Source organism: Spinacia oleracea, chromosome 3 (genome assembly GCF_020520425.1).
Source record: "Spinacia oleracea cultivar Varoflay chromosome 3, BTI_SOV_V1, whole genome shotgun sequence".
NCBI lineage: Eukaryota > Viridiplantae > Streptophyta > Magnoliopsida > Caryophyllales > Amaranthaceae > Spinacia > Spinacia oleracea.
In genome coordinates, this window is record NC_079489.1 from 7,011,642 (window position 1) to 7,070,390 (window position 58,749).

Here is a 58,749-nt window from a genome sequence, read left to right on the forward strand (position 1 = left end):
TTTATGTGATAATATAAAAGGAAATGTAAAGAACATTTTGAGACACCTAAAAAGAAAAACGTAAAGAACAAAAAGAGACGGAGGGAGTAATAAATTTTAATTTTATCGTTTAAATATACATTAACTACATTTATTTTATATGTCAATTACATAAAAATTAATTAATTAAGTTCGTATAAATTTGTAATATTTTAACGCTTAAGTAATCATTCAAATCCACATGCCCCACATCAGCTCACTCACCCGACCCATCAGTGTCATATTAGAACCAAACCCATCGGACCCACTTGACCCACACAACTCACCACGACCCACGTAATCCACGACCCATCACGTATTGTGCATACATTTTTTTCTGACACAACCCACGACCCGACTCACCCTAACTTTCACTGACGCAGGTCGTGTGTCAACTATCTCCGGACTACTAACCACATACCAAACCCACCCATCACCCACCCAACCCACCACGTTGGCCATCTCTAAGCATTAGAGAAAGGGAAGGTATTTCATAAAAATATATTTCCTCTGTTCCATAAATATCGCACTATCTTGCTTTTTACACTATTCACACTATATACTTGATCATCTTTTATGATTCATATTTACGAAAAATTATAATAATGTGATATGTTGTTAGATTCGTATCGATATATATTTTCTACATTTCAACTTTTAATACTTTTTTCTTATACATAATCCGCTATATATATACCTAGTCTATAAAAAGGAACACCATACATTATTAGAAGCCATGTGACATCACATTATTAGAAGCCATGTGGCATCTCTACTTTCATCCATCATTTTGTTTTGTTTTTTTGCAATTTATCTTTATTGTTTCTATGATTTACAACTTCTAATGCCTCTTCCAATCCATTTTCCTTATTCAACATCAAGTTATTAATAGTCTAATATACTCATTAGTCTCTTCGACTCCACCCCTTTAACATCCAATATTTATTCAACATATAATTTTTATATTTTTCCAACCTTCAAATTACACCTTTGTTTAATTCATATATTACCAAAAATCAGAAGTACTCACTAATTAAAACTTCAAAAGACATCTGAACAACCACTATACAACGCTCGTTGTATGAACGGTCTCAAAAGCTAGTTAAGAGTTAAAGTAAATATTGAAAAACGTAAAATCAACCATGGTGTTATATTTAAGGAACGAATGAAGTATAACAATTAATACATGACCCCTAGAAATGAAATAAAGATAAATAAAATTTAATGACACTTCATCTTACGGGATACATCATACATGTACGACCAACAAAATACTTCGTACATGGAAATTTTCCTTAAACTTCCACATCATTCTAGAAAAGGTAACCAAAGTTGACCAACCCCTAACTACAAGCAATAGATTAACAAAAAAAACACAACATCCTTTACCGCGTATTCAATTTCTTATGGGATTTGGACTTTGGAAACTTTCTTTCTTTCTTTCCCAATTCCTTTTCGGCTTCTACAACCGCCCTTCCTTTTTTTTCCAGATCTTTCTTTAATTTCTCCTCAGTATATATACGTCCTCTTTCTCTCTACTTCTTCTTCAAGTTATCTCTTTTCTCTCCAAAAGAAAAACACAAAGAAATTCTTACACCAATCTTCATCTTAAAACCTTCAATTCTTTGAAGATGATGTCATCAATCTTTAGCACGTTTGAAGCCATGGGCGCTGAATCATACGGCTGGAAACTCGTCAATTTTACTCCCCAGAAAGTCTCTTCTAAATCGTCACCACCAACAACGGCGGCGGCGGCAATAACAACGCCGACAACTTCGTCGAGTGTTGCTGAGAATATGAGCAGTAATTCCTCACCGGCGAAGAAAGAAACTGATGATTTGATGAAGAATAAGAAGATGATCACCAAGAACTTAAAGAAGACTCCTCGGTTTGCTGTGGAATTCGATGGTGTTCATTGTTTCGAGACTATAGTTCTTCATTAAATTAGTTTATGGTATCTGTTTTTTTTTTTGACAATTATTGATTTAATTGAGAATCCTAATTCGATTTATTTCATTAGATTGTTCTTGAAAGATGTATATGAAGGTATTATCCTATTGACATTAGAAATTAAATATCTGATCGAGTTTCAATTCCTCTGTTTGACAAAAATTGTGTTACTTTGTTTCTTGGTTATTTTGGTTGATTTGATTAAATTAGTGTTTCTTGCTTTCGCCGAAAGTTTAGAAAGAATTTCATGGGTTGCTTTCGGAAGAAGCAAAGTGGGGTTAGTCATCAGTGGAGTTGATCGGAGTTTAAGCAAAAGAAAGAATAAAACAGAGTACGTGATTAGTGTTTCATTAAACAATCATACTATCAATATTAGGGATAGAACTGTCAAAATAGGTCTATCGGGTCAGGGTTGGGTCATTTCGGGTCGTGATCAGATCTGGTTGTGTCGGATTATTTTATTACCCGGTTTTAGGTTGGTTTGGTCGGAGTGGTTTTCTGTCGAGACATGTGTGTTTGTTTCCCATGTCGGGTATAAGTCGGATTTGGGTCGAGTCATGTATCGGTTGGGTTCAATATCGGGTTTGGATCTTATATAGTCGGATTTGAATTGGTTTGTAGCCGGTAATCTCGGGTTTGGGGTCAAGTTCGAATCGGACAATTTTTTAGTCGATTGAATTCAGGTTGGGGTCACTCTCGGGCACGGGTTAAATGGAGTCAATAACTGATTTAGTTATCTCAAAATATTCAAGCGTAAAATATTTACTCCACAGGTCAGTAACAAGTTAGATGGTAAGGGTTAAGATCATTGTCGGGTAGGGTATCAAATCGGGTTCTGTTAATTGTTCGGTCTGATCAGTTCGGTTATCTATCATATTTCAGCCGAGTGTTGGGTTTGGGTTCGGGTTCGGATCATACAATATCGGGTCAAAATCGATTCTCGGTTTTTACGGGTCGGGTACAGGTCAGGTTCGGGTTGCCTGTTATACTAAATTTTGGACCATGGTCGGTTACGTGTTCGTTCGGGTTTTCAGGCCAGGCCAGTTTTTGACAGCATTAAGGATTGTGGAGTGATACGTCAAATAAGGTTAATATGAGTACGAGTACTGTTCGATCACCTGATTTTTAGTTATAAATTGTATTTAAATAACTCTTATTTTATATGGACTTTCTAAACATATTCATATGTGATCTTATTATTATTTCACTTAGATTCGTATTTCTATAATATCAAGTTTTAACGTACATATATAATTGGAGATACTCACGTTGAAATATTGGTATAAAACGTATAAAAAGTCAAACAAAAACACATAACAATGGAGAGGGTTCCACGTATAAAAGGTCAAATAAAGACAAACACATATTCCCTCCGTATGTATTTAAGGGATACACTTGGTTGGGCACGGTATTAAGAAAAAGAATTGAATGAAATAAAATAATAAAGCAAGTGGAGTTGGGTAGATTTTAATAATTAAACAAGTAGGGACCTTATCATTTTGGGGGGGTGGGAGGTGGAGTGGATTTCTGAAATTATTTGTTTAATAGGATGGTGGGTCATAGGGTAAATTAGATGTATTATTTAATTAGATTGTGGGTTGATAAGTTACTAAAAATAGCAAGTGTATGTCTTAAATAAATACGGTCGGAAAAGGCAAGTGTATCCCTTAAATAAATAAGGAGGGAGTAACTTAAACCAGATAATGCGCAATGAAATCGATAATTAATTATGCTGCCTCCTTATAAAAATAATACTTCGTAATTAGCTCTTGAGCCCGTCTAAGAACTGGCAATTTGTGGTTGTTTACGTGTTTTAAAGTTCTAACTTTTTGAGGTTTGTGATTTTAGGGGAAATATATGATTAGCTAGATGTGAAATTTGAAAGTTGAAATATATATAAAAATTAAATTAAATGGTGAATTAATATTGAGAGTTAAAGAAGTAGATGAAGTGAAATTTAATGAATAATATTAAATGGTAAATTGATGTTGAATGGAGAATATGAAGTGGAAGATGCATTAAAATTATAAAATATAGCAAAAAATAAAATAAACAATTGAAAGAAAAAATAATGAGTGAAAGAAGAGGATACCACATGTCATTTAAACATCTATGGTGTTGCTTTATAAATGCTAGGTATAGATTGGTATTTATAAAGTGGAGTAAATAGAAAATATACAATCGTAATAAAATATAGTGGGGTTATTAAATTAGTTAAAAGGAAAAAAAAAGACAAGGAATAAATAGTACTCTCTCCGTCTCTTTTTATACTTTGAGTTTGGAATCATACATGCGATTTAAGTATTTAACAACTAATTAATAATCGGAGGGACTCCTAATGTACTATTCTTCTTACCTTATCAAAAAAAAAAAAAATTAATAATAATGATAAAGATTCCTCCTTTTTCTTATTTAAACAATGCAAATTTCGTTTATTTGTAATGTTTCACTTTTATTCCCTGTGAATTTAATTGATAGAAATAATCACCTAGATTTTGATATAATATTATGAATATTTATGCTACAATATGGAAGGAAATATTTCAAACATAAAGAATAAAAGGGGCCACCATTCTCTTTCTTTCTTCAATCGTGAGATGTCCAAAACGAAAAAACGAAAAACGTAAAGAATAGAAGGGGGGAGAGAAGTAAAAGGATTATTCTTGCGTGAACCTGATCCACAATAATATTAGTGTGCACCCAAAACTCAACAGTTTTCTCTAGCACCCTTTTTACACTCATGGTGACCTTTATTGTTCATATAGTAATTATAATAAATTAAACACCAAAATTCTTAGACGTAGTAACCATTTTTTGAAGCATAGTAACCCTATGTTTTTAAAAGCGAATTGTGACTTAAAATCACATTATTCAAGCAAAACATGTATCAACGACACTAATTTGATATTATTTTTTCATAATATTCCTAACAAAATGCCAACATAAATTAGGAATAAGTTGTTGACTTTATTTTAAGGCATGGCCCACAATAAATTTATGTGGACCAAGTCTATTTAAGAATTGGTGGAAGTAAAAATAATATAACTTGCGGAGGAATTTGGTGTAAGAATGATACGGAGTAATAAAATAGGAGAAAATTTCCCATAAATAAGAAGTGTAATTATTAAATTAAACCGGTTAAGGAACGTGCACCGCACCAAAGATCTCAACACAGGGCCACGGAGGGAGGAGTCGGTTTACAGAAGTTGTGCGTTCCGGAGTATATATATTTTCTTATATACTAGTGGGTGATAGTACGTATGATATACATACAATAGCAGTCAAAAGCCAAAAGTGATAAAGGAAAGATAATTGAAATGATGGAACCAAATCCACCGAGGAAGTTAAGGCCCATAATTAGAGATCCCTATAACTTATCATAGCTTATCTATCAGCAATGGTCAATAACACACTAATTAATTAATTAATTAATTAATATCTAAAGCATCTCATAAGTCAAACAAATATCTCTTTTTTAATAGGAGTGGTCAAACAAAGGATATGCTGTAAATCTGTAATAAGAGCAACTCTAATGGTTATAAAATGGACCTGCTCACGAAAAAAATGAGCATGTGAGCAGGTAGCCCACCATTGGTACAACAATGACATAAGCAGCTGTAAAAACCTTGTAGCTAATTTGGGCTATGTAGCTCAAAAAAAATATAGCTCAAATAAATAAATTATTTAAATTAAATATTATATGGAGCTATAAAGTATTGTAGCCCACTAATGTGATAATTTGTAGTTTTAATGAATTGTAGTTAGTAATTTGACGTGGCAGACTTAGCCACAACATCTTGTAGCTCACTATTGGAGATGCTCTAAACGACGTATATTTAATGAGCCTAAGACCAAATGTAAATAAAGAAAATCATCAATTTCACTTGAACCATAAAATCGAAGGGATATACAATACTCAGACTTGCACCTAGCAATTTGGCTCAACCAAACCAAACAAAGGAATTATGCCTTGTCAACACACAAGCTCAAGTACAGAAGGAGTACGTCCATGAGACGGTACAATACCCAATTTGAACCTAACTTAGGTACTAGTTTGTAAGAACAAAGGCAAGAAAGATAACTGAAGAACACCAAAATAACATAATTAATGCAGTTCACTAACAATGTGTTAGCTATATCCACATAAATAAGATAAGATGAATGATAGAGTATAAAACTAAACTTTGAGCTTCAACCATCAGCTTAAAGTTTTGGTTGAGTTGGTCCTCTGACATGGTATCGGAGCCAATATGACGCAAAGGTCAAGGGTTGAAATCTCATCCACCCCTCCTTTCCAAGTGGAATATTTAGCGCTGGGTATGAGGAGGCATATGATGCATCCACACTTCAAACCAAAGGGCTTTCATGTGAGGGGGCGTGATAGAGTATAAAACTAATATTGGGGTTGATGGTTGAAGCCCCAAGATTTGTTTTATACTCTATCAATGAAAGTTTTATTGATGTTGACTAATACATATTACATAATTTAGAATAATAAAAAAAAATTGTGCTAAACTATTATCTAGGGAGTTTATATAGTACTCATTAGACAAATGCGTAGAACCCGGATAACCCAAGCCCAATAGTAGACGTGACCCACGAGCTATCGTTTGTCTGGGAAAAAAGTTACCATTTAAAGTACCAGACAAACTTAAAGAAACGGATAAAGTATTATTTTAACAAAATCTAATATATATATACAAAGGGGAGTTTTTTGAAGAGATTTTGGAGCGCCACGTAGGATTTCCACGTCATCGCATATTATTAACTAATATTTTAGGTTTATTAAAAAAAAAAAAAAAAAATATTAGAGTCTTATCATGATTAAATTGGTAGATAATATGATAAAGATAAACTCTACAAAAAATTATCCTACTTTTCTTCTACCTTTTATATATATACGCATATGAGCAATTGGTTTTATTTTGGGTGAAGTAATTGGGTGAAGTAATTGGGTTACAAAAAGGAGGATTTGGTGGTGGTGGTGTACCGCCGGTGGATGGTTATTACTCCTTTATGTTAAGGCTTTGTTTTCTTTTCACTTATTTTAAGTATAAAATAAGGGTCACTAAATTCATATAATATATATAATATCTCCTCCGTTTTTTTAATACTCGCAACGTTTGAATATTTTTCACTATTTATATATTCTACTTTGATTGTATAATCTTGTTATATTCGTCTCAATTTGTATTTTCTTATTAGATAACCGAATATCAATTGTATCAGCACGTGATTTTAAATCGTTTTACCTATAAAAGCATCCAACTTAATGAAAATATCTAAATAAATAATAGAAACTTAATTACGAGTATTATTACAGGGTAAAGGTGGTAGTTTACGAATTCAAAATCAATGAAGTCTTCGGAAAAATTGAACATAAAAAATTAAGTTCGAAAAAAGTTGCAGCTTGGCTCGAGTTTGAATATTAGTATTATAAGCTCCACTTGGATAGCTTACATATAACATAATATTAATTTATCCTACTTAAACGTATAACAATTGATAAGTCCTACTTAAACTAACATAATATACGCATAATAGGTTTCAAAACTGGTAAGTCCTACTTAAACTTAATAACCAAATACTAAAACTGTATTCTAAAATATTACATTAGTGATTAAATAAATAGAGTCCTACTTAAACTAAATAACAATTTTTTAGAATTAAAAAATTATGGTCAACTTAACTTATCCAACCATTTTATTAGTAATTAAGTAAACAAAGTTGTACTTAAACTATACATTATTTTAAAACCTCGATAACATACACATAATATATGATTAATTATATCTTTAGATAATTATCAAGTATGTAAAAGGAGTTTTTATTTATATTAAACCTTAGATATTTGGATCAATTCATATCATAAATTTGAATTATGATAATTATTATTAAGTATATAATGGAGTTCTATTTGCGTTAAACATGTTCATACTCCGTAATAAGTTTATTTCACTTACCGGGAAAAACATAAAAAAATAAAATAAAACTCATGTATATACAAAAATATAAAACGGGACATGTGCATTACCTGAAAAGCCACCTAATAACATAAGTATAAAATAATTAATAATAAAAGATAAAATAAAACCCGTGCATTGCACGGGATTCAAAACTAGTTCTTTTGGTATTATGGAGTAGGAAACTTTCTTAGGTGCGTTATTTTCACCTGAAAAATGTTCAGATGAGTTACAATAAAGTCATACTCCCTCTGTATTTATTTAAGGGATACACTTGCCTTTTCCGGCCGTATACGTATTTATTTAAGAGATACACTTGTCATTTTTAGTAACTTATCAATCTCACTATCTAATTAAATAATCTATCTAAACCCTACCCCCACCCCCACTCCCTAAAATGACATGGTCCTCACTTATTTTTCTTATTAAAATATCTACTCAACCACACTTGTTTTATTACTTTATTTCATTTAATTTTTCTTCTTAATACCCGTGTCCGGCCAAGTGTATCTCTTAAATAAATACGGAATGAGTATTATGTCAATAAGTTTCAATCAGATCACATAAGTTGACAAGAAAAATAAAATTCAGATAAATTAAAATAAGATAAATTTTAGATGAATAAAAAATGATCAAATACAATGTATAACTAAAATAAATTTCGATAATTTTTTAAATAAATTCAGATAAGATAAACCTTAAGAAAAAATAATCCTCGACTACAAGTCTACAACGCTCCTTAGTCCGTAGTATAGTCGTACTTGGTCTACTTGACTACTTGCGTTGTTTCTTTTCTTTCCCAATTCCTTTTAGGCTTTCCTTCTCTTTTCCAATCCCTTCTTTCTTTCCTATATATACCCTTCTTTATCCCCACTTCTTCTCCAAGCTTTTCTCTTTTCTCTCTGCAAAAAAAAAAAACACACGAAAATTCCTCAAGCAATCTTCTTATTCTCTCTCCTCTTAGAAAAAACCTTAATTCTTCAAAGATGATGTCATCAATCTTTAGCACGTTTGAAGCCATGGGCGCTGAATCATACGGCTGGAAACTCGTCAATTTCACTCCCCAGAAAGTCTCATCTAAATCGTCACCAACAACGACGGCGGCTGCGGCGGCAACAACAACTTCGTCGAGTGTTGCTGATAATACGAGCAGTAATTCCTCACCGGTGAAGAAACAAACTGAAGATTTGACGAAGAAGAAGATGACCACCAAGAATTTAAAGAGGAATCCTCGCTTTGCCGTGGAATTTGATGGTGTTCATTGTTTCGAGACTATTGTTCCTTACTAATTGAATTAGTCTATAATTGGTAGTTTCTATTGACAATTATTGGTTTAATTGATATCTTAATTCGATTTATTACATTAAATTGTTTCTATGGGTTACTGAAAGATATAATATTCTATAATTTCTCTGTTTGACAAAAAAAAAGTGTTGTTTTTGGTTAATTTGCGTGATTAGATTAGTGTTTCTTGCTTTCGCCGAAAGTTTAGAAAGAATTTCTGGGGTTGCTTTAGGAAGAAGCAAAGGGGCGTTAATTAATCGGAGTTTAAGTAATACAAAGAAACCAGTTTTTAAATACCAAAACAGAGTCTGTGATTAGTGTTCCATTCAAAAATCAAACTGTTCATATATTAGGGTTTTGAATAGTTGTGTACAAGATTCAATGTCACATTATGGAGAAAAGAATCATCGGCCTACATGGAGTGTTTGTGTTTTTTAAGGAGTTTATTGTAGAATTAGGTGTTTGTGTTTGACGTCATTTAGAATTCTTGTATTTTACATTTATATGAGAAGATTTAACAATTGTTGTAGCTAATTGAGATGGTAGGAAATGAAACTTTAATCCATGAGATTTGATGTTCGATCCTTGTTACATTCTTTTTTGGTTGTCAATAACATGCCATAATGCTACATGCTTTTTTTTTTGTCACTAACATGCCTTAATGCTTATTAGTGGTAGCGTGATGAGGGAATATACGTGACATATATACATTTTTCTAAATGTCTTTTAATATATTAATATAGATATAGATATTGCATTTATAAGAACGCAAGTTAGATATTATTCGCTAATATTAGCATTTTAAATTAACTTATTGCAATAACGGGAGGTTTAAGATTAATTCTCTTAACAATAATTTTTGGGATTTTTCATGAAATGCCCCTGAGGTTTGTCTTAATGCACCAAATACCCTTAAACTTTCCAGAATGCACCAAATACCCCTGAGGTTTAGTATAAATACACAAAATGTCCAAAATGACTATTTTCCGTTAACTCCGTTAAGTCCCCCGTTAACATGAATTATTTTTTTCCCTCTTTTTATTCCTTTTATCTTTTCTCTTTCTCTTTCCTTTTTCATGAACTTCACCAACAACCACCACCAAACCCATTATTTCACCTGAACAGACAAGTTTTCTGCTATCCCCCCTTCAAAGATTCAACTCAAACTCAAACAAACAAATTCCATTTTCCTCTCTCCTAAAATTCAGATCTACAACACAAACCCTTACAAAAAAATTGATCCCCAAATCAGCAATGGTGGATTCAAATAATCAGCAATCCTCGTTGCAATAATCGAGGGGAAACGCCGCAAATCGAGGAAAACGTCGCAAAATTGATCCCCATATCAGCAATGAGGGAAACCCCGACGACGAGGAAGGTGGAGCGGGGTTTGTGACGGCGGCGGTGGGGTGAGTAACGTGGGGGAAGTGCGGGGGAAGGTGGGGGTTTGGTGGTGGGGGTTTGGGGGTTTGGTGGTGGCGGCAGTGGGGAGAACTGAGGAATTTGGTGGGGGAAGTGCGGGGGGGTGGTTTGGTGGTGGTGGTGGTGGCACTGAAAACACAGATTAATGAAGTGTTGTTGCTGATGTTGCTGTTATTCGGCAATAAAATGGGTTGTAAATCCACCATTGTTGTAGCTTGAGGAGAGAGAAAATGGTGGGTTTTTTTAGGAGGGATGAAGGAAAGTGATGGTGAGGAGAGAGAAAAGACCGACCAAGGGCAAGTTAATGAGATAGGGTTTTAGTTAGGGATGATGATGGTGGAATAAGAAGAAAAAGAAGAAGATGATGACAATGATGATTGATGGCGTGAAGGAAGAAGAATGCCCAGAAATTGCGTGAAGAAGAAGAGCCCAGAAAAAAAATTGGGTTTTTTTTTTTTTTTTTTTTTGATAACATTTTTTTTTAAATAACAGTAGTTAATTAAATTTTTGGGTTTAATTAATATAATTAAGTGTTAATATTAGAATTAGTAGAGAAATTAGTTGAGTAAGGGCAAAAAAGTAATTTTATGCTAACGGAGACTTAACAGAATGGACGAAAAATGCTCATTAAGGGCATTTTATGTCATTGTTTTAAACCTCGGGGGTATTTGGTGCATTCTGGAAAGTTTAGGGGTATTTGGTGCATTAAGGCAAACCTCGGGGGCATTTCATGAAAAATCCGATAATTTTTCCTTACTATACATTTTTCAAAATCTCTAAACGTGGCCCGAACTCTAAAACCCCTAAACCATTTTTTAACATTGTTTTTTACCAAACAAACCCTATATTTTTGCTGTGTATGAATACGTTAGTAACGCTACTCCACTATGTTTGTTTTAGAGTGACCTCTAGAGGTGATACTATATTATTAGTATTATACAATAGTAGTTGAAAGCCGAAAAGTGATAAAGGGATAGAATATTGAAATGGTGGGAATGAGATCCACCGAGGAAGGTAAGGCCCATAATTAAAGATCCCTAATTCTCAATTATTTTACTTATCATAACTTATCTATCAACTTCAATGGTCAATAACATACCAATTAATGCATGCATATCCGCACATCTAAAGCATCTTAAACTGATACCTATGATTTTAGTTGGTCAAACGTAGGAGATAATAGACACCGTCCCTTATACCTATTCTTCGCTTTATGCTTACTTTGATTAATTCTTTGCTATGTCTTTAGGAGCAAGACATCTTAGGTAAAGATGGTTGTGGGTCGGGTCGGGTCGCTCAGTACGAAAAAACACGATCCGGCACGGGTACGAAGTCATGGGCCGGGCAAGGTCTTATTTGTTTTGGAAAAAGCACGACAAGACACAACAAGACTCGACCCAGCACGCTAAATTTAGCCTTAGACACGACGGGTCGGCTCTGCCTGGCACGAAAGACCATGGACTTGGACCGGGCCCAAGCCATATTTTGAACTTTTCGGCCCGACACGATGCAACGTGTGCGTGGTGTGGGCCCAACCCAGTTAGCCCCACGTCCAGTGGGCTCGGCCCGACCTGGCCCACGATCATCTTTAATCTTAGGGTATGTTTTTTTCATTATATACAATCTAATATTGTGTTTACTTTAGTTATAAATTGTATTTGGTCAACCTTTATTTTTCCTGAACTTATCTTATCTGACTTTAACTGAACTTATTTGTACTTCAATTTTCCTGAAATAAGGTGAACAGAACATGGCCTAAATTAATTAAAACTAATTAAACTTGATTGACATAATTGACTTAATAAGACTTGATTGTAAGGGAGTTAGTTTATAAATCTGATTAAAATTTATAGGATCTAATTCCAAACTTATCTCAACTTATTTTGAAATTTTTGTGTTCTTTTTACTTTTAAATTACTTTATCTTGCGGTAGATTAATATGGAGTACAATAACAATACAAACATTAAAAATTACGGAATAGCTACAATAACTTAATTAGTCACCATTTCACTTCGGTTTCTTGAACTGTTTTATGCCACGTCAATATGCGTTTGTTGGACGAAATAGGTTTGAGACTTTGAGGTGATATGAACCAATTAATTATGGATGAAAGGCGTATCATTCATGTGAATCGTGATATGAACAACGTTTTACATGTTAAATTGGATAAGTATTGGATGTGGCGACTAGGGGAGTATGCATGTAGCATGTGAATTTGTGATACAACTAACACAAATAAGATCAATGTGGATGCCAAGTGCCAACTACTAAAATGAAGTGTGGCATTATCATCCTTGGGGCATTCTATTTAACCAATAAAACTTAAACATACATAAAATTATTGGATTTAATTAAACCTGATATGATATAATAGCATTTGATCGTAATTTATTGGACCTAATAAAACTTTGATAGGGTCTGATAAGACCTGATTGAAACTTAATGGACTTGGCTATACCTGATTACAAGAAAGTAAACCTATAAAACCTAACTTAAACTTATAGAATCTGATTGAAACTTATTGGTCCTAGTCACACTTGATTATACATTTACAATATAAACTTATTGGTCCTAGTCACACCTGATTATACATTTACAATAGAGTAAATTTATAAGACCTGATTGAAACTTATTGACCTTATCAGATCTGATAGCAACTTACCTTAACTTATTAGAGCTGAAACTCTTTTTTAGAGTGAAAAGAATGTACCCTACTCGTTCTTTGTTAGAAGTTGATATCATGAATCCGGCTCGTCGGCAACCTCCAAAGAGTTTAACTATGGGCATAAATTTTTAGAGTCTGAATCTTTTGTCCCAAAATTAATATTGAATCACTTTTTTTATTAGTTATTATATATGTTATTTTATATAAAGAAAATAAAAGTGGTTAAGACAAGTCTTTATTTGGCCGGGTTCGGCACCTCGGCCCAAAAATTTGAGGACGCACGCGGAAGTTTTAACACTTGTTTCTATCCCTAAACTTATGCAAATACAACCTATTTATAGTTTGTTGTATAATGGTTTATAGATTCTTCTACTCCCCTCATCATCTAGATTTTTCTTAGGAATAGGTATTTGCTAAGATTATTCTAGATTAAAATTTACAATCATATTTCTAGATTTTTCTACACAATACATTTCACTACTAGATTTTTACAAGTATATTATCTAGATTTTTCTAGATTAATATTTTAACACTTACCTCTTTTTCTAGATTAAATATTAATCTAGAAAATCTAGAAATATGTGATTGTAAATTATAATCTAGAACTAGAATAATCTTAGGAAATATCTAGGAGCTAGACTAGAAAAATCTAGTAACTAAAATGTCTAGAATTATCATAAGAAAAATCTAGATAAATGAGGAGAGTAGAAGAATCTAGAAACCAGAATACAGCCACTATAAATATGTTGCATTTGCATAAGTTTAGAGGTGAGTCAATCGAGAGAGCTCCCACAAAATATGTGGGTAGAAACAAGTGTTCTACCAAAACAAATAGTGTTGTACAATTTTTATTAATGTAATCAATGATAAAAGTGCAATTTTGTTATATGATTGAGGTCCATCAAAACTTCCGCGTACATTCTCAAATTTCTATCAATACACCAAAGTTTTACTACAATATTACATGTAAATTATGTAATCATGTAAACTTGACTTAGGCAAATAAGATTAAGCTAGTGTTTCGTATTTGTCTATTTGATGTTACTTCTTTCATTGCAATTTTACTCACTGCTTGACTACGTGTAGATTATCTAAGGATTCAAGAAGTCATTCATGTGGCAATTTGTGTGACAAAACAATACATGAAGGTGGCCAACAAGCAAAGAAGCCTAAAGTGTATGGCACCTCAAATTCAATTTGATGAGTAGGGTTCTTACGAAAACGGTATACGTGGTCGATCTTATGTATTTACGTGTTTCTATCATACACATTAACACTAACCCCTTCTCTCTTCCAAGAAGAAATTGTAAGAAAGGCACTTGAGTTTTGAGTTTTATATGAAACTCAATGTGACTGAAAATCAAGATTATGAAAGCAAGTATGCAAGCCGTTAACGGTTAACTGTTCAATGGTTGTATTAACTGATTTGACTAATTGATTAAATTAACTTATTTGATTAATTTAGTGCATTAGTTGGTTGGGCTAGCTTATTGCATTAGTTGTTTCAATGAAAATGTTTGGTAAATACAGTAGTAGTTAGTAGTTGATAAGTAGTTTATTGCTCTAAATGACCAGTAAGAGTTGAGAAAACACGAAGGGTAATAAATTTGACTATCTTCGGGATGAAAGCGTCATTTCACTCAAATATCAAACCTTAGCTCTCTCGGTAAAAAGCTTCTATCAGAAGCTTAATTTCATACTCAAACAATTACATCAATATTTCAAACCTCTTACTCATTAATCCATACAAAGTAATTGATGTGAACTGAAATAAGTACTTCGTAGTATTTACCATTTTCCCAATCATCCTAGCAAGGTTGTTTTTTTTTCATTGAAAGGTATGCAGGGTATAACGTCTGATAGGAAAGGTTTACGAAGACGGAAATTAATATCATAAAAAAATTAATCACTAACTACCGTCTTTTTATCATACCCTACGTCAAATAACGTGAGCCTTGTGCACTACGTATGACCTTTTTAGTGTCTTTTCCCCGTTTTGTAGTTGATCAAATCTGCTGATCAAGATCCCTAGTAGCAAGTTTTCAACAGCTGTCGTATTTATCAAATTGAGACATCATATTATCAGCCATCTCCATAAATTTCATGTGAGATTGTCCTGGTAGTTAGGAAGCTCAGTTGAAGTAGCTGATTCCCAAAAGATGATCCTCATAACTGCATACACTACCCCTTAACAACATGTATGACATCCTCGGTAGCAGCAACACCAGATTTTACGAATGCTTTCTCAAGAAGCGACGACCATGTCCATGGCTAACGTTTGTGGCTTACATAAGCTCGTTTTGGGTTTTCCATAACCATATCAATGTAACCGTTCGTTATTTTATTGATTAAAGGCTCTGTTCTCTTCACTTGATTTGCTCTAAGTGTTTTTTGTGAATATTTTTGTTTTTCTGAATTGGTCTGAATTGTTCAGGTCTGATTTGATCTACATAGTAATAAGGTGAAGAGAACATAGCGTAAGCCTGTTTTATGTTTTTAACCGACTTCGGCTTATTATAACCGGGATTTTCTTAGTTTAATGAGAAGACCGCCTTAGTGACACTGGTGTATGTTAACAACCAGACATTCAGATAAGGAAAAATAGCAACATAGTGCGCGACCTTTGCAGATACTGAAAGCACAGTTAATCCATCACTATCTCACCTTAAAAATGCTAAGGTATCGGTACTTTATGGGAGAAATTCAGTGGGAATATGCTAATAAATCCAAAATGTATAACACCCAACTAGCCCAGAAACAAATTTACCAATCAGTATCAGGCCAAACAGAATTCAGAGAAAATCAAATTGACACAAAATAACAGCAGAAATTTCATGAGAAAGAAAGGAAAGTATATAGACATAATATATGAATATACTTGTATTTGCTTTGCATATATCAAAATAATAAGAACTAGCTACTCAGCTAGTACATCAGCGATAAATCGAAGAAAAAGAGAATCAGTTTTCTGCAGATATACAACTCTATGATCTGTTTTTCTTCAACTACAGCTTTTGTAGCTTCATGCTGCTACTTGCTACAACATGCAAAACTCCCTAGAATGCCGCCTTTGTGAAATTTCGATTCTGGGTTTCGAACTTTTTTTATTTTCCGGTTATTTTTGGGAAGGGGGTGTGTTTGGGATTGTCTTCCTAACATGATGCAGGAATGTCAATACTACCTCATTAAAGCACGGTCTCCAGTTGGTTATAATTTCCCTCCTATTCTTCCTAGTTTCCGTGCAACGCCAAAGATAACCGCCTTTGTTAGGAGCCCTCGGTCAAGACTGCATGCAAGAGCAACTGCCCCGCTAAAAATGAGAACCTTTGGCACGTTCATGTTCATCCCTCCTTGTTGTTTCTCCTCGGGAGGAACTACTACTTCGGTCACTGACAGACTATCGCCGGTCAATAAAGATTTCAAATAATTTGGGTTCACTTTAGTGTTGATTTGAGCCATGGAGGCTGCGGGTGAGAGGGGCCCACCGGCAGCTCTTGCTTTATAGTAAGCTCGTAGACCAGGGTCGATTTTCTTAACCGCTCCCCACATCCCTTGTCGGACACCAAGTTTCGCTATTTCCCATGGAATTCCCATGTCTTCGTGATGAAAGAGAAGCACTTCACATGCTGTCATTTCTCCAGTTCCTTTCCTGGATTCCACTGTTACACCATCAAAATAGAGACATCAGAACCCTTGTTATTCACAAGAAAACAAGCAGAAAGTACAAAATACAAGATAATTGTAGTAAACCCAAGTATCTATGGACTGAAATTCAATGGCTTTCACACCAAAATAAGATTAGAGAAATGAAACCAACCTGGACGAATACACCAACTTGAATAATACAGATCCACACGTCTTGGTTTGTCCTTTCGTGGTACAGAGTTGGGTACTCCCTGAAGAGAAAAATGGAAACAAAAATCATTAGCATCCACATTGAGCTTCAAATGCCGAGCACATGAAAATTCAAAGTAAAAAAGATGGCGTTTTTTAAACTAGTAGTAGTAGACTTCAGTAACAAGAGGTTTAATCACAATAATGCAAGTCTTTTTCCACTTTATCATATGTCACTTTTACACTTGATGAACTCAAGAACAGCAGCCCACACTGTCCTTTTTCCACTTCAAGTAGTCTCCTACCGAGAAGGAAAGGGAAATGAGAGCAACATGGTCAATCACACAAACTGTTCTTTGGCTTTTGGATAGTGATCAACTAAATAAACGTGACTAATTGAATTGTGCGTGGTTGAAACTTTGTTGTGAATGAACATTTGATCATTGCATATTGAATTAGGGTCTATTGAAAGCAACCTGTCTATTATTGCAACCTTCCTTTACTATGTTGTGAATTAACAGAATGTTGAAAAGTTCATATAAGTAGAAGAATTGAGGTAATATCGATGTTGATTGGAGAAGGTAGGATCAGTATTTATATTACAATCAAGTCTTCAATGGAGATAAACTATAGATTCAGGACCATAACAAACTTGTATAGTTGCATAATAAAAGGTATTTACCTTTGTCACACAGTAATATGTTCTTTCAGACTCCCATATCCTACGGCCAATTATGTACTCTCGATCACTGCAGAAGAACGGAAACTGCACAAGACAACCAACAAAAGTCAATTACATGCCAACACATGAGTCAATCCACCACATTGATTCATAAAGAAACGAAACCTTACTTTGCGAACCCATTGCACTATCATGGTTCCTGTGGTTTGAGACTCTTCAAGAATTTGAGATTGTATGAGCATGTTGTCCCACTTTGGTCGAAAATCATCATCCCAGAAGAAGTCCCTCACCATCTCAGGTGTTGCATCTTCAAATATTGTACTACTACGATATTGAGGAGGACCAGTCTAACAAAAACAGATACATAAATTCACACAATAAGTACATAATCAAAATAAGAAGCCTCAATCATCCATCATAAATTCATAATACACTCGATTCCATTCGACTTTTTTCTTAGTTATGGCTTCAAACATCACATGTATCAGCAATTCATAACCACCTAGCTAAGAGCCTAAAACAACTACACAATGACCAAGATTGCAACATTTCATTTGCCATCAACCCTAAACTTCATTTTCCATCAAACTTACTAAAGAAATTACTAACAAGCAAGGTTGTAACACTTCATTTTCCATCAAACTTATTAAAGAAATCATTAACAAGCAAGGAATTTCAAGACCAGAAGGTGAAATTTACCTCGGGGTCTCGCCGCCAAGCTCGATAATTCATGGTTGGGGTTGAACGGTCCATCATTTGTATCCAAGAAGGACCTCCATCTTTCTCCTCAACAAGCTTATAAATATGTTCTAGATCACCTTCATTCACAACATTATGCTCCTCACCTCCTTTAAGCTTTGATGAACTACACAACAACCAAAACCACATCTTTATTACTAACTTCCAAAATTCCACTAAAATAAACTAATCCCAATTTCATGGTGAACAACTGAACATAGTCAACTCTTACTCACAATTCATGCACACAAATTCAAACAAAACTCAGCAACTTAAAACAAAAGTTCAAAGCAATGAAAACCCAGAAATTGTGCACATATTCAAACAACATCATGTAATTATATAAACAAAAACAAAAATTAAATTTAAAAAAAAACAGAAATAGAAATTACCTGGGTTGCAAAGCTGATGTCTGATTATTTGCACTGATACTATCATCCCCAGTTGATTGACTGCTGGAGCTTGGAAATTTCAAGTTAAATTGAGTGAAGCTCTGAATAGAAGGAAACCCTTTTGAAGTAGAATATGAAGGAGCTGAAAATTCCCCAATTTTTGAGATGAATGAATCAAACGTATTCTTGTCCAAATTCTTCCACCATTTCGGGCACCATGTCCATCCAATTACAAGACCGAGAAGAAAGGCAGTCCAAATTGGAGTGATAACTAACATAATCTCCATCACTAATCCTCCTCCAACCGAAAATGCCTCCATTAATCCCATTTCAACCCCAAATTTGAACAAATTAATCAAAACCCAGAATCCAATCCAACAAAATAATCAAAACCCAGAAACCAATTTGAACAATTAATCTCCCCCCAAGTTATAAATTGGGGGGTTTTTACATGGGATTCAATGAATTTTATTGAAACACCAAAATCAAATAACTTTCACTTTCTCCCCAATTTATTACAAATTGGGCAGAAAAAGCAAGAGAAAAAGGGAAGGCAAATTGGGGGAATATAAATTAAAATATAAATTGATGTTGTGATTGAGGAGAGAGAGAAAAAGAGAGATAAGGATGCCACTATGGATGAGGCGTCTGAGGGTCAGAAGTCCTCTTCCCAAAACAGGATGAACCAGAAGAAATCTCTCAATTTTTTTTATTAATTACAACCATACATAATAAAGAATCTGGCAAAATGGAATTGGAAGTTTAATTTATGTGAAGAATAAAATTCCACCAAACTACAATAAATTATTAATTTACCTCAAAAATGGAATAAAAATTTATAAGGGGACCAAAATAAATCTTGCAAAAAGACACAAATTTCGGAAACTTGTAAAATCTGTAGTCCTAAAATCCTAAATCAATAAGAATGATAAGAAGATGAATATATAGAGGGGTGTGTGCAGTGACACGGTTGAGAATTGAGGTAGGAGACTTTTGATTAATTTTTCACGTTTATTTGACCATTTTGGACGGCCATATTAATTTAAATTAAATTAACTTATTTTTTTTAGGTATAAAATTAAAGAAATATTATTTTTGTGCCCAAACCTACTTTTTTTTTGGGTGTGTGTATTTGTGTAGTATGATTGGGAAACCAATTTATGATTTGATTTTGATTTTTTAGTGCAATTTATTTTGGGTCGATGGAATTTTGTTTTCAAGGGTTTGGTGAATTATTGAATTCAATGAGGCCGTGTTTGTACTTTGTAGTGGTCAAAATTCATTTGGTCAAAATAGAAATTTTTTACTTGTTGTTAGGATATCATTTATTTGGGTTGAAAATGTTTACCAAGTTGTAAGGATTATGTCAAAGCTTAAATGAGAGTATTAAGGTAGAATCGTCGTCCATGCAAACGACATTGTTGCTTGTTTCAAAACACAATTGAATGATTATGATAAATTTTGGCGAATCATTGGTATGAATGGAAGAATTTAGACTTTCTACATTCATCTGGGGAGTGTGAAAGTTACAAGATAATTTTTTTTTTTGTATAATGTTGAACTACCAAGCAGTGGCGGAGCTAGTGTATAGTAAGTGGGGTCACATGACCTCACTTGGCCATTTATTTTGCTTAATTTTAGTTTTTTTTTTAAAAAAAAATTAGTTAATTTATTACTAATTTTAAAATTGTAAAACTACTACCTATAATTTCTTGATCCGTAATACGGAGTAGCTACCAAGGTATGTAATTCTTGTCCACTTGTTTTGATAATTATTCTTGTCCACTTTTCCAATGAAATGTGAAGGTTGAAGACCATTTTCTAACTTTCACCACTTATAAATTAGAAAACCACCTTTCATATTCCCTTTAACCATGAATTATGTGGTTAAACTTTAAAACATTATGTGGTTAAAAACTTAAACTTTGTATAAGGAGATATAATATCTATCTAGCTATTGGCCCGGACGATGTCCCGAGTCGTAGCATGCATGTATGTTGATATCATTTTTTTATTTAAATGAATTTAGCATACTGAGTAATTGTTATTATATATATACTAAATGTTGATTAAACAAATTTATAAATAGCTAACTAAATGTTGTTAGATTCAAGTTTATTTTGTAGGTGTTGTATGACTTTTTATTAAAATTTAGTTTTACTTGATTGATACTTAATACAAAAATATATTTTTTCAAGTAGTTAACTCCGTACTTGATTGGTACTCCTGTATAAAACTTTAGTTTTTATTTTTCTAATTCACACTATAAATTATAAGAAATTTCTTAATGTATCAATTATTATAAATTGAATAACAAACCAAATATATATTTGAAAAACAAACAATTGGTTAGCTAAAAAGAAGTATTGCAAAAAGTAACTTTTTCTTTTATGTATGATCTGAGTAATTAAGTAAGTTTAAGTAATATTTTTAGAATAGGAACTTTATTGTTTAAATATATATTGACATTAAAATTTTAATATTTATAAGAATGTCTTTTGTCTTTTTTTCATTACTTTAAAGTTATTTGTTATATCATTGTAGAGATGATTAAAAATTTACATTATGAATGAAAGGTCATGAATTCGAACATTGATACTAACATTATTTGTGATAATAAATTTGAGTAATGCATGTGTACGCATGACCTGGCATACAGTGACACATGACAACGTATCATTCCTTGCCTTAGAAATTTAATAATAATATATATATTTTACAAGAAGTCGTTCTATACAAATAAACTTTTATTTTTTGTTTTAGGTTTGGTAAACAAATTGAATAATTATGACAAGTCTCCGGCCTATTACTCTGTAAAAGAACCCAATTTTTATGTTATTTTAGAATTGAAATGTGAACTCACTAAACTGTTTGTACTAAATAGTCAAGCATAAGTCCAAATTGACTCCATTGTGATTTGTACTTATTAAAGTGTGGTTCGTGGAATACAGGAATAGCATTTTCACTAGGAACCATTATACTAAAAGTACAAAAATAACCAAGAAAATTATGAAATCTAATAGTACTCCATGTTAATTCCACGGATAAATCCTTAATGCTCACCAAAAAGAAGTAGGTCATTTGGATTGGGTTTACTCAATCTGGTTCGAGTTATCTTCGAGTTGGGGACAATTGAGGTTGATTTCGGGTTATGTTTATGCTGGGATATACCCCGTATTTGGTTATATTGCTACAAAATACGTACTTCGTAGTACAGAGTAATCATTGTTAGTCACATTGATAATCAGGTTGGCCGGCCGAGTCCATTGCATTTTGGTTCTGGTTATTATCAGATGAAGTGATTTCGAATTGATTTTGAGTCCCGAGGCGGGTATTACAGATCGAGTATATACTATATAATGAAATTTAAAATTCTAAACCAATCACAGCCAAGGGTATCACACCCAGGGGGCATGTGAAGCCTTTTCGGTATATAATCATGCGTGAGTCGGTTTATCAGATCTATCTACCAATTAAAAAGCGTAAATTAAAAAATGAACCATTTTTTTAGTTACCTCCTTTTGTCAATATGTTTTTTGGATCTTACGTACACTTTTTTTTCCCGAAATCTAACGCTATTTATATAAAAAAAAAATTAAATCACTTTATTAATTAAAAGTCATACAGAGTATATCATTACATAAGAAATAAGGTGATATTTGGTTGACATGAACTACAATGGGAATTATGACTTCATAGAAAGTGAAAGATTATATGGTTGTTTGTTTGACAAAAACATGGGAAGTCACACTAGGTAAGGTGGAATTTCCCATGTTTAACCAAACAATATTATCTATTTCCTAGGAAATGCTAATACATGGGAAAGACTTCTTACTAGGAAATTCTACTTTCCACGGTCAACCAAACTACCCCTAAAAAAAATAAAAAAAATGTACAAATTATATATAGAATCAAATAAAACTCCACTGTATGTCAAAAAAATTTAAAATAATTAAAATAAAACTCCACTATGGCAAAGTTACGACCGTTGTGGATGAGATATGAAAATATGGCACACTTTTTTCCATATCGTTGTTTGATACAACTTTCCACGATGGAGTCTCATGATCTCTTGCAACTTTTATGTTTTTTTTATCTACTTCAATTGATTTTTGACGATGATCTAACTTCTATCAGGATTTCAATTATATTTTTACCACCAAGCACCCTTCTCCTACTCAAGTAGGAAACTAGAGTATGTTGCACAAGGTTTTTTTTGTTGCACAAGGTTTTTTTTTTTTAAGGTGCCACAACCACAACTTATCCTTCACCATTTCATGATTTACTATTTGTGATTTTGGATCATACGCTCAGGAATTGAGATAAAAGATAAGGACATTTTTACCCTCCAAACATACTCACTTGGCAAGATTCGAACTTCACACCTCTAGAATATAATGCTATATAAAATAAGTTAACCTGTAATACACTAAAATTACAAAAATATCATGTGAGTGGGAATTGATTATTTCAATTTTCAAACACAACCTATATAGTGCTCATGCTCGATCCATCTGAAGAAACACTACCCAAATTATATTTCACGTTTATGATATTTCTTAATTGACTACATCATCCTTTTTTTTCTTTTTAGTTGTTGTTGGCTTGTTTCTGTGGATGCAAATAATAGCCGCAATTGAACTTATCAATCGCAAGTCGTAAAAAGCACTAGTGACTTGATGAAATGATGAGTGCCGAGTAGTGACTTTATGTCATATTCAAACTTGTTTTTATTAACTCGTGATTCATATGGAATACAAAGAGCTAATCATGGCCATTGAAAAGGGAAAAGAAAAACGCGCCACGCGTAATATGAGAGAGTAACAAATCAAACATCCATTTTCTTTTATCAATGTGAGAAATTTTAAAACACCGTTATAAGAAATAGTTTTCCGTATTTTTACTCACAAGGTGATATGTCAAAATCAATTCTTCCTAGAAAGTGGAAACTTGTGGTATTGTCTGGTTGACAAAAATATGGGAAATCATACTTCTATGTAAGTTGTATTTCCCATAAATGGAGGAAGGTAAGTGAAATTTCCCATGGGAAGAGTTTGTTCTCTTCACCTTATTTTTGTTGTTTAGTAGTCCAGATCAGAAAAAACAAAAACCACCAAAATAAATTCAGATTAGACCAGATCATAACCGACCGATTCAGTCCGAGTCCAATCCCCATGAGCATAATGACACCACACAAAACATTATCCGCATGAACATAATGACACTGCAAAAAAAAACATGATCGATTATACCCGTCCATAACCGACCAATAACCCGATTTGACAGTCACAACCCTAGGCTGGAGCTTACTATAGTAAAATTTGCAGTCAGTCCGGACCGCTTTTTAAAACACCCCTATTCATGACTTTACAGTCCACAAAGATTTGGGCTTAAGTACATGGATAATCATTGCCTCATTTGTAATGCAACCCATATGTCACAAACACCAAAGAGGCCCAAAACTGAAAAATACGAAGTACTCCGTATATTTTTGTTAAACTAAAAAATAAAACTCCATAAAAAAAATAACAAAAATAAATCAATCAAGTGGTTCGTGCTAGTGTTGCGTTTCACTTTCATGTCTGAGAGACTCTGATGTTTCACCTGAAACTCTGATAATCGGAGGAGAGAGAAAATTTCAATCCAGAAAATCCCCCAGAAAACTCCATTATTTATTTATTCTCCCTCAATAGTTAAATTCTTTAATTTTTTTATTTGAAAATAAAATTTTAAGGGATGATCTCAGCATCGAGTTCAAACTGGCTAGACCGGCTCCGGTCGTCGCGAGGTTTTCCGACCGGAGAAGAACCGGATCTCGACCGAATTCTTTCCTCTTCAAGCTCAGGCTCAGCTCCCACTGCCGATTCAGTTAATAACTCGGTGTCGACTCAGTCGCAGGCGGTGGCGATTCCGGTTCGCTTGAGGAGAGATAAACCAGCGGAGTGCGGCACATCCTCTGGGGAATTCGCCGGAGTACTATGCGACCTCTTCAATATGGGGGGAGAGTGTTCCAGAAGTTTCTCGAAGAAGAGCTCTCGGAAGCAGGCAAACCCTAGGTTTTGCGGGGCGAGTTCCGAGAGCGAGTTACCGAGTTCGTCGGACGATTTAAGGAGAGAGAAAAGCGATAATGGAGGCTTCGTATCTAGCGGTGACACCAGCTTGAATGAGAGGAGAGATAATACTAATACTAATAATAACACTAACAATAATGGTAAAGTTAGGGTTGATGATTTTGACGAAGGGGAAGAAGACGTGGATTTGAAAGCGTATTCTAGAAGCGAAGTGACGATAATTGATACGAGTTTCGAAGAATGGAAGTCGGATAAATGGGTGTTTAGGAAGAATGATGAGTGGAAAATCAAAGAGAAGAAGAGTAAATGTAAATCCAGGGTTTCTGCTGGGAAGAAGAGGAAATTATTGGTTACTAATTTAGGGGATAACAGTAAATTAGACGATGATCAGCTGAAGAAGAAGATGAAGATGAAGGAAGCTGATAACTTATTGCAACCAAATAAAGTAAGCCAATTAATAATAAAAACAATGTTACTATTTGTGTTTGTTTAATTTTGTTCCAAAACTGAAATGAGGGTCTTGATGTACATGGAATGTCAATAATTGTGTTGTTTTTCGTGGGGTTTTATTCTGTTTTAGGAGATTTTAATGGTGTTTTCTTGCTTGAATTTCAATATTTCATGTTCAATATGATGCGAAATTTTGTGGGATTGTAGTTTCTCTAGGTTTAAGCATCAAATTAGATTGGAAATGTTGATTGATTCGACTATTCGCTTCAATTTTCATGATGAAAGTTTGAACTTGTCGCCGAACTCTGAAGTCAGTTGTTGAATGGTTTTGTGTATGAAATTCATTGAAGTAGTTGTGAATGTGGACCATTGTGGTAAGTGTGAACCAAGAATAATACGAAGTACTACTCAGTAGTAGATTAGTTGGTATTGGTTAGTTTCCATCATGTAGGAATTAGGCATGATACTTCGTATATGATAAGTCTAGATCAAAGATGTCTTTGTGGACAGCTTTGTTTCAACTCTGTGATTAATCACTTTTGCTTTGGAAAACTTGTCAGTGCTTTATTAATTTGCTTATTTATGGTGGTTGTGTTGTTTAGTGGCGGCCTTTCTATTTGGAGTATGTAGTAAATCAACTCCTATTTTAAGATAGCCTTAGAGAATCTCATCATAGCATTATAGATTTAACTATAGATTTATAGGGCCATATACTATTGTTTTTCACAACTGTTTGTTTGCCATGTTATGTTGGTTTTGAGAAACTTTGAGTGGACTGCAATTCCAATTAATCCAAACTTCTGAATTTTCAGAAAACTGTCTTTCTCGGTTCTATTTGCGATGTTGTTGCTATCGTTTAGAAGTTAGTTAATTTGGTCCCCTGGTGGTGGTGAGCTAGGGCTTTTGCTTCTTTTCGGATATGGTTGTAGGGAAAACGAGAGATGCCTGTATACTAACAGTGGCTGTATTTCCTGATCTTGTAAGAACTGTTCATAGTTTTTCTCTGAATGTTTTCTGGGTTCTTGCTGTTTAGGAGAATGCTTCAAATTCATGTCTTGATATATTATTTATGTGTGTGTACTATATCATCAACACCGCTCTTGTGTTGTTAGCTATTTTAAGAGAGTAGTTTTGTAAACTTCACATAAAATTCTGAAGAAAATTTTGTATTGGAGCAAAGTAGAAGAGAATCCATCTTAAATTTCAGATGAAATGGAAGAACAGAAATTAAGCCTTTGGGCTTGGCTGTGAAAAAAACTTATCCTAATTTCTTTCCCTTTTGCATTTGTTTTAGATAGTTGTCATTGCAAGTACTGTGTTTCAGGTTCTTATTTTCGTACTTAATGCGGAGTGATATTTAATAATGTGCTTTAGGTTCAGGTGAGCATATAGATTTGTCTACATGTATGTTTGCAGTAAGCTTAATTCAGTTTTATCATGCTGTTTTACTAGGCTTTTTGTAAAAGTATCTGTACTTCTGCAGAAATCTGTGTATCTTGATTTCCGTGTATTTCGGAAATTAAGCTGGAAGTCTGAGAAACATAGACATTTTCGTGTACTACTAATGAAGAAAATATACAATTGATTCATTTTTGAGGTTTTATATTATTTGCATAAAACAAGCTTTCAGTTGAGGTTTCTATACCAGGTTTGATCCCAAATTCCCAATGCAATCTTCATAGGGCTAACATTTGGTGTAACGGAAGGGAATATGTAATTGTATCAGTTACATAAGATAAAGCTTTTAGACTTTTAGTCGATGTTTCCTTTCTGCACTAGGTTTGACGCCAGTGCAATGTACATGAGCTAACATTTGCTGTAAATTTTCTTGTTTGCTCACATTAGATGATCCTCATATTTTATATGAAATTCACTTGTGACATTAGTCATTTGATTTTTTGAACCACATGAGACATAATGACGGCAGTATGTTTTAGAAGAATTTAGAGCAGCTTTCGTGTCGGGTAGTCTTTCAGGATGCGAATGTCTGCCAAAGTTCGCAGTTTCCGGGTTGGGTGGGTAGATGTGTGTTCCTGCAACTGTCCAATTAACTTCCATTCGTTGCAGTAAGTATAAACGGAGTATCCTTCATTTGATTCTTTGATGTCGAACCTCGCAAATAAATGCTCTACACTTCCGTTCTTACTGGTGCCATATTTTCTTTCTGGTGCGTTGCACTCATATGCACACAGATGATATGTTATTCTCTTGTTTAATTTCTATGATTTTTCCTGATAAACATATGAACAAGATTTATGTTTTTCATCAGAATTTACTTCCCATTTTGTCTTGTCAGTGTGCTAGATGCTGTTACTCACCACTTCCACACATAAAATCTGTAGTTGGAGATTTTTGTTTCTTATTTTAGGTACTTTCTGTCAGCATGCTTTTAATTGAACTGTTATTTTATGTGAATAAAGTCGGTCATAAATCCAATTACATATATTTTTTTGATAACATAAATCCAATAATATTTGTTGACTTTTCTTCCTTGGTCAAAAATGGCTGCAACAACTTCATGTGAGTATATCTTTGGGTTTGATAGTATTACTATGATTAATTGGTATTAATTAAATAAAGTGATTAGTTGTGTAAAGACATTAATGCCGGGGCCCTTAACTAGTGATTTTACTAATTACCCATGAAAATGTATTATTTTGTGCAGCTTTTTCTTGTTAGCCTGACAAATGACAATGTCTTCCTTTGTGGTTTCTATTATTTCATGCAGGGACAACCCCAGAATGACAAAGAAAGAAGACCTACTCAAAAAAGAGTAGATTTTCCGGGGAAAGGACCTCAAAGAAGGCAAGCTTTTAATACAAATAAATGTGATCCTAATTCCTATGTAGTTATTCACCATGCACAAAATTAAGGTAATTTTATACTTTATATTCCCTTGATCTTCAGGTTTCCTTGTCCGAGACCACCCGAGAAATCCAGAAATGAAAGCTCACCAGTGATCCTCCTGAAATCGATTCCGTCTAGCAATATCAATGCAGCCATGAAAGTAGGCAAGAGCTTTCAAAAGAAGCATCCGAAACAGATGAAGATTGTATGAGCAAGTCCTACATGAATCCTCAACGCAGGAATGCCGACAATCTGTAATTCTTTTGCATTACAAGTGCAAAACAGCGGGGTTGCAGGGTTATCTAGATCAGAAAGATGGAACGTGTGGTCAAATTCGACTTGGCGTTGGCGACCTGGGTGCCGGGTCCATATGCTTCTTGTGTCAAAGATTGTAAATGGTGGCGACCCGGGTGTCGGGTCCATATGCTTCTTGTGTCAAAGATTGTAAATTGTATCACAGTTTTGCTGTATTGATACATTAAATTCTTTGCACATTACTTAATATCAAATCCCATTTTTTATACGAAGATTTCTTAAAAGTTTTCGTTGAGACCATAATGAATTTATGATAAAATCAGCCCCAAGGTATGGTAGATGATATTTTATGTCATTTTCTCAACCTTGGTTAATGTACTTGTGTTCTTGTTTTAAATTATAATACAATTATACAAACTTATATCAGATGAATATTAAGCAAATTGTTTCAATTATGATGTGTTATTGACTTGTTGCCAAAGGAGAAACCGTCTCCTCCAGGGTCTGTCGTCCGGCCACTCGAGCACCATGGAAGAGGCAAATGACGTGTTATTCAATCGAATTGACAATAGTGACTTAGTAACACTCTTATGTAAACACCGGAATCAAATTATGAAAATATTGTTAGGAGATTTGGCTAGATCGGAACGAGTTATGTTAGGTAGACGCTGGAATCAAAGTATGAAAAATATTGTGAGGAGATTTGGCTAGAACGGAACGAGCTCTTTAAATTTCCAATTTGATTAACGTTTAAAGTTAGATCTCAAACTCGAAGAAATCAATACGCTGTTGGTTTATAAAGATTACTACATTTGATTTTTCATGGTATCCGAGACACGACTTTATAAGTGACTAGTGAGTCAGTGACTACTCTATCCGCAGTATCATCCGACATCCGTGTATGAAAAACCAAAAAAGTGCTACAGCGGATAGAATAATAAGTTGCACCCACCAGGCCACCACAAAGTCACAGAAAGAAAAAGAAAGAGAGTAAGAGAGAGTTGGCGCCAAGTACACCTCAAACAATTATTGAATCATACAAATTCATACGGAGTAGTACTTCGTATTGCAAGATCTTTCTAAAGATGGTTACTTTGATGTCATATGCTTTTAATTCTCAAGCATTGAGTTTCCCCCCTCAATTTTCTCTTCATGCAACTCACACTGTTCCTCATCATCTTTGTTTCTCTCTCCTCAAGCTCACTTCTTCTGGGTTTATCGGTGAAAAACGAGCTTTATTCTGGCGAATCTCAATTCAGCATTCCAGAAATGTGTTCATTCTAAGCAAATCAAGTAGACAAAGTGGGGATTTTACCGAAACAGGTATGTAGTTCTCTCAGCCCTTTTAACAAACACGTTATCTGCATTGTAGTAGATAGAATATTTTGTATGATAATGGATTTTAATGGTTTTTTAGGACATATCATCCCAATTTTTGAAGTTTTGGGTCTTGATGAGAGAGTAACTCAGGATATTCTAGGGCGAAATCCGAGTTTAGAGCTCTTACCTGTTAAGTTAATTCGCAGTCGCATTCATGGGTTACTGTCAGTTGGGGTGAATGAGCATGTATTATCTAGGTTGATTTCCAAATACCCAGATGTATTAACAGCTGAAGAAGTTGGGTTATTAATAGAATTTATTCATGATGGTTTAGAAAACAAGATTGAAAGTATTCAGATTGAGCGCCTTTTGATGGGGATAGAGCCTAGGTTTATTGGTGGCTTTGATAAAAAGGTTAATTTGCTGATACAAAATGGTATTCCTCAAGAAAAGATTGCTCATATTCTCAATAATGTTAACCTTAGCAAGGCTATTTGCCTCAAGTCATGTGAAGAAATTCAGAGATTGTTGTCATTTTTGAGCCGTTTTGATGCTGTGGGTATACTTGCTAAGCGCCCTGTGATTCTCAACTATGATTTGGATACTCAGTTAGTTCCGCGAATTGGGTTTCTTCAAAGGCTTAGTGGAGGAGATACAGATGCTGTAGGAGAAGTATTGAATAGACTTCCTGCTATTATAACATACAGTGTGGAGCATCTGCAAAGTCAAGTGGAGTTTTTCAGATCATATGTTGGGTTAACTGATATGGAAATCTTCAAGATTGTGCTTGTTTTCCCAAATGTGATGAGTGCTAGCAGACAGCGGAAATTGCAACCCAGAATTGATCTTTTGAAGGAATGTGGATTGGATTCGGGTGAGATTTACAGGTTTTTGATTAAAGCGCCATTATTTCTTGGTCTTTCCTTTGAGAAGAATCTCTCTCACAAGTTGGCAATGTTGGTAAAGATTGGTTATGCTCATAGAACGAAGGATCTTGCTATGGGATTAGGAGCTGTGACAAGAACAAGCTCGGAGAATTTGCAAGAAGTGATTGATTTATTTTTGAGCTATGGATTTTCATCTGATGATATAGTTGCTATGAGCAAAAAGCATTTTCAGATACTGCAATACAATCCAAGGTCTCTGGAGAAGAAGATGGAGTACTTGCTTGAAGAGATGGATCGAGAAATAGGGGAACTTTTATCTTTTCCTGCATTTCTGGGGTACAATCTTGATAACAGGATTAAGCATAGGTATGAACTGAAGAAGAAGGATGCAGGTGATGAAATGTCTCTGAATAAGCTCTTGAGTGTTTCCACTAAGAAATTCTCCAAAACAAAGAAGCAGTTGGCTGAAGTGAGCTGCAGTTTTGGTGAAGAGGGTGCTGACGACATGCTGTGAAATGGTGATTATTGATCCTAGAAATTTATACCTTCTCCAATCATTGTAAGTAATATTCCGGAACTTTCCTTTGGATATAGTACCATTAAAACATTTTAGTCATTGATGGGGTTTGGCTGAATTTTGTGATCATATGTTGAGATTTTTATACCAATTCAATTCAGATTATTGGAGTCTCTTTCTTCTAGCCAGTGGAAACCTCATTGAGAAATTTTCTAGGTTAACCCCACAGAATGAAAGACCTATGCAATATTCTGTTTCGTACAAGAATGAAGAGATCGTTTGCCTACTCATATCAGTTCAAGACTTCAACCTTAAATGTTCCAGGTATCACTAACTGCAGTAACAGGCTTGACCAATCTATGTCGCTCAAAGTGTGCACGTCCATAACTCAGAGATTTTACATCTGGCATAAACTTTTTTACGGCTACCATACTTACCAAGCTTTATGATGCCTCATAACTTCATCGCTTTGGTCTTTTGGAAGTTGGGCAGAAAACTCGTGTAATCCTCTAGTTCTATAATCTGGATTGTTACATGAGATGTCTGATATTTGTTACTTTATGTATTACTCTGGGCTTTGAATATTGAAATAGAGAAACATTTCTTGTGTTAACTTACATTTGTTAAGGAATTTGCATCTTAATTCATCCCTTAAACATCTCTTTGCATAAGATAACAGTTTGATGACTGCACTGCACTACACTACAAAATTGGAGTACCAGTTTACGAATGTACTGATGTATGGAGTATCTGGTAGCTAAATCACCAGTGTAACTGCCACCAAGAGAAGTACGAGCTAAACTGATGAGAGGTCTTTGTACTGAGCTGGTTGAAAGGCTTGTGATTCATCAACATCCCATCTTGAACAGTTGAACTGGTGTGTGGCTTGTGCTTCATCAACACTCCCTCGTTACAAGAATTAGTCAGTCAGGTGCGTAGCTAACCTTGAGTACGCAATCAATGTAGTTGTAATAGAAGCAAAAAATATGGTTCTGTACTTGTGTGAGTGGAAAAGAAAAGTAGGTGTTGGGGTGTTAAAATGGGTACACCATTTTAACCCAAAAACCAATAAAACCCACTTAAGCCCAAAATCACTTACAAGGCCTCAAAGGTCCAACAAGGCACTATATATACCCCATTGGCCCGGAGTTCATCTTACAGGCACCGTACGTGACCGGAACTCAAGATATCAAGGACGCTCCTACCATCGTTTCAACCCCGAAACAGTAGGAAAAGTGGGAGCAAAGAGCCTGTCTTTTCAGTGTTAATTATTTCATGCAGCTGAAAATTATTGCCCTACCAGTTCCTTTCATGATGTGCATTTATAAATGACAATAGTTTTTTGCACCCTTTCCCCACAGTAGGAATTGACAGGCCTAAAAGTACGGCATTTTGCCTAATGTATCTTCTGAACTCCGTCCACATAATTCTAGGCAACTAGGCCAATTTTTCTACTTGGGTTTTCTTCATATTTACAAATTGCAATAACATCCTGCAATACTTTTTTCCGTACTAAATTTTAGGTCAATACCTTCAACTTGAATCATAGAGTACGCTTTGTTTAGGTCAATACCTTCAACTTGAATCATAGAGAGTACTCGTACGATACTATCGTAGTTTTGGCATTATAACTTGTAAAGGTGAGTTTATCCCTCAAACTCAACCCAAAGCTTCAGACTTTGCAACATCAACTTTCCACTAACTTTTACCTACTTTTTCATTATTCAAATTCATATAAGACTCTCCTTATTTTTACACATTATCCATGCACAAACTCATTCATCTCAGAGTAGGATAGAGTGTCATGATTTGATATGGTCGGAGAAAAAAAAGTAGAGTTTTAAGTGAGTCTTAAATTTTCAAAATCACTTCCAAATTTGATGTAGTCTTTTACTATATTTATCAAGACTCTAACTCCAAACTCACGTGCAGACTCCCCCAAACTAGCTAGGGATGAACTCACCCTAAGCTGAAAGTCGAGCACGTATACATTGAGTTGTTCTCTGAATCTCCCTTTGTGTACGCGTCGTGTGTGGGTGAATCTCCAACAGTTAACGATCAAAATAAATCCACAAGCGGCTTTTGCACAAGCTTGTGCTATGTACCTCATCCTCAAAGCAGGCATTAAAGCAATTGAAACTTGTAGCCAACGTAACGTAATATAGTGAAGTAGAGCGTAAGTCAGTTAAGTCATGAATTTACAAGATTGTCTAACAAGTATAGTGCTTCTATACATACTTAGCACTGCGAAAAACAGATCATCCAAAAAGAAGAGGATAACCCCAACCAGAGAATCTCTAATATCCAAAAACTTCTCCATGGATTCCGCTTTCTGATCTCCAGCCTTGATTGTTTTTGCAGTTAACAACAAACAGAGATTCTTTTAGGTAAATCAGTAACCAACATGAGAAACCTCAGTCTATTCTGCAAAGGAGGGTTGTTTATCAGTTTGCACTGGCAAAGATTCCAACTTCTCTGTTTTGCCATCCTTGGGAATAATAAGCCCATATCCTCCCTCTTTCCTTTTGTACAAAATGTTAATGTCACCTGAAGAAATAAAGATCTCCCAATTACAAAAAAGGGAACTAATTAAGCGAAGCAGAGAGCTATACAAGAGGAAAGAGGTATACCAGTTTCTTCATTTCGGAATGCATAGAAGTCATGATCAACATTTTCAAGCTGTTCAACTGCTTCTGTAATTGTAAGTGGTGGCATATCAAAATACTTTGTTCGGACCACCTGACAGAAATGGTTCAAATATATAGTAAGGCGTTGCAAAAAGAGAAAGTTGAACATTACATGCCTGAAGTAAGAAATAATAAGCGCTTGTTTGGTTGACATGGGAATTTAATTCCCATAGGAAGTTGTAATTCAAAGGAAATTACTTTCGTTGTTATCATGGGAATTTCCTTAAGTTGTTTGGTTGACAACATGGGAATTAGAAATTCCCATGAACTTTGATTGACTAAGGGGTAGCTGGGTAATTTACTTCTCATGTTTTGCAAGAATTCCAACCCCCCAATCTATAAATTCCCATGAATTTCCACTTCCCCCAGTTTTAGATGTCAACCAAACAACCCCTAAGAATGGCACGCCAAGTAATGAAACTTAGGTGTATGAATGAAACCAACCTCTTCAATAAAGTCATCATCTTCAACAGAAACAGGAGCAGGAGCTGATTCCACTTCCTCCAAAACTTCCTCTCTAGTAATTCTGACTGGCTCGGGATCCCTCACCTTTGAGCGGTTGAAACCTTTCATATGCCGACCATGGTCAGAAACTTTGTCCTTAATCTTCCTCAATTTCCTCTGTATAATTGAGGATACCAAATCAATACTGCTGTACAGACTCTCGGCATCTTCCTCAGCTCGGATTACTCCGTGCCTCTTGGTAAATAAGGTGACCTAAACATAAATCAATTTATTACAGTTCTTACAAGGGTAAAAGTAAAACACAGAAAACAACATGAAAAACAAGGGGGGTGAAATTTAATACCTCACATCTCCTAAGTTTAGGCCCTTTACTGAGGTCTCCCCCTCTAGCAGACAAACGTACATCCACTTCCCTTACCAAATGGCTATGTTTTGCGACAGATTTTCCAACCTTATCTTCCACGTGGCTTCTAACATTATCACTTACCTGCAACACAAAGAATGAGGGTCAAATTCCCATTGACAACAACAATATGAAACCTTTTACTGGTTCGTTGACATCAACAATGAATCACCCAAAAGTTTCCCCATGAAACTAGTTATTTCAGGTTCTGAATGGAGAACATATTCATAGTTGGAACAAAATGGCTTACATTTCGGTTGCCCACATTACTCATTTTACTCTAATCAATCCACTTCAGAAACTTAGGGAAAGATTCAGAATTGTAAATGACATGGGATCTACGGATCTACCCATACAAAAACTTGACTGAAGAAACGAGTACAAGCAAAAGGCATTCAATCGACTCTTGCTAGTGTGTAAACTGCCACATAACTCGCATTTGGAAGCTGCATGATTGAGAATTGAGATAATCTAAAGAAAATACTCCAAATTTGACAGGGGGCCATTTTCAAGCATCTGAATTTATGTATATACCGGAGTATACTGATTATCTGTCACAATATAAATTTTACATCTCCACTATATTAATGTAAGATTTTCCTTTGAATTCCTTGCTAAGAAAACAGAAAGTTGCGTATTAGTTTGGATGGCTTAAAATAGGAAAATGGCCTATTGAATAGGGGAAGAGGGAGTACCAAAGGTGGTAATTGCAGACAATCTAACACTCATCATAGAAGCAACTAGGAAAATTCAAAGCTGGGATACTGGACACCTGAACTAAAGATAGATGCTCAGAGAAAAACTCAAACAATCTACTCCAAAAAAACCCAAACAAAGTCGTTGCAGACTATTCAAAATACGATGGCAACTTGAATGCTGGATGGATGATTAAACATAGAAAAACTTCTCAAGTGCTCATACTCATGAATGCAGAATGCATAACATATATTAGTGCTGAAAACACTTGGTCTTTATCAGAAATTCACAATGCTGAAACAACAAATTACTGAAGTGAACAACGCTCACAATCCATGGTAGTGTGAATGCAACAATCTCACCCACTTAGCAGTCAGCAATAATACAATTATTTATTCAAGCCAATCTCATACCTTGAAATGTTAAGCCTACTCAAACAAGTACCTCATCGCTAAAAGATTCCATAGATTTCTTCAATAATAACCCAACAAATGATATCATATGTCCAAAATTACATAATTTTACACTAACGTTCAGTAAAGACAGTAATTTACTAACAAATTATATCACATGTCTTAAAATTTGAAGATTTCACACTATAAGGTTAACATCAAAACTTCAAACAATTACTCAAAAAATGGCATCAAAAGAACAAGAATTCCAAAATCAAATTCGACCTAGATATTCAAACATCCAAACATTCAAAACACACTTCAAAATTTACCAATAAAACACAGAAATTAGAAAGATAAATTCAATTTTTTTTATTTTTTTTAATAAAAGGTTAGAAATAACCTCAAGATTTCGGCCTTGAAGGATGAGTTTGACAGAAGAAAGAGGGCCATCCCATGACATACAAACAACATTGGGCTTGTTTCTGCTGATTTGAACACTCTTAACAGCAACATTTAGTCCTAAAGAACAAGAATTTGTGAAGGTTGAACGAAGTGAAGATAGATTAGTGAGTGTTGATGATAAATTTATGGAATTGGAGAGAGAATTTGTCAGATTTGGATTCATATTAATGGCTGATGTACACAAAGTTGCCATCTTTTTAACTTTTGTTTCTTTTTTTACTTTGAAAACTGAAATGGAAGGTGAGGTTTTTGAAGGGGAGGTTTTTGTAGAGTTGCAGTCTTGCAGATAGTGAGGAGTGAGAGTGGAAGATTGATAAAGGGGGGTTGACGTGGCGTATTATCCATTTATCCGAATGTATGTCCAGATTCTTGGATCCGAAACAAAAATGGTGGGTTATAGGGACCCATGAATAATACTCTCGGTTTGGCTACTAGAATTACTAGAATTATGATGTTAATTAAAACGAAAATTTCTTCAATTTCATACGCGTGAAAATTATTAAAAAAATGACATTTTAAAAGGGATATTAAATCGAGTCTAATAATATCTTACTATACCTTTATTGTATTTTATAGATTAATGAGAATTAAAGATCAAACTTTTAGTTTGACAAAAATATATAATGGAACAATATTTAGAGACATAGGAGTACTATCAAAAACATAATTGTTCAATTGTTCATGCATATTTGGATAAGGATGGTGTCGGTCTCAATGCATATGTGTGAAATGTCCAAAAAATAAATAAAATTGAAGCATATATGAAAGTGAAAGGTTGCTGGATATTTTTTGTTTGGGTGATTTCAAAAATATCAAAATCAAAGAGACATATAAATTGGATCAGATTAAAGACAATAATTTTTCTTTTTCCTTTTCTTTTTAGAATGTAAGATGAAAGACTTTACTGAACTATTACTTCGTACATGTATTTCTAACTAATTTTGCAGGTCGAACTCATTAGAAATGAGGGGTTATAAGAGAAATCCTCACTCCAAAGAACCAATAGTGGGTTTGATCCCATAACTAGAAAATGTTACAAGGTCAAACTTTTTCACTAGGCCAAACCTTACTTGGTTAAAGACAATAACATGAAGTACTCGTATGATATATGCAATTTATACGGTTATATGTATGATTTTAAAATACAAGTATCCTTACAATCCAAACATTAATTAATATCAAGAACAAAGCAAGATAAGGTTCCATCTTCTTCTTCTTCTTCTTCTTAAGTGTGTGACTAAAAAAATTGAAAGATGCATGGATTTCTACGTTAATAAGAATAGTTTGGGGCGTAATCGTTGTTGAATTTCAGAGAAATGAAACGGGCCTAGGCAACCCAATAAGGAGAAGGATATTTTGATCCACTTATAAGTTATAAGTCAAATGGAAGTTCACAATAAAACCAAGCGGTAATAGTGAGAGCAACTCCACAAGCTTATAAGGTGTTTTTTTTTGGGTTTGAAAGAGTTACTTCATTAATATTTAAACATCAAAAGCTTCCAAGTTTTGTTCACATGGCCGCACTCCTTACGGAGGCAAAAGTACAACCATCAATGACATAATTACGAAGCAAGCATATAAGGTGTTATGTTCTCTCTTTTTTCTCTAACGTGGGGCAACTCAGATGTGGGTAACAATGAGTTTCAATAATAGTGATAGAAAATAAAAACAACAAAAGAATCATGGTAAATAATAATAATAATAATAATAATAACAAGGTAAAAGTGATCAGAATAAGAAAAAAAGAAGTAATAAGAATAAGATAGCTAGAAAGTAAAAAATAATACTCCGTACTCCATAAGTAAGAATAAGGTGAAGTAAAAAAGTTATGGTTTGGTGTGGTCTGGTATGGCATTTCATTGAGAATTTCAAATTTGGGGTGTGTAAAAAAGTAAAAAACTATTTTACATATTGTAGATTCTTTTATTGGAAAAAAAGCTCTATCCATCGAGAATTTCAAATTTGAGGCGTGTTTAGGCTTTGTCATGTTCGACTTATTTTGATTTATTTTACACAAATATGTTCAGATAAGTTCAGTTAGGGGTATTCATCGGTCCAAACCCGGACCGGACCGACCCGGACCGAAGACCAAAATTTTGATAATTCAAGAGCCGAAGATCGGACCGGTTAAGCTTGGACCAGACCCGGACTGGACCGAAAAAATCGGTCAAAACCCGAACCAGACCACTTTGGACCGGTTACAGAACTATTTCTATATATTTGTATTTTTTTCTAAAAGTTATGGTAAGACATAAAAAAACATATTTAAAAAACTAATTGTTTAAGGTCTTTTAGGAAGCTAAAATAAAAAATATCACAATATGATAATATTTACAACATATTAAAGGAGAGAGTTAAGTTTTTAAATAGTTTATATTATATTTTATTAAGGAAAAATCGGTCTGGTCCAAAATCGGGTTTTGAACCGGACCGGATCGGACTAGACCGAAGATCGGAAATTGATATTTCTCGACCTGAAGACTAGGCTGATTGCCTTCCATTCGGTCCAATCCATTTTTTTTGTCCGGACCAATTTTCGCACACCCCTAAGTTCAGTTAATAGTTCAAAAAGTTCATAAAATATAAGTTTTTTTTATACATTTAACACATAATTAAGTTTATTGCAGACACAATAATTTTATTTTCAGATAAATAAAGGACAAATTGTTTTTTACCACCTATAAAAATCAAAAAATTGTTTTTTACCACCTAAAAAATTAAAACTTGTATTTTACCACCTAAAAATATATTAAAACTTGTTTTTTACCACCCAAAACCAAAAAATTGATGTAACGTTTATGTATGGCTACCTAATTCAATTTCCCTCCTATTTTTTACACTCCCTATGTGATTTTCTTTAACTCTTTTACCTTTCTCTATTTACTTCCATTAACTTTTGTCAATTTTGTGAATTCAGTGAAAAATAAGGAAATGGGGGAAGAGAAAAGAGTTAAGTACATGAAATCGTAGAAAAAGAGAACATATTAGAAATATTACCGTTATTATAGCACCCCACCTAACATTTTAATATATTTTCCAATTTCCAGGTGGTAAAAAAACAAGTTTTAAACTTTGTTTAGGTGGTAAAATACAAGTTTTAGTTTTTTAGGTGGTAAAAAACAATTTTTTGATTTTTTTAGGTGGTAAAAAATAATTTGTCCATAAATAAATTCAGATAGATATAGAAAAGTTAAGTTAAATTCACAAAAGTTCAGATAAATCCCTAAAAAAAACATAAGTTCAGATAATAAAATAAATCGAATAAATGGAGTTTGATTTTTAACCTTTAAGTCTTCGATCTAGATTTCCGCAAACTATTAAGCTCTCAAGCAAAAAAAAGGCCCATTTCCTACAAACCCACTCCATAGTCCATACACTATCTAACATCCAGGGGGCGTTCTTTCAAACCACCACCACCACCACCACCTCCTCGCATCAATGAAGAACTGCACCACCCCACCACACCTCACTAGAGCGCCGAAATTGACGGTCGCCGCTCATATATGTTCCGTCGCCCTTCATCTCCCCCTTTCTCAAATTGAGGGTAACTTTCAGATCCAGTTGTAGGTGAAGATTGTTTTCGCGTGTTGTAGGCTGTTTCCGGGTGGGCGACGTTTGATTTCACGGATAGTTGTGACGCATCACCGGCATCACAATGACGATTGCAGGGACTGACAGACTGAGTTGTTTGTCAGTCCCTACAATCGTCCGGTGGCGCTGGAGGTGACGATTGTTGCTGAATTTAGTGGTTGAATTCAAGGGATACATCTCCCCTTTGGTGTCTTGGTGAGTCGTATCTAAATCTCAATGTCATTTTTTATTTGATGATTATTTGGAATCTTTAATTACCACTTGTTTTGAGCTCTGGAAAGCAGAAACTTGAAATAGATTCATTTTTGCTGGTATAAGATTCAACATAACTAGTTGTTCTTACTTTCATATTACCACTTGACATAGAGTACTAAATTAAAAAAAATCAGTTTTAGGGTTCTTTAATTGTTTAGCATTTTGGATACCACTATCATATTTTTGTTGAATTATGATCTTATGAATCTTCAATCTGAGTCATCTGATGCTGTAATATTGAACAAGACATTGCCCTTGACTCAAATTTTAGAACATATGCATAAAACCAACACATCTAAGATGCACCAGGGTGCACCATGCACATTCTCACATTTTCCCTTGCATAATGTGAGAAGGACCCTTAATGGGCATAAAAATACCCTTGGATGCACGGGTATTTTTAGCGTACTAGATTGGGGAATGTAGATATACAATGCGCCTAGTGGATGCACATCTTGACGAGTTTTAGGCCACTGTCAATGAGGTCAGATTCATAATTTTCTGGAAGATTTCCATATGTATCATATATTTCTCCCACCTACTACCCCAAAAAATTATACTACTGTGATTATCAACCTGGTCAGCAGTGGATGGTGGGTGAAGACTGAAGAGGAAAGTTGACTTAGAAAGTCTATTTGGAAGCAATTTAGGAGCTTTAAGTTGATTCACAGTTTACAGAGGAAATACGAGTACGAAGAATGGCAGAGACAGTAGTTTGCTTTGTTTTGGAGAAGCTCTTCCCTTTAATAACCGCAGAAGCAGAGATGTTAAGGGGTCTTCCCACAGACTTGGTGGCCATCAGTAATGAACTTAGGAGCATAAAAGTTTTCCTCAAGGATGCGGAGCAAAGGGTAGAGGAAAGTGATGGCATCAAAGAATGGGTGAGACAAGTGAGAGATGTAGCTTATCAAATCGAAGATGTGATCGACGAGCACTTGCTGCTTCATCATCCTCGCGAACGCCATCATAATCACTTCTTCAATGTCTTCAGTAACCTAACTCGAAGTGTGGTGCTATTGAGGTCAAATCATAGGATAGCAAATACCATAAAACGGATCCGCTTGGAGGTCCTGGAAATTAACCAAAGAAGGAGTAGTTTTTCCCTTGGTGGAGGTCCAAGCTTTTCAAATGGACTGGATAACGAAGATCCACACAAGCGCGCAGACCAAGACCCACGAGCAGGCTTTCTCTATGTCAATGAATCAAAACTTGTGGGTATTGACGAGCCCAAGAGAGATATAATTAGGTTGTTGGATTTGGAGCTTCAGGATTTCCCTCAAAACAAAGTGATATCAGTTGTTGGTATGGGCGGCCTAGGAAAAACTACACTCATAAGGAAAGTGTATGAGGACATGTCTGTTAAGAAGCACTTTCCTTTCCGTGCTTGGATCACTCTTTCTCGACCGGGAAGATCCATTGATATAATCAGGAGCATGACCAAGCAGTTTTACAGATCTGCTTTTGATTCTGCCCCCCTGGAAATTGACACTATGGATGAAGAGTCTCTCACTGAGGAAATGAGGAACTATTTACGAAATCAGAGGTACGTACTGGCTAGTGTGAAAACTTATCTATTGTATATAGGGATTATATGAGCTGATTGAGCAGAAGTCTAGTTTTGCTTAAGTTATCCTTGTTTGCAACTGCTCTAGAGTTTGAGTTGAGCTCAAGCTTGTTGAGCTTGGTAAAGCATTTTTGCAAAACAGTAGGATTATTTATGTGAATGTTTCAAAAACTTTTTATTTTCGCATAGCCTTTACCAGGGGATATGTTAATCTACAAACTGCAGTTGAATACTGTAGAATTTGTGATCTTTTCTCTTAAAATGTTTCTTTTTGCAGGTTCCTCGTTGTTTTTGACGATGTTTGGAACATTGAAACGTACATTAAAGATGTCCTACCCTCTTACAACAATGGTAATAAAATACTGATGACAACACGCCTTGAAGATGTTGCCCTTGCTTGGAAGGGGTCATCTTGTGATCGCGTTTACAAGCTTCAACCTTTGTCTGCTGAAAAAGCTTGGGATCTCTTCTGTAGGAAAGTATTCGGAGGCCCTAACGCAAAATGTCCTCAGGAACTGGATAGGTTGTCACGAGAAATAGTAAAAAAATGTGAAGGAATGCCGCTTGCAATTGTGACTATAGGTGGTCTATTATCAACAAAAAACAAGTTTGTTATAGAGTGGCATAAGTTGTGCAACAGCATTGGTGCCGAACTGGCAAATAATCTTCACCTGGCTAACATTAAGAAAATCCTACTACTCAGCTATCATGATTTGCCTCACTACCTAAAACCTTGTTTTTTATACTTCGGCATCTTTCCTGGGGACCGTTTAATTGAAAACACACGGTTGTTTAGGTTGTGGATAGCTGAGGGCTTTATTTATAAGGTATCAGGCAAGACACTCGAAGAGGTTGCAGATGAGTATTTGACTGAACTCATCAGAAGAAGCTTGGTGCAAGTGACATGGGTTGACATTGCTAAAAGACCCAGGGGTGTTCGGGTCCATGATCTCCTACGTGAAATAATACTTCTAAAATCAAAGGAATTGAGCTTTTGTCAAGTTCTTAACAAGGAAGACTTATTCATTGATGGTCAAAGTAGACGTTTGGCGATTCCGAATGATAATGTCGGCACTAGTGCTAAGTTGGTTATTGAGGGAACTACTAAAAGGTCACATCTGCGTTCACTGTTTCTGTTTGAGGGACATGAAGTAATGCCCAAGTTCATAACAGGCTCATTCTTAAAACAAGTTCACCTCTTGAAGGTTCTTGATCTTCAAAATGCTCCATTAAGCCAGATCCCAGAATCTGCAGGTGGTTTATATCACTTGCAGTATCTAAGCCTGAATAGCACCAACGTAGAGAGGCTGCCAAAATCTATTGGCAAACTTGGGAACCTCCAATGTTTGGATCTCAAGAATTCTCTCATCCGAGAGCTACCAGCTGAGTTAAGTAGAATCTCTAAATTAAGACATCTTATCTCATATTCTTACTATTGGGATGATGCCTTCAGTTTTTATGTGAGGAATGTCAGAGCAGCGAGGATTCCAGCTGCAATTTGCTGGAATTCTCAAGAGATGCAGAATTTGGGATGGGTGGATGGCAGTTATGCAGTCGGTTTTATAGATCAGCTGGGGAATTTAAAGCAGTTGCGAAGGTTAGGAGTGGCGCACCTCAAGAGGGAAGATGGGAGGAACCTGTGCAATGCAATCAAGTACATGCATCACCTTCAAGCATTTATGGTTGCTTCAAGAAGCAAGGATGAGGTTCTTGATGTTAACCATATTTTGTCTCCCCCTCCAATGCTCCGCCGCCTTCTCTTAATGGGACGGCTGGAGAAGCTCCCAGATTGGATTTCAAGGCTTGAAAACGTTGTCAAATTGGTTTTATGTCATTCCAGATTAAATGAAGATCCACTTGAGGTTCTTGGAGCATTGCCAAATTTAATGAAGCTAATAGTTTCCGAGGCATATGATGGTGAGAGATTGTATTTCAGTGCCACCAGGTTTCAAAATCTTAAGGTGTTATGCCTTTATTGTCTCTGCAATCTGAAATTGATTGAACTGGAGCTAGGGACTCTGCCTGTTCTGAAAGAGCTACAACTTGGACCTAGCCCACAGCTGAAAGAGGTTCCCACTGGCATCCAACACCTTAAGAACCTAACTCTCCTCAGGTTCCATGATATGCCTAAGGAATTCACAGATACTCTTATTCCGTATAAGGGACAGCACTATCACATCATCGAGCATGTAGCTAATGTGTATATCAATTTCAAGGCTGGTGCAGGTCACTGGGAAACCTCATCTTTAAGGTCTCCACAAGAACGGAAAATGGTGGCTCTCTGGCAGTGAACTGATAAATCTATACTGAAATGCTGTCACAAGCACACCAAGAAATACTAGGTCAGTGCTTTTCATCTTACATCGACCCAGGGAAGATTCATCCTTCTCTCTTTACATGGATCAAACATTTTCTTGTTACCTTAATCTTTGGAGGCTCAACTAAGTTCATTATAGCCACAAAAGTATATCACTTACAGATGACACTTGTATACAATTTTTTTTCTTGGGCTCTATTTGTTTTGACGGAGAACATTTTTCACGAAAATGATTTTCTCATTTTCCTTTGTTTGGTTAACTGTTTTGTTAAGGGGTAGAAAACAATTTCTCCAAAGGTGGAACTAGTTCTTCAAGAGTAGAAAACATTTTCCTTTTGTAAGGAAGAAATGACACATTTTACTTCCTACTCCTTACCTCTCTCTTCTCTCCTCCCATCTATCATCTCCCTTCCACTTCCATTTCCTTTTCCTCCAAAACTTTTCTTGTAAGAAACCAAACAAAAGAAAACTATTTTACAATAGTCTTTTCCCTTGAATTTTTTTGACCATGGAAAGTGATTTCCGTCAAAAGAATCGGACTCTTCGTTTTGATGTCCAAGGATAAATTGGTTTACATCTTAACCACCCAAGATCTTGCTAGGGACATGATTTTATGCTGGATGTTATTAGACTTATTATTGCAATTGTGTGCTATGATAGTCGGTTGTGGAGTGAAATATTTACTTCTTGCTATGCGTTCTGTTTTTTTGAAGTCTAAAGACTCTTAATCATTGTTCTTATTTAATCGTTTTAGGGTGAAGAAGAATTGTTGAAGTTACTGGTACCAGCCTACCAGGTCCATCAGTTTTTCAAGAATGAAGAACCATGTTTACTTTGCTGGTGTTTCTTCTGTAAAATCTGATATACATGTATTTGTGAAGGTATCTCTGTCTACTTTATCCTTCATCTTTTTCTATAGTTACTCATAAATGATTTCAGGCTGCTTATCCGTCCCGGGCCGGGTTGATTTATGGAAAATGGAGACTAACTATTTTCTTTATTCATAATAGTATTTCTATAATTTGTGTTCTTTTTCCTTTGAAATTATAAGTAAAAAATGCCCACGTATTATAACAGTTGAAATTATAGACACTTTCTGTTTTATTTCCTATATGAAGAATATTCTGTGAGTATCTGATTTGTGAGAGAAAATATTATAAATACAAAAATAGTACTTCCTCCATTTTTTTTTAATTGCACCATCTGGGATTTCACGCTTGCCAATGCACTATTTTAATCACTAATATCTCTCATTATACCTTTTAAAAAATTATAAAAATTTGATCATTCGAAAGTATATTTCGAGACGAATCTAACAAGATCCCACATGAATATATTTTTCCTTACATATAAATCACAAAAATTAACTATATAAGAATATGTGAATAGTGATAAAACCAAGATGGTGCAATTATTAAAAAATGGAGGAAGTATATGATATATTTTATAGATAGATTGAATGATAAATTTGGTTCCACGTACTCCTAATTGACTAAGCTTAATGGTTATTATAATGGGTCAATTATTTGTCAAGAATGTTTTTCTGTTGAACAGATCCTGTCCAACTTGTAGGCTTGTAACACAACTCCATACATTTCAAATTTGGTAGATTTAATTTAATTAGTATTGTACTTATGGTTGTGCCGGGCGTTTACTTAGTATCTAATGACATAATTAAATTATCTAGTTTAGAAGCTTACCCCACAAGGAGCCCTGAGCACGTCCATACCTTAATGATTAAGAAGCACAGTTAAAAAGCAGACATAATCACACCAACTAACAAAAATGAATTAATGCCTTAATGATTAAATGAGCGAATTAAGCACATCCCAGCTTCTTCTTACTCCAAACTCATCAATTAACAACATCCTGAATGACAGCCTATTAATTGAGATTCTTCAAAGGCTCCCTTGCAACTCTGTCCTTCGAGCAAAATCCGTCTGTAAACACTGGTTTTCTCTCCTCTCTGACCCTTACTTCCACCGGACCTTTGTCCGGTATCACGAACAACATGCATTACCTTTCACCCTTGTATACGAGTTTCATTTCTGGCGTCGCTGTCTCAGCGACCATCTCCATCACAACTTCCATACGGTTTCAGACCACAAAAATTTCCAGTTGCGAGGGTTTCACCTAGGTTTCCTCCCTTGCTTTCAACCATGGGAATCACACCCCATTTGGGTTGTGGCTTCCCACAAAGACCTCTTGGTTTGTTGTCACCTCAAAATATCCTTATTACAAGGTGTATACTACATCTGCAACCCATTAACCAAGCAGTGGCTCGACCTTCCACCTTCCCCGGGCCACCATAGGGTAGCAGATACTGCTGTCAGCTTCATTACTTCTGAGAAATCTGTTTCTCTAAACAGCTTCAAACTGGTGCAAATCCCTAAACTAGACTCATGTCATAGTAATAGTAACTGCTTTGAGGTAAACATGTTTTGCTCCGAGGAGGGTGAGTGGAGAAAGTTTAAGATAACTTCTCCGCGAAGTTTCACAAGGACTTGGCAGTTCAGGCCTGAGTCAATAACCTTCAAGAACAAGTTTCATTGGCTGGTGAACAGCTCGAATGTTGTTGTTGTTGATCCGTTTGAGATAACTAGTGGATTCTGCCAAGTTATTGGTTTGCCAGCGGATTTGAACCCTGACATAGGAATTTGCTTAGGATCTTGTCATGATAATCTTAGGGTGTGCCAAATTTCAAGAGGGTGGTCAAATTGTGAGCTGATAGTTTGGAAACTTCTAGATTATGTTACTGGAAACTGGGACTTGGAATGTAAGATCAGTCTTAAAGAGATGGCGTTTTTCGAGAATGTACGTTTGCATAAGTTTGGATTTTCGACTATGGAGGTGTTGGCTTTCCATCCGGCTGATTTCGGGGTTTTGTACTTGAGATTTGATAATCAGATAGTGTTGTGCAATGTGAGAAGAAAAACACTGGAAGTGGTTAGTGAGTGTTTGCAAGACTCGAGTTTCTCTGTAGGAACATGTGGTGTGTTTCTGCTTATGCATCCGTGTTGGCCGTCGATGATCCCTTCACTTCCCCTGTTAAAGGAATGCTGAAATATCAGTTTTGTTGTGTACTACTTATATAGGATGTGCCTGTTTTGCACTTAGATGTACTTTATGTTGTACTGAGTGGATTTTGGTTTGCTATTTTGAGAAATGAGAACAATGTTGAAGTACATGTTATAGCTAAATTCTGTACCTAAAACTCGTTCTGAATGCAATGTTAATACGGAGTATGTCATTGACAGTACACAGTAAATCAATAATGCAAGGCTCTAGTTGGAATTTTTCCCCTTTAAAGATATGATCCAAATGTATGTATGGCGTAATCTAAATAAGCTTTGTTTGTTTTGATGAAAAACACTTTTTCGGAAAGTGGTTTTCCAAATTTTTGTTTTGGCTTTTGTCAAGGGTTGAAAAATAATTGTTCTTAGGTGGAAACATTTTTTTTCCTTTTAGAAGTAACACCAACAAAAGAAACAATTTTAGAATTGTGTTTTTCAATTTTCATTGCAAATATTTTCCGCTGAGCCTAAAACTATGATACCATACAAATACTTCCGTTCAAGTACATACATGATACATCTTGGAAAACAATTAGGTAGCAAATATGTGTAACTTTAGTCCATGGAATTACAAAAAATGCCAAGCACGGATAAATTACTCTGTATTATGCCGCTTGTGTAGGCTTTGCTTGTTATTTGAGATTGAGGTGAATGAGGGCATGCCATGAAAGATTAGGCACAGGTCATTCGTTAATTGTGATGGCTGTAGCGCGAACCAGTCTGGAATGCTCGATTTTGTTAATTGTGATGGCTGTAGCATTAACCAGTTTCGAATGCTCGATTCATGTAACCAATTTGTTGATACATCTGTTGGTTAATGTGTGAGTCGGCTGCCCAATCGAGTTTGAACCGATAGAAATGGTCATGCATATTTAGTAGTGCTGCTGTCTTGCAGAAAGAATATAATACCTCCCCACAGAATTTAGGCTTAAGTTTAATGTCCCAAATGCACAGCAGATATGCAGTAACATTGTCTGAGGCACATGTTTAATCATGGATGCTCACTAACTCATAATTTATCTGTCACAAATTAATAAAATCCCATTAATTTAATGCTTTACTTCCATAATTGAAAGATTAGTAGTAAGATTACTCGATCATAGAATCAGGATTGAGGGAACCACGTATTAGAATATCCAATGAATCTGACAGCTTTATCAGGAAAATGTCAACTTATTACCTCTAATTTTAGCCAAATCCTTTCCAAAGGAAGAAAATTTTCTACCTTACAATCAAAACAGAACCAATAAACACAATGCAGATTGACAATCTCCCTGACAGCTTACTCATCGAAATCCTTAAAAGACTACCTTGCCAATTTGTTCTCCGATCTAAAACCGTCTGCAAACGATGGCTTTCTCTCGTCTCTGACCCTTTCTTCATTCGTTGTTTCGTCCACCATCACCAACACGACGTTAACCATTCCCCGCCATTCACGTTGGTGCACCAGTTTTATTATTGGCATCACCATGTCACCGAAACAGCGTGTAGGAAGATCCATGCAGTTTCGGAGCACCCAATTCTCCAAACCCGAGAATTCTTCCTAGACTTTCTCCCCTGCTTCCAACACCCGGATCCATGGCCCATCCGTATAGTTGCATCCCATGGAGACCTTGTGGTATGTCACGACAACAAACTGTATTCCCATCAAAGCAAGTACTACGTTTGCAATCTTCTAACAAAGCAATGGCGGGCGCTCCCGCCAATCCCTGGTCGCCACGTGGAGGATGACATGGCCATTGGTTTAGTACTATACGGCGATGAATATGATCTTCCGATGGTCAGCTACAAGGTGGTTCGGATCCTTAAACTTGGGTCTCGTAGTAGTCATCTCATTTCCGAGATCTTTTCTTCCGATACAGGGGAGTGGACCGAGTCCTCATTACCCTGCCCACCGAGCATACGCCGGTTTTGGCAGTTCAGAACAAGTGCTGTTACTGTAAACAATGCCTTACATTGGATAATTAACGGTAACAATGGCGAAACCGTAATTGTCCTCGATCCGTTTACCGGCATCAATGGTGAATGTCGGCTCATTGATCCTCCCCTCGAGTTGAAGTTCGAGATGGCACATGTTTGTCTAGGAACATGCAGGGAGAAACTGAGGATGTCCACAATAAAAGGGGTGCACCCGAATAGGATGCTTAAAGTTTGGGAGTTGCAGGACTATGAGAACGGGAAATGGTTATTACAGAACAGGATATGCCTAAAGGAGATGGTGTTTGTTACTGATTATCAGTTTGATATGCTCGAGTTTTCGACTAATCTTGTTCTGAGTTTCCACCCAAAAGATGGGGATGTTGTGTACTTGAGATGCCATAATCATATAATGAAGTGTAATATGAGGAAGGGAACGTTGGAAGTGGTTACCAAGTGTCTTGGAGATCCGACTTTTGTTATCCGTACTCTTACAGTTTTTCCTCTGGTTCATCCCTGTTGGCCGTCATTAACTGCATAGTGAAAAAACAGTAGTTTAATTAGAACTTGTGATTCCTGTTTCATAATGAGCTGTTGATGATCTTTTCCTGATGTTTTTAGATTTCTTGAATAGAGTTTGTTTTATTCTTTTGTGCCACAAGAATGCTACTTTTTCTTTTTGTCACAAACGTTATCTGTATATATATTTGGTTGTTGCATCATATTAATCCTCTGAAGCAGGCTGTTTGACTGTAGATTTTCAAAAAATGTGGTAAAATTGGTTGTTGGTTATTAGCTGTTTCATACGAAAATGTAATTACCAAAATGAAAAGCCAACGACCAATGTAAAAAGCTACTCTTACTACGTTTTGGCAGAAAAGCCGATTTTATAGCCAAGGAAAAGTCATTTAATATTATTGACTGTTTGACCAAAATAAAAGCCAAAAAACTACAAGCCAATGAAAAAGCCAGCAAAGAGCCACTTACCAAACAGGCCCTTGTTCATGAAGATCGAAGTGGCCCCGAATACTGTGTGTACAACAGTGTTTCTCGTTCATATGGACATCGTAAAGAGGAGGATTCCCAACGACCAGCTCCAGCCTTAGAATTGACATATACATTAGGTACATGGTTGATGATGCCAAAATGCTGGCCTATGTTTGGAGTCAAGTCATCTGAAAATGTTTTCGGCATATCATGTAAGTTAAGCAGAGTTAGGCTCTTAAGGTGTTGGATCCCTGTGGGGAACTCCATATGTGGGCTTGATCCGAGTTCCAACTCCTCAAGAACAGGCAAACTCTCCGGCTCCATTGTTATCACTTTCAGATTGTACAGATAAAAAAGCCGTAGAATCTTAAGCTTTTGAAACCGCATTGCACCAAAATACAGAGTTTCACCATCATATGCCTCTGAAACCACAAGCATCTTCAGGTTTGGCAGCTTTCCGAGTGGCTCAAATGAGCCATCTTTCAAACGTGAATGACAGAAACCAATCTTAACAACGTTTTCAAGCTGTGAAATCCAACTTGGAAACTTCTGCAACCGTCCTATTAGAAGAACACGGCGAAGAAACATAGGAGGTGATGACATATGGTCTAAATCAAGCACCTCATCTTTGTTTCTCGAAGCAATCAGAATTGTTTGGAGACGATGCATATTCTTGATTGCGTTACAAAGTGTGCTTCCATCTTTTATCTCGACCCCTGCAACTCCTAATCTTCTCAACTGCTTCAAATGTCCGAGTTGATCTAAGAGACCTAATGAATTACTACTATCCACCCATCCCAAATTTTGCATCCCAAGAGAATTCTGACAAATTTCAGCTGGTATTTTTCCTGCTGTTACATTCCTGATGTGGAAACTGAATGTATCATCCCAATGGTAAGAATATGACACAAGATGTCTTAGTTTCCGCAGTTTACTTATCTCAGTTGGTAGCTCTTCTACTAGGGAATGTTTGAGATCCAAAGTTTGAAGGTTCTGAAGTTTACCAATAGAACTAGGTAGCTTCTTTACTTTGGTACCCCTGAGGCTTAAATACTGCAAATGAAATAAACTTCCCACAGCTTCTGAGATCTGATTAACCGGAGCATCTTGAAGATCGAGCACCTTCAAGAGACAAAAATTCTTCATGAAAGAGCCTATTATGGGCTTATGCAGGGGTTCGGATTGTTGGTTTGACAGAAAGAGAGAACGAAGACAGGTTCTTTTGATACTTCCCTTGATGGATTTCCATAGTACCAGAGTTCAGCTTACCATTCTGAATCACTAACCGTCTACTTTGAGAGTTAATGGGTGAATTTTCCTCATCTAAGACTTGACAAAAACATAATTCTTCTGATTTCAGAAGGATTATTTCTCGTACCAGATCATGAACTCGAAAACTCCTGGATCTTCCAGCAATATCTACCCATGTAATTTGCACCAAACTTCTATAGACAAGTTCAATCAAAAACTCTTCTGCAACTTCTTCAAGGGTTTTCCCGGACATGTTTGGAATGAAACCCTCGGCAATCCACAGCTTAATCAACCTCTTGCGGTCAATAGAACAATCCCCAGTGAGTAAGCCCATGTACAGGAAACAAGGTTTCAAGTAATGAGACAAATCGTGATAACTGAGAAGCAGGATTTTCTTAATGGCCAAATGAGGATTGTTTCCTAATTCAGCACCAATGCTGTCAAATAGTTTCTGCCATTCTGTGGCAATCTTGTGTTTTGTTGATAGCAGACTACTAATAGTCACAAGTGCAAGCGGCAATCCTTCACATTTTCTGACAATATCTTTTGATAACTTAGCGAGTTCTGGAGGACATTTTGCCTCAGTGCTTTGGAATGTTTTCCTGCAGAAAAGTTCCCATGCCTTTTCTGGGGACAGATGTTGAAGCTTGTACATATGAACATAAGATGACCTCTTCCAGGCAAGGGCAACATCTTCAAGACGCGTTGTCAAGATTATTCTGCTGCCAGTACCGTTAGCTGGTAAGACATCTTTAATGCATGTGTCAATGTTCCAGACATCATCGAAGACAACCAGGAACCTGCAGAAACATTCGTGTACAAAAAAGGAAAAAAAAGCATAACAAAGATACCATCTTTCACACCTTGTACTGTAGTATTATTTACAGACGGAGGTAGTACTATTTAGGGCGTCAAACACACATAGTTGAAACAAGTATAACCTGGAAAGTAACTTATATCCTATTGTCCTGCTCAAATTTAAACTACATATGAATTAGATTCTCCAATTTCACTTGAACTGAACCTGAACTTTGTATAACTAATACTTCTGTATCACAAACATAAACAGGCCCAATGTAACCCTGCCTGAATTTACTCGAACCGAAACCGATTTGAGCTACCTATTTGGAATTCCAGACACTAAACAACACAGTTATAGGGAAGATTATGTGATTATATTAATGCTTTAAGGTCACAAAATAGCAGAAATACAATTTAGCAACTTTGAGGTTGCAATTCTCCAAAATAGTGACTTCAGGTCACAAGTCTCAATTGTTTACTAAAAATTATCAATGCCCATTGCTACTTCCCTTCTCCCCTTTTATTTGTAAACACTAATGCTCTATGAAATATTAATCTAGAAAAATCTAGAAATATGCGATTGTAAATTATAATATAGAATATTCTTAGAAATATCTAAAAGCTAGGCAAGAAAAATCTAGTAACTAAAATGTCTAGAATTATCCTGAGAGAAATCTAGATAATGAAGGGAGTAGAAGAATCAAGAAATCAGAACACAACAACTATAAATATATATGATATGAGAAGTAGAAATAAGGGTTCTACCAGAGAGATAAGTGAGAGATATGGGCTTTCACAAATATTGTTGTACAATTCTTTGTTATATAATTCAGGTTCATCAAAATTTCCGCTTGCGCCTTCAATTTCTATTATGCGCTCTAACAGTGCTTTCCTCTGACTGCTTCAGTTTTGTTGTCTCTTGTACTTCCTTCCTTAATGATCTTGGCCATATTCTATGTAGCTTGATTCTTCCTCAAGAATCTCCACCGCCCAAGCAAGATTTAGGTTCTCGTCAACCTTGTACAATTGAAAAACTAGGGGATCATCAATGGCAACAACATTAGCCGGTTTCTTAGAGTTGGACTGTCGCCAGCCATCAGAAATCTTGTGCACCAGTTGTTGTACTCGAATCTGAGACTCTCAACACTCATGTTTGATATCGAGATTTTAAACTCGTTGCTAAAGCTAACCTGCATTAACAAATAACATGATAAACATTCCTTGATTTTACCATTTTTACTGTTTTTGTTCAATGGATAGACCGATGATAAATAAACTAAGTTACCTTCCATCCCGCTTTATCAAGATTCAGTACCAAAAAAGTCACTTTGACAAGTTAGTGTATATTGGACAAGTTCTATGTCATCATTTGCATCATAGAAACACCCTCGAGTTTTTGCATCGTCTACAAGGTTCCTCCACACCGATTCACTGTTGCCTAAAGTACTCCCGCTGCCAACTATCCATAGACAGAACCTACATTATACCAGGCCGACTAAAACTGATTAGTATGAAGTAATGAACCGTATTATGATGAACTTATAAACAAAACCTTAGCGGTTTTGTTTTTTTAATAAAATAAGTTCCGTTAAGTTCACATGAGGGCCGGTTTTCAGGTGAAAAGAACGAAGGTAGGATGCTCAGAAGTATATATATATTACCTTGGTAAGAGCTACTTTTGTTCTCTGACAATTTGTAAGGCGTCCAACTGATCCATTTACATTGCTCCGAACAGTTGAGATTGTTATGATGTCTTCCTCACCACCTTGGAATCCATCAACAAAGCGTATATTGGTGCATAAATTTCCCTTATGTTCTGTATAGTTCATGCCAATTTTTTCTTGCAGCAAACGTACTTGACCCTTGTAATCATAGATTACTCCTACATTCACCTTCTGTTTCATGACACAATAATAATCTGCATATATTGGCAGATCAAAATATATCAGATCATTCAGATCATGGAAAAGTGATTGTCTGTGCCACCAGAAACTAGCCACGCAGCAAGGACCGTCTTCCAACCCATGAACAATACAACATAACACAGTATTTTACCATATTTATGAGGGTCTAGTAATTTTGTTACAAATAATAATTAGATTTGGACTACAATTCTAATACTAATATATATTAGTCCTAGACTTTTAAGTTAGATTTAGATTACTAAAGTATGACATCACGTTATCCTGAGTCAAGCAGGAGTACTAATTAGTTAGTTTGTACTATATATGTATGTCTCTTGTTATCAGCAATACAATTCAAGGGCTCGACTGATTGTTTGTCGAAACAATTCAAGGTTTACTTTTTTCTGTATAATTCCCATTTCAAATCCTTGTTTTTCTTTTCTTTCTTCTAGATCAATTGAATATTTTCAAGGATAAATTGGACTGAAGGGAGAGCACTATCAAACTATCAGCAAGAAGAAAGAGAAAATCAAGGGCTTAAGCTGCTAAAGTTTGAAGATTTACATTTTCCTACTCAAGTTTGAAAGTGAATACTCATCTCCCTTTTCCTTCCCCATTTTCCAAAAATCAAGGTGTTCTTTCCTTTTCGTATATGTATTATCAATTTTTTAATTTTCGCATAAATTCTGAAGTTAGGGTTTCATAATTTCGATTCTTGCGTAATTGAAATTGATTTGGGATTGGTGCAATTCACAATTCTGTTCTTGCGTAAATGTAATTAATTGAGGGGTTTTGTTGTTGTTGGTCTGATGTGTGGTTCATTGAGGGGTTCTTTGTTAATTGATAGTGATGAGTGGGGTTAGTCCAAAAAATTTACAAAAAACACATGGTATTGTTGTTGATACAGGAATACAAAATTGGAACGATTTGTTCAAATGTTAGGGATGATTGTTGTAGTATGATCATGTGCATCTTGTAAATGGTCCTGATGTGGTTCCTGATTGACTGATTCTGTTGTGTTAATTCTTTGTAAAGTTGTGTTTCATGCCTTATTTTACTTCACGTTCCATAGTAGCTAGCCTTGAATGAATGTCAGGCATGGAAACTATAGATTTCAGCAGTCATGCAAAAGAAATGAGTTTGTATTGCCACATGCTCTAGCAGCTCTAGAACGGGAGCATCTACGCTCTAATTACATGTCTTTGACATCACAAATTCACAACACAAATCAAGTAGGTATAAGTAGTACTTCGTGTAAGTCTGGTGCTTCAATGTTGAAATGCTCTTTTGGTCTATTGCGTAAAAAACTAAGTGTATCTGCCTTTTACAGTATGGATGCCTCGAGAGAGGTCAAGATCTTTGATTTTAAAGTCATTGTGATGACACCTGTTGATTCCTTTGGCATTGATTTGATACTATTGGGACTCCCGGGATAAAAAGGTGAGTTTTAAACAGATTAATGATAAATTATCATGTTGCCTAACTGTTTGATTTTATGATCATCCTTCACAAGTGTATTACATAGTGACTACTCTTGCTTGCAACCACATTTCTAGAGCCTAATTAGCTCAATATGGTAGAGCATTGTGTGAAATACACAAAGACGTAGGTTCAACTCCTACATAGGCTACAAAATTCAAAATATTCACTAATCCTCTCTTATAAAAGTGAAAATTCAACATAGAAGACCACTGTTTTGATTCTCCGGGACACTTAAATAAAACAGGAACATTGTCTAAACACTTACATAGTCGAATAAACATCAAAAACTAATGTAACCGTTGCTTTGGCAAAAAAACTTACATTATCTTGCAAAAGAACTACATCCCACATTTTAAGCAACAGAGCCAGGTTTGCAGATACAAGAAGTGCTAGTTTGAGATAAGACATCAACAATACTCTTGTGCTTTTTAGGTTTAGGGATTGAGGTTGGGGCAGATTTCTTCAACCTTGTGGCAATAGCAAGGCACCGAGAGATTCAGTAGAGAGAAGAGAAGATCTAGTTGCAGCAGGGGCATGTGCAGAGATCACAGGAGGTACATGTGCAGGTGTAGGCGTGCAGCTGCTATTGGAGCGGTGGAAAGAGCAGTTGATTCCACCTTTGGATTTTGGAGCATTAGAAGTTTCCATTGGAGGGTTTTAGAAAGTCTTCTTGTAGTGTCCTATCTTTCCATGTAGCCATATCACCAATCAACAAGGTCATTGATATCGAATCATCATCCCCCATCTTTCCATGTAGCCTAAATATTTCTTCTCAGTCTTTATTTTCTTCACTAACTCTATAGGTGATGCAGCAGCATGCCGTAACCTCGCAGACTCAGATCTGTGAGTGAGGCCAATGATTGAAACATTGCAGCATTACAATGGACTTATCTTGATGAATGGTTTGCGTTTTATATTTTTGTAGCCTTTCTTTGCCTCTTTTGAATGTTTAGGTACAGTGGAACCCTTGCATCTATGCATTTAGGAAGGTAGGTATGATAATGAACTTCTCCTAATTTGTTATAATGAACTTCTCCTAATTGGTTATCTTAAGCCTTTGATAATGCAACATGCTTGTTGGCATTTTCTTTGAATATTGTGCCCTTTGCTAGGCAAGCTGTAGTTTCCGCGAAAACCAGACAGTCAAAGAAAGTTTTCTGGCTTTGTCTGGATAGAGATGCTTTGGTAAAGCGATCTAGTTCAAATTGGAAGGTATCAGGTGTTCTTTTAGATGAGTTTTTCAAGTCCGCTCTCTCTAGATAAAACTTCACTGGCACCAGAAGTTATCTACAGTTAACACATTGAAATCATTAATGTACACTTTTCAGGCTCCTGGTGGTCTGAGAGATCCATCAGACAGAGAGATTGAAATGTCACCTCATGGAAGTCTCACTAAGGTACACTTTGTGCATGTTTATCACCTTTGAATTTTTATGGGTACTATGTATCTGCAAATGTTTGTGCTATATAATGTGCTAAAAGTATTTCTTGCTTCTTTTTCTGAAAAGAATTCGAGTTATTTCTTTGTTTGAATTACCTTTTGTCTACATAGATGGTGTATTTTCAGCTCAAGAATAATTAGTTCCCTCATGTGATTTTTTATTGAGTAACATCCTCTGGTGTAACCTTCAGAAGACATGATATTTGATTGAAGAAGCAATCAGCAAACTATTCTAGTGTATGATTTCTAAGCTCGATAGTTTATTAAACATTGTTGTGAAGTTGTCCCTATTAATGTTTGTTTCTTCAGGTATAGCGATTCCTAAAAATCTTGCTGAATTTTATTGTGCTCGGCATTGACTACTGTGATATGAAGAAATAGATGCATAATGATTACTCAAGCTGCCACGAACTGCTGCTACCTAATTTCATTACAAATTATTTTACATTGGTTGAAACATCTGTTAAAAACTGATTTGGTTGTGTTTATAATTTGTTTGAATTGTTGCATTTTTTCTAGAATGTTCTCTGTTGATTGTTTCACTGTTCTGGTACAGAGGTACATTCGTTGGCATGTTTTCCCGAGTCCTTTTGGTCACTGATTTTTACTCGGTGGAGTAGGATATATGCTTATTTTTTTTTAGATATGGTGCATTTTTATAGTGTGATACTTCATGCTGTTTAGAGTTCTGACCGTTAACCCCTTCAATGCACCACAGATTGTTATGAATCCCAAGTTGAAGCTCCCTGAAATATTTCAACTCCAATGCAAGCTCAAGGATATTTATTTTCCTTACATTCAAGTATGATCATGAATCATATATTTACTAACAATCTGCCTTTTTCATGGTCTAATAAGTTGAATGTTTGAGTTTTGAATAAAATATTCAACTTGTTATCCATGTGCCAATTATTATCAAACAAGTCTCTTCCGATAGTTCTTTTACTTGTACAGTTATATAAAGAGTCAACTCCTAGTTGCTTGTTGCTTGTTGCTTGTTGCTTGTATTTTCCGAGATATGCTGGATTTATATTGGTGGAACACTGTTCTGAAGTGTGATATGATGAGATATCAAAGGATGTAGCCATGTAGGTGGTAAGTTGGATTTTGGCATTTTTTCATCATTTCATTATCTAATGCCATTCTGTCTATTTGAACAGAGTGTGTAGTGACATTTTCCTAAATATTCCAATCGCCTTTTCTTTCTCTTTGGCTTCTGTCTAACTGTAAACAATCCATTATAAACAGGAGAGGAGCTGATTATATGCGGGTATGTCAAGTTACTCTCTGTTAGACTTCTGCTACATTTTAATACCGACTTGTGTCTCCTGATATTTTTGTTGTTAAAGGCCACTAGGTGTTGACTGTTGAGGATAAAAATGGTAGTGTGCTTACAGTTGATGCTAGTAGCACAAACTTGGAATTTCACAGCTCTATATCTCTGCCTGTCATTGCGGTAGACTCAGGAATGAAGAGCATTAGATATTGACGGGGTCAGTCCATATTCATAATTTTTAAGTAATTTTTGGTGAAAAACAAATCATTGAAACTATGAACTGTATGACTTGTATTCTGCTGCCCAGTTGTTTGGTCGAGTATTTGGGAGAAGATAAAAATATGGCCATTGTCTGTCTATCTAATGCTGCCTGCTATAACAACACAGGAGAATTATGAAACTGTTCCCAAGTCCCTAGCCTGGAGAATTGGGAAGAATCTTTGAAGGCCGTCAACTAATTATATGTCTTGAAAATATCAGGCAAG

General features: G+C 35.5%; 8 protein-coding genes and 1 long non-coding RNA gene across 10 annotated transcripts; 6 read left to right on the top strand and 3 right to left on the bottom strand.

Moving 5' to 3' along the window:
• The first annotated feature begins 10,730 nt into the window (after positions 1 to 10,730).
• LOC130470644 (uncharacterized) lies at positions 10,731 to 14,767 on the top strand. Its single transcript, XR_008931355.1, has 2 exons — positions 10,731 to 12,236; positions 14,390 to 14,767. It is a non-coding gene; the product is annotated as an uncharacterized lncRNA (long non-coding RNA).
• Positions 14,768 to 16,159: 1,392 nt separating this feature from the next.
• Positions 16,160 to 20,074, bottom strand: LOC110797422 (uncharacterized). The gene is made up of 6 exons (XM_022002541.2): positions 18,950 to 20,074; positions 18,519 to 18,684; positions 17,990 to 18,166; positions 17,820 to 17,903; positions 17,121 to 17,199; positions 16,160 to 16,962 (listed from the first exon to the last, which is right to left on the bottom strand). The coding sequence occupies exons 1-6, from the start codon at positions 19,276 to 19,278 to the stop codon at positions 16,511 to 16,513; spliced, it is 1,287 nt and encodes a 428-aa protein (XP_021858233.1). The 5' UTR covers positions 19,279 to 20,074; the 3' UTR covers positions 16,160 to 16,510.
• Positions 20,075 to 24,478: 4,404 nt separating this feature from the next.
• On the top strand, positions 24,479 to 28,998 carry LOC110797431 (uncharacterized). Its single transcript, XM_022002550.2, has 3 exons — positions 24,479 to 25,465; positions 28,199 to 28,275; positions 28,378 to 28,998. The coding sequence occupies exons 1-3, from the start codon at positions 24,686 to 24,688 to the stop codon at positions 28,526 to 28,528; spliced, it is 1,008 nt and encodes a 335-aa protein (XP_021858242.1). The 5' UTR covers positions 24,479 to 24,685; the 3' UTR covers positions 28,529 to 28,998.
• A 451-nt stretch (positions 28,999 to 29,449) lies between these two features.
• Positions 29,450 to 31,909, top strand: LOC110797442 (transcription termination factor MTERF8, chloroplastic). 2 transcript variants are annotated; one of them, XM_056838507.1, is made up of 3 exons: positions 29,450 to 29,895; positions 29,990 to 31,342; positions 31,458 to 31,909. In XM_056838507.1, exons 1-2 carry the CDS (start codon positions 29,658 to 29,660, stop codon positions 31,291 to 31,293), a joined length of 1,542 nt encoding a protein of 513 aa, XP_056694485.1. In that variant the 5' UTR covers positions 29,450 to 29,657; the 3' UTR covers positions 31,294 to 31,342; positions 31,458 to 31,909. The 2 variants fall into 2 exon arrangements, with proteins under 2 accessions (XP_056694485.1, XP_021858260.1); XM_022002568.2 differs by having other exon boundaries at positions 29,451 to 29,895; positions 29,990 to 31,338.
• A 1,529-nt stretch (positions 31,910 to 33,438) lies between these two features.
• On the bottom strand, positions 33,439 to 36,717 carry LOC110797457 (ribosome-binding factor PSRP1, chloroplastic-like). Its single transcript, NM_001426451.1, has 5 exons — positions 36,343 to 36,717; positions 34,792 to 34,935; positions 34,428 to 34,700; positions 33,927 to 34,035; positions 33,439 to 33,843 (listed from the first exon to the last, which is right to left on the bottom strand). The coding sequence occupies exons 1-5, from the start codon at positions 36,595 to 36,597 to the stop codon at positions 33,716 to 33,718; spliced, it is 909 nt and encodes a 302-aa protein (NP_001413380.1). The 5' UTR covers positions 36,598 to 36,717; the 3' UTR covers positions 33,439 to 33,715.
• Positions 36,718 to 39,707: 2,990 nt separating this feature from the next.
• Positions 39,708 to 45,207, top strand: LOC110797464 (disease resistance protein RPM1). Its single transcript, XM_022002576.2, has 3 exons — positions 39,708 to 41,793; positions 42,092 to 44,156; positions 44,886 to 45,207. The coding sequence occupies exons 1-2, from the start codon at positions 40,949 to 40,951 to the stop codon at positions 44,103 to 44,105; spliced, it is 2,859 nt and encodes a 952-aa protein (XP_021858268.1). The 5' UTR covers positions 39,708 to 40,948; the 3' UTR covers positions 44,106 to 44,156; positions 44,886 to 45,207.
• A 733-nt stretch (positions 45,208 to 45,940) lies between these two features.
• Positions 45,941 to 47,194, top strand: LOC130469005 (F-box protein At5g49610-like). The gene has a single exon (XM_056838045.1). The coding sequence runs from the start codon at positions 45,941 to 45,943 to the stop codon at positions 47,192 to 47,194; it is 1,254 nt and encodes a 417-aa protein (XP_056694023.1).
• A 1,266-nt stretch (positions 47,195 to 48,460) lies between these two features.
• Positions 48,461 to 49,663, top strand: LOC130469006 (F-box protein At1g49990-like). The gene has a single exon (XM_056838046.1). It carries the CDS (start codon positions 48,461 to 48,463, stop codon positions 49,661 to 49,663), a length of 1,203 nt encoding a protein of 400 aa, XP_056694024.1.
• Positions 49,664 to 50,124: 461 nt separating this feature from the next.
• Positions 50,125 to 51,255, bottom strand: LOC110796937 (disease resistance protein RPM1-like). Its single transcript, XM_022002029.2, has one exon. The coding sequence runs from the start codon at positions 51,253 to 51,255 to the stop codon at positions 50,125 to 50,127; it is 1,131 nt and encodes a 376-aa protein (XP_021857721.2).
• Positions 51,256 to 58,749: the final 7,494 nt, after the last annotated feature.

Bases quoted from the DNA above. Each gene is read 5' to 3' on its own strand.
- LOC110797422 (XM_022002541.2), bottom strand. From the start codon at position 19,278: ATGGGATTAATGGAGGCATTTTCGGTTGGAGGAGGATTAGTGATGGAG. The intron at 18,685-18,949 runs GTAATTTCTATT...GTTGTTGTGTAG, and splicing joins ACATCAGCTTTGCAACCCAG to TTCATCAAAGCTTAAAGGAG. The intron at 17,200-17,819 runs GTAAATACCTTT...TTTTCTCTTCAG, and splicing joins CATATTACTGTGTGACAAAG to GGAGTACCCAACTCTGTACC.
- LOC130469006 (XM_056838046.1), top strand. From the start codon at position 48,461: ATGCAGATTGACAATCTCCCTGACAGCTTACTCATCGAAATCCTTAAA.
- LOC130469005 (XM_056838045.1), top strand. From the start codon at position 45,941: ATGAGCGAATTAAGCACATCCCAGCTTCTTCTTACTCCAAACTCATCA.
- LOC110797457 (NM_001426451.1), bottom strand. From the start codon at position 36,597: ATGGCAACTTTGTGTACATCAGCCATTAATATGAATCCAAATCTGACA. The intron at 34,936-36,342 runs GTTATTTCTAAC...TTTGTGTTGCAG, and splicing joins TTCAAGGCCGAAATCTTGAG to GTAAGTGATAATGTTAGAAG. The intron at 34,701-34,791 runs GTATTAAATTTC...ATTTATGTTTAG, and splicing joins CTAAACTTAGGAGATGTGAG to GTCACCTTATTTACCAAGAG.
- LOC110797464 (XM_022002576.2), top strand. From the start codon at position 40,949: ATGGCAGAGACAGTAGTTTGCTTTGTTTTGGAGAAGCTCTTCCCTTTA. The intron at 41,794-42,091 runs GTACGTACTGGC...TTCTTTTTGCAG, and splicing joins AACTATTTACGAAATCAGAG to GTTCCTCGTTGTTTTTGACG.
- LOC110797431 (XM_022002550.2), top strand. From the start codon at position 24,686: ATGATCTCAGCATCGAGTTCAAACTGGCTAGACCGGCTCCGGTCGTCG. The intron at 25,466-28,198 runs GTAAGCCAATTA...TATTTCATGCAG, and splicing joins ACTTATTGCAACCAAATAAA to GGACAACCCCAGAATGACAA. The intron at 28,276-28,377 runs GCAAGCTTTTAA...CTTGATCTTCAG, and splicing joins GGGAAAGGACCTCAAAGAAG to GTTTCCTTGTCCGAGACCAC.
- LOC110797442 (XM_056838507.1), top strand. From the start codon at position 29,658: ATGGTTACTTTGATGTCATATGCTTTTAATTCTCAAGCATTGAGTTTC. The intron at 29,896-29,989 runs GTATGTAGTTCT...ATGGTTTTTTAG, and splicing joins TGGGGATTTTACCGAAACAG to GACATATCATCCCAATTTTT.
- LOC110796937 (XM_022002029.2), bottom strand. From the start codon at position 51,255: ATGAAGAATTTTTGTCTCTTGAAGGTGCTCGATCTTCAAGATGCTCCG.